Source organism: Magnolia sinica, chromosome 4 (assembly GCF_029962835.1).
Source record: "Magnolia sinica isolate HGM2019 chromosome 4, MsV1, whole genome shotgun sequence".
Classification (NCBI taxonomy): Eukaryota; Viridiplantae; Streptophyta; class Magnoliopsida; order Magnoliales; family Magnoliaceae; genus Magnolia; species Magnolia sinica.
The window spans coordinates 75,832,372-75,904,460 of NC_080576.1; the positions used below are offsets into that span (position 1 = coordinate 75,832,372).

Below are 72,089 nucleotides of genomic sequence, written 5' to 3' on the forward strand. Positions count from 1 at the left end.
CGAGACCGAGTGGATACATGAGCGCCCGAGTGCCGAATACCAGGAGGCCGCGTCTCCCACTGTGTCGTGGTCGGTTGGGAGGGGGTGTGGCCTTACTCGCCCGAGGGTAGGGGGCAATACTAGGCTGAGTTTGACCAGCTCGTGAATGGGTCCGCTATCGACGTGCCGGATAGGTATTGGTAGACTATTGGCAAGGCGGATAGTGAGGTTTCTTACGCTCACTTGGACTGTGCGGCTGGGAGAGCGGCAGTGCCGTTTGGAGTGTACTAAACCCCGGTAATGATCCCAAAGATGAACCGTACTGATATGTGGATTTAGTGAGCAGGAGTTGCATACTCATTCATGCATTCATTCATTCACTATCTACTCGGGTTGGTGGTACGCAACTAGTTGTTACGTGTGCCTTCGCAATGGCCAGGATTTCAGTTGGGCACGCGACTAACCTGCGATCAGTAGTCTACCACATTGAGTCTGACTATCCAAATTTAGGTATGGGACTGGTTTGGATAGAATTCCCTTGTGATGGACCCCATAGCCTGCGATACTATGTACTACCATCCCGACTTCACACTCCAGCATGGTCATTCCATCCGCATCGCATATTGCATTACATCCGCGACATACGACATCTTGGGTTACTGTGCTTCTACATTTATATGGTCTAGATATGGCTGACGTATTTGTGAACACATAAGGAATTATATACCCTATTGCATTCTCGGCATTTGATATTTGGCTCTTTATGATTCCTCGTTTGCGTAGCTGTTATATATTGCGTATTCTGATATTGATTGGCTCATGGACTTGTTCATATTTCTGCTTACTCTGATAATTCCTGCTCTTGTCAGTATTTCTGCCTACTCAGATAATTCATGATCTTGCTAGTATCTTTGCTTATTCCGATATTGTACGATTTATGGATTACCAGTACTTCCAGTTTGTATGATAATGGCATTGTATTGAATACTTGGCACTTACCTTGTGCACACACTTACACTACCCTCTAAGCTTTCTATAAGCTTATGCACGATAGATGCGTGCAGGTGTTTTTAGGTTGCAGCAGCGTTGAGCTTGGAGCGTGCAGTTGTATTCTGGAGCTTTGATTTCGATATATGTATTTTTCCCTTTCAGCATTGTACTCAGATGATTATTAGTGGATATGCGATGATGATGTTGCCTTGTGAATTTGGTAATCTTGTGGTTATGCTTATTGCAAGTTAAACAAAAAAAAAAAAAATCCTCCTTGTAGGATCCTAGGATCGGAATCTGGCGTATGGACGCTAGGACCCGAGAATGGGGTACTACGGAGGCTGTCGGCACCGGATTCGGTGATCGGGATTCCTGCGAATCCGATTTCTGGGTTTGGGGCGTGACATGATGTATGTGTTTTATCCATGCCGTCCATCTATTTTGAAATATAATTTTAGGGCTTGATCCAAAAAATGAGGTAGATATAAATCTTAGGTGGACCACACAATGGGAAAACAGTAGTGATTGAATTACACCATTAAAAACCTCCTAGGGCCAACTGTGCGGTCCACTCAAGATTTGGATCAAGGCTAACAGGAAATTGATTGAGGCAAACTGGAAATTGAGCAAGGCAAACATGAAATTCAGCGAGGCAAACTGAAAAATTGAGCAAGGGAAACTGGAAATTGACCGAGGCTCAGAGGAAATTGAGCAACGGAAACTGGAAATTGAGCGAGGCTCAGAGGAAATTGAGCGAGGAAAACTGGAAATTAAGCGAGGCAAACATGAAATTCAGCGAGGCAAACTGAAAAATTGAGTCAGGGAAACTAGAAATTGAGCAAGGCTTGGAGAAAATTGAGCAAGGCAAACTAGAAATTGAGCGAGGCAAACTGAATATTCAGCGGGGCAAACATGAAATTCAGCAAAGCAAAGAGAAAATTAAGCGATGCTAACATGAAATTGATTGAGGCAAAGAGGAAATTGAGTGAGGCAAACTGGAAATTGAGCGAGGCAAACATCAAATTGAGTGAGGAAAACTGAATTTCATGTTTACCTCACTCAATTTCCTGTTTGTCTCACTCGATTTCTTGTCTGCCTCATTGAATTTCATGTTAGCCACGCTGAATTTTATGTTTGCCTCACTCAATTTCCGTTGAGGCTCGCTGAATTTCATATTTGCCTCGCTCAATTTCCTTTAAGGCTCGTTGAATTTCATGTTAGGCTCGCTCAATTTCCTATGGATAATTCTTGATCTCACCACCTCGTTCAATTTCCTGTTTGCCTTGTTAAATTTTATGTTTGCCTCGCTCGATTTCCTTTGAGCCTCACTGAATTTCATGTTTGCCTCGCTGAATTTCATGTTTGCCTTGCGCCTTGCTCAATTTTCTATTTGCCTTGTTGAATATCATGTTTGCCTCACTCAATTTCCTTTGAGCCTCGTTGTCATGTTAGCCTCGCTCAATTTCCTTTGATGCTCGTTGAATTTCATATTTGCCTCGCTCAATTTCATGTTTACCTCGCTGAATATCTAGTTTGCCTCACTTAATTTCATGTTTGCCTCGCTCAATTTCTAATTTGCCTCGCTCAATTTTCAGTTTACCTTGCTCAATTTGATGTTTGCCTCGTTCAATTTTCAGTTTGCCTTACTCAATTTCCTCTTTGCCTCGCTCAATTTCATGTTAGCCTCACTCAATTTCCAGTTTGCCTCATTTAATTTCATGTTTGCATCGCTTAATTTCTAGTTTGCCTCGCTCAATTTCATGTTTGCCTTGCTCGATTTCCAGTTTGTCTTGCTCGATTTCTAGTTTGCCTCGATCAATTTTCAGTTTACCGCACTCAATTTCCAGTTTGCCTTGCTCAATTTCCTGTTTACCTCGATCAATTTTCTGTTTGCCTCACTCAATTTCATGTTTACCTCGCTCAATTTCCGATTTGCCTCACTGAATTTCATGTTTGTTTCGTTGAATTTCATGTTTGCCTTACTCAATTTCCTCTTTGCCTTGCTCAATTTCCAGTTTGCCTTGCTCAATTTCCTCTGAGCCTCACTCGATTTACAGTTTGTCTCGCTGAATTTCATGTTTGCCTTACTCAATTCCTCTTTACCTCGCTCAATTTCCAGTTTGCCTCACTCAATTTCCTTTGAGCCTCGCTCGATTTACAGTTTGCCTCGCTCAATTTCATGTTAGCCTTGATCAATTTCTAGTTCGCCTCGCTCAATTTCTAGTTTGCCTTGCTCAATTTTCAGTTTGCCTTGCTCAATTTCTAGTTTGCCTCGCTGAATTTCATGTTTGCCTTGCTCAATTTCCAGTTTGCCTTGCTCAATTTTCTCTGAGCCTCGCTCAATTTCCTATTAGCCTCGCTCAATTTCCTGTTTGTCTCGCTCAGTTTCCAGTTTGCCTCGCTCAATTTCATGTTTGCCTCATTCAATTTCCTCTTTGCCTTGCTCGATTTCATGTTTACCTCACTCAATTTCCAGTTTGCTTCAATGAATTTCATGTTTGCCTTGCTGAATTTCCGGTTTGTCCCGCTAAATTTCAAGTTTGCCTCGTTGAATTTCATGTTTGTTTTGCTCAATTTTCAGTTTTCCTCACTCAAATTCCAATTTGCCTTGCTGAATTTCATGTTAGCCTCGCTCAATTTCTAATTTGCCTCGCTGAATTTCATGTTTGTCTTGCTCGATTTCAAGTTTGCCTCACTCAATTTCCTCTTTGCCTTGCTCAATTTTCAGTTTGTGTCGCTCAATTTCCAATTTGTCTCGCTTGATTTCATGTTTGCCTTGCTAATTTCCAGTTTGCTTCGCTCAATTTCATGTTAGCCTAGCTCAATTTCATGTTTGCCTTGCTCAATTTCCCTTGAGGCTCGTTAAATTTCATGTTTGTCTCGCTTAGTTTCCTTTAAAGCTCATTAAATTTCATGTTAGGCTTGTTGAATTTCATGTTAGGCTCGTTTAATTTCATATTAGGCATGTTAGGCTCGTTGAATTTCATGTTAGGCTCGCTTAATTCCATGTTAGGCTCGTTCAATTTCACGTTAGGCTTACTCAATTATCCATAGTTGAAAATACTTTTCGCTATAGAAGCAATGGCTACAGTTTAGATCCATAGGTATAGAACTGATGGCTACAAATCTAAGGAAGCAGTGGCTACGCTACTAATGGCTACAGTTATAATCCGTAGCTATAGATATTTAGCTATGGCCTTTGGCCCTTTTTTTGGTATTGGATGGTGCCACCATGATTTCCACAGTGTCCACGATGGCATCATGGATACAGGATATCACAGTGCCATCATGAATGCAAGGGTATTTTTGTCCGCAAATAGTGTGTTCGTACATAATGGTTTAGTTTTGAAAAGTAAAGTTTGGGAGCATCTAGAAAAGCCGTTGGGTAAAAGGTAGGGTTAATAGTGGTTAAAAACTCATTTTTTAGCCCCGCGGCTAACATTGAATTACACATCTAATTGTGAGAGTAGATTTTATTTAAACATCATGGTACTGGGCCTGTCCAAATTCAAGGGTGGGCATCCCATAAAAATGTTAAATGATTGCCTCCATTTTTGTTGGGCCTACCATGATGCATATATGAACTCTTCTCCAACCATTAGATGTATAATCCAACAATAGGCTTAGGACTAAAAAATCAGGCTTACCTATGATTCATGTGGGCCATACCAAATGAATTAGTTTGGAGAGAGATATTCACCCTTGATTTTTTACATGGCCTACTGTGATGATTATATAAAATCCACTCTAAAAATTAGATGTCACATCAAAATTTAGAATTAAGACCCAAAAATCAAGCCCATAAGTGATATGGGTGGATCACGACGAGAGAAACAATTTGGAGGGTGAGCATCATGGTGTGTTGTAACGGTCGTTATAGGGCCATAAAGGTCGTAAATGTAACAGTGGTAATTGTTATATGTTACGTGGTTGTAATGGTCGTAACAACTCGCCATCCCCCTCTGGTCGTAATGGTCCACTATAGGGTCAATATAGTTTTTTCAATAAAAAAGGGACTGTAAAGCCCATTACGGCCACCGTTAACTTTACAAAATACGTTTGTGAGCATGGCCTTGTACATTGTTTCCAATCATGTGGTATACTTGAATCACAGATGTAGTTAATATTTAGGTCATGAACCTAAAATGGAGCGACACACCTAATGATCAATGTGGACTTCTCATAAATATTGCAATGGGGCCCACTCGAGCCTGCATGTCTTCTATAAATCAAGATTTTTTTAACTCACCTGATTGATAAGTTGTTATTTACTGTCCAAGCCTAACCCCATTGAGAAGTAAGCTTGAATTTTAAACCCGAGATCGGCCCTTTGACGTGATACTCTGACCCTGTAATGTCATGAATTTCAATGGTCGAGCACAAACTCGATTCTCGATATTCTAAGTATTACTTTTGCTCTGCGGAAGCGTGATTTTCTTATACAACACCCACCACATTACAGGCATTGTCGCCCATAAATACCTGGCCATCATCGCATTCTCTGTAATTGGTGAACCAACTTCAATGAGGAGTCTTGTGATACAATGCCCTAAAATTCAAAATTCACTCATCCCTACGATCATCGTATAAGTGTCCAATCATGGATACAACAACATGTCACTTCCACTCATACCTTCATTAAACTCGACAATGTTGGCTTCCCTGGAAAAAGCCTCTGAGTTCTCTTTTCTTGCCTTAAGATTTGTATAATCCTTCTTCATATGCCCAGACATCCCACAGTTTCAGCACTTCAACTTTCCTTTACCCTTGCCCTTTGATTTGGATATTAATCGAGAAGATCCATTGTCCTGCTCAGAATTTTGCTCCATTGTAACTAATGCATTAGTAGAGGCACCCATGTTACCATTTTTTTGTCCCATCATCTTTCCTTGAAAGGCTGCGATAATGGTATCAAGATTAAGAGTTGATTTACCGATGCACAACGAGTCCTCGAATAACTCGCACAAAGTTGGGAGAGAATTTAACAGGATGCATGCCTGATCTTTATCTTTCACTATTTCATCCACGTCTAGCAATTTGTAAATCATCTTGTTAAAGTTGCTTATGTACACCTCAACATCACCTCCCTCTACCATCTTCATATTGAACAAATGAAGCTTCAAGTATAGACGATTTTCAAGAGATTTCTTCGCATAGATATCTTCTAACTTCGCCCATAAACTTGTTGCAGTTTTCTCTCTCATGACATTGTAGAGGACCTCATCCTTAGGCACAATTGGATAGAGGTTCTCCCTTTCTTATCAGTGTTATTTCATTCATCATCAGTCATAAATTCCGGCCGTTTCTCAAGGAGTGCATCATCTAATCCTTGTTAAACTAACAGGTCAATCATCTTGACCTTCCATAGTTCGAAGTTATTTTTCTCATAGTACTTCTCAACATCCAACTTAGGATTTGTTGCCATCAATACTCTGCTTTCAAATTCAATATGCGCCCCAACATTAAGCTCTGATACTTGTTGGGGGACAGCGGAAGCACGCAGAGATAAATCAAGCAAAGTATTCCAATCGCACAATCAAGCGTAATCACAAAGACTCCTAATTTAACGTGGAAAAACCCTTACGGGAAAAAACCACGGCACAAAGCGACAAATACCACTATGAAAGCAGAAATTACAAGAGATAAAGAAAATACCCAATTCGAGCAAGCCTCGAATCTCCCTTACAAGCCCTTGCAAACCCTATGAATGAATTAGAAAGCTCTTAGATACCCCCTAATCCTGATTACACCCATATATATTGCCTCTGGTGAATCACATTCACAATCAAAATAGGAAACAAATCCAGCACTTTCGCAATTCTACATATTTTCTGTGTGATTATTTGATGACACCTTCGATGAGACTTCGATGTTATCGAACATCCTTCGATGTCATCAAACTAAACACCAAACATTCCAGCGATAAATCATGAATTTTTTGAATTTTTTCGATGGCACCGAACCCCACTCGATGGCATCAAACAGGACACCCAAAGTGTCCAACAACTAACATGAGAAATTCTGAATTTTTATAATGGCATCGAGCTGAACTTCAATGGCATCAAAGCCTGCTTAATGGCATTGAATTGTCATCAACAGACATGTTGATTTACATATTTAAGAAATCAATCAACAGTAATGAGTTATGGGTCAGGTTTGAGCCAAAATTTAAACAGGTCAAGCTTGGGCTATAATTGTCAACCCAACCCACAACCACCCCTAGTTGTATAGTTGGAGCACTGTAGTCGTGCAAGAAGTTGGAACCTTCATGCGTATCCATTGAAGCACACATTAATCATACAATCAAGGATTAAAAATCAAATTTGTGCATCATATAATTCATCGTTGATATGGGTTGTTATCATCCCATTTCGGGCCAACATCAAGCTATTATACCCTTATCATCTATTGTCAGCACCGGTATTTATCGGCCAATACTAGCCGTGTAAGACCCGTGTCCTAGTCCGTACCGTTTCGTTAGCTTCCGCGGTCCTTCCGATCGAATTCCGGCAACCTTCGCACCATATCCGACGATTGCGCGCGATCCTAAGCCAGGACCTGCATACCGACGTCGGCTCGATCCGAAACTTGTATCTTAGTGACTGCGCCGTCGCCGCGGTTTCAACGCCGCGACTTGCGCACCGAACCGATACCCAGGTTAGGAGATGTGGACCTGCGTTCATTCCGAAGAAACGCCGCGCGTTGCGAATCTCGAGGGAATCTCTACGATATGTCCCATCAATCAATGTCAAGTACAAGCCTTACCTCAAGTACATCAACCCATCCCTACTTTTTCAAAAGTCCACTCTCTTTCCACCTCACCATTCCTCTTTTTCTCATTTTCAACCACAACCATCTCTCTTTCCCACCAATTTCAAACTAAGCCATACCTCTCATCACACTTTTCTTACAACCACCACTCCACCCATCCCTTCATCCATTATTTCTATCTCTCCCTCTCATTCTCTAGCAATTTTCCAAAATCTCATGAGAGCTCCAATATCCAAGCTCTCTCCCAAATAACAAGTGTGGCCCACCCTCTCATCCACACCATCAATCTCCTATCAACCTCCATTAAAAGGGAAGCTAAGGAGCATTAGAGTCTAAGGGACTAAGAAGAAGGAAGATAAGGTGGGTGATGTACCGTTGCTTTCAATTTTAAGGGCCACTTATTGTGGGACCCACTTAATGTATGTGTTGTATCAATGGAGGGCCCATAGTAGCGGGGTCCCTCCTCTCTATCACCGTATCTCTCTCTCTCTCTATTTCTCTCTCTCTTTCCTCTCCCTAGAATGAAGTGGGCCCCACCAAATCATGTTAAATCCATTCCATTCATCATTGGTGTGGCCCACCACATTTTAGGTGAAATCCACCATCCATTGTTTTGGAATGGTGGGAAGTCTCACATGCTATAAATAATATGTTATATTTATTTTATATTAATACTATATATATACATATATGCATGGTGGTGGGCCATGTACATGTGGGACCCACCATGGTGCATTGGTTGTATCAACACTGTCCAGCGTCCAGGGACGCTGGACGTGCAGCCGTGGATGGTGTGGCTATCATGGAGTGCGTATACTAACATGGGCGTGCACTATCAGCTATAAAAATAAAAAAAAAACAAAACTTTTTAAAAGTTTGGGGTGGGCTGCTTATGTAGGCCCCACCTTGATGTATGGGTCAAATCCAAGCCGTCCATCCTCTTCTTCAGATCATTTTAGGCGTTGAGCCTGAAGTTGAGATCAATCCGATAATCAAGCGGGCCATATCATAGGAAATAGTAATGTTTACTGTTAAAACTTGCCTAGATGTTTTTATTCGCCAAAAATATGCCACATATCAGGCTTGTTTGGATGGTCTTTGGATATGGAAGCCAATGAGCGGGGCGGATTTTTCCGATGAGGGCCCCACCTCTGAAAAACCGTGGGAAAACGGTATTTAAAAAAAAAAAAAAAACACACTGCACAGCAGCAGCTGCTGCTGTCAAAAGCACGCGCAGGCGCTGCTTGCGGCACTGGGGGACGGGCGGACAAGGTAGGCCTCACAGCCCCAGCCGTGGGCCCCACCTTGATGTGTTTCGGCCATCAGCACCATGCATTTGATGGGTCCCCTTTGTCCATGGGACGTCTCCTAAAATCAGCCGTAAGAGGAACTCAGGTGGGCCATACCATCTAAAATCATGTGAAAACATGCCTAAAACATATAAAATCGCTTGGTGGGGCCTACCTGAGTTTTGGATGTTGCTGAAATTTGGTCTGGACCGTCAGTCCAGTGGGACACACATAATGGGTGGGCTGGATCTGTGGACCGCATCACGGTGGGCCCCAGGTTTGGGTGGCCTCATCAACCGTTTGAATGGCAAATGAACATTACCGTGGACCCTGGTCCACGTGACCTTATAAACAGGTTGGGTGGCAAACAAATGTCACGGTGGGCTCCCTGCCCACGTGACCTTCTCAACAGTTGGATGGCAATAAATATTTCAGTGGGCCCTACCCCCTGGCCCACGTGACCCTTTGAGCAAGATGGATGACAATAAACATTACCGTGGGCCCATGGTCCACGAGACCCGTGAACAGTCTGGATGGCAAACAAACATCACAGTGGGCCCTACTCAAGGTCCATGTGACCTTATAAATGGATTGGATTGCAAATAAATATCACAGTGGGCCCTACCTTGGTCCACGTGGCTTTATGAACAGTTGGGTGGAAAATAAACATTATGTTGGGCCCTAAGTTGGGTGGAAAATAAACATTATGTTGGGCCCTAGGCTGGGTGGAGAATAAACATTATGGTGAGTCCTACTTAGAACCCACCTATGTATGTATTGTAATATACACCCTCCATTAGTGTGGGCTCCACCATTGTGCATGTGTTTCATCCAACTGTCCAATCATTTTGGAGATAATTTAAGGCCCATCTTGATGTATTGGTGGTCCTTGTTGAGGCCTACCTTGATTTGTATAAGGCCCATATTATGAGGCCCATTGAGGCCCACCTTGATATAGATATGGGGCTCATGCTATGTAGTGTAACGCCCCGAATCTTCAGGACCCGAGTATATGACTCGTTTCCCAAAAACCCGAGTGTTAATCTTAAAGGATGGTCAAATTCACGTATTTTTTTTTTATCAGAGTAAGCAAATGAGCGTAGAATGGACAAGTAAGCAAAAAGGGAAGTTTCAATTTTCATTTAGAATATACAGGTGGTTGCCCATAATGACTTATACAAACCAATGTCCCCATTCTTACAAATACAAAATTGACATTATATTACAAGTGAAACAAGGTAAACTGCAACAAACTTGAACTGTGAAATCCTGTAGCAACCCTTAGCAAATAAAATCATGCACCCTTGTCAACCATAACCTACTCCTCACCAATATACGGGGTCACCTGCACTACCTGTACGGTTGTATATTTGATGGATGAGTGGCCAGCTCAGTGTGAATTCCCCTCAAGATTACACACCGCCGCATTAGGTAAGCATAGTTATAAAACAACAAGGCCATCAAAACAAGACATGATGTAATCTTTTTAAATGCATGGATGCATGAATGCACATCGGCCTGGGGATGCACATCTAGCCGGACTTGGGCTCGTCACCCATGCAAATCATCGACCTGGGAAAATCATCCAGTCGGACAGGGGGTCGATAGTCGGTGGTCTGGGAGCTAGCGAAACGATACCCCGAAGATCCTAAGGGCACGTGCTACAGCATCCAGATTAGCCACCCGTCATCGCCAACATGCTATGGATGCATGATTAGCCAAACCGTTATTAGTCCAGTTACAATCAGCCAATTTAGGTAAGCTCAAGGTCACTACGGGGAGCTCAGAGCCCAGCGTAGGCCGACAGCTCGGGCATAGTGTCCCATTACCACCATCCCCGGCTCATGAGGCTACCACCTTAGGATGTTTAATGGAACTCAATCGACTAGTGACCAATCATATTCAGTATATGGGGCTTACCATCGCATGGTTACACGATATAAAACATCAAACCCATATATAAAAAATACCATAACAGAGCCTCATAGGGCAATACCAAAATAAACCACATAAGGCAAATACCAAAATAAGCCACATAGGGCGAGTATCAAAATCGTGCGATAAAAGACCATCCTTGAAAACCGTTGGACACAACAACCCTGGATGGTAGGCCCACATCACTGGTTAATTTAAACCACCATTCAATAACCACTAAGCCAAAGGTCCATTATTATCACAACCAGTCGGGTTACATCCCAAGTATGGGTGTACACATATAGGTGGGGGTTTCCCACTGGTGTACCAATTCAAGTTCCATAAGCAATCCACAAATAATCCATGAACAATCATACAAGATGAACATTAAGCAGGCAATATAGCAATTCAATTTCCACCAGCTAACACATGTGATTATAAGAGAGAGATATTAAATATAAATTTAAATAAAAACTATAACTTAAGCTAATGAGAAGATGGAAAGCTCAAGGGGAAGAATCATCACCTTATATTTTGAACTGCCTACCCATGTTGCTAGAGATTGCATGATTCCTTAGAGTCAAACCCTATCATGAATTGTAAAGTTATACCATTAGATTCAAGCTTTACACGCTATTCTAGGTCGAGGTCTTAACCTAGGGTTTGGATTACCTTAGTTTTAGAGTTTTACCCAAGAGTCCAGGTCTAGTCTCAGACCTTGGGGTTTGGACCCTAGTTAGTTGTACAATTAATTAAAGGGTTAATTTAATAGTGCTTATTAACTTTAACGATTAATATTAGCCAATATGGTAATCATAATTGTTGTGATAAATGTTAATATAATAGCTACCAGATACTTATTAATGATACAATTAGTATTAGTTAATCTGGTAATCATAATTGTTATGATAGTGTCAACTAGTACAGTCCATTATTATTGGTAATATTTAAGGATGGTAATTAAAATATTACTACATAATAATTATAACTATGTTTATAATATTTAATATCAGTGTAACTAGTCTTCCAGTGGCTAATCGTGTCTATAATAGTAATAAGGGTGGTAGTTGTAAATCGGCCCTGGAGTTTGTCCATAGCTAAGGCCTGAATTGGGCCACACACATGGGCCTATACACACCACAATGGGGCTGACACAACATAATGGACCTCATATGTACAACAAGTGGGCCCCTCCAGGCAATGAGGCCCACGACCCAAAAATAAATGGACAGTGTGTGCAACACACATACATCATGGTGGACTAGGGACAAAAATCAAGTTAATGTGTGGCTTATGTGAGCCGTACAATGCATAACAATTAGGAGGTTCATCCACCATTAGAGTATTCGTAATCATTTGTTGGGCCCACCAAGTTGTGGTTCACAATCTAACCCATCCATCATGTGTGTCCAGCTAGGTTAAGGGGTCAAACCAAGTTTCAGATGCATCCAAATCTCGGATGGACCCCGGAAAGTGCTTTTATATGGTTTAACAAGTTTTTAAAAGATTGTAGATGGTGTGGGCCACTGGGGCTCTGTGTGTGGCTGACTTTTGGGGGCACCCCCTATATAACAGGGACCTATCAAATGGACGGTGTTGATGTTCAACACACCATATGGTAGGGCCTGTGGTGGGGCCTACTGTCCTAGCCAAAATTTAAAGCACAAGTAGGCAGCGTCCTCTGGACGTTTCGTGCATGTTCCTGATATATTTATCATTATTATTTATTATTTATTTTTTTGATAGGTGGGGCCCACCTCAGGAGGATCTACTCCGTTGGTAGGGTCCCAGGCTCAGGACAGGTACAATGTGTCCAATATCAGATATGTCTTGAGGCACCAAAATATCGCAATGGGCCCTAATGATTTTTCACTATTAAATAAGTCTTTTTGCTGGTGTGGCCTACTAGAGAGTTGGGCTGACTTCATTTTTTGGGTCAATGCCTAAAATGGGGCGGGAAATGGGATGGACGGTGGAGACATAACATACATCTAGGTGGGGTCCCACTTCAAGCAAAATGGATGGGCAGTGTTGAATAACACATACCCCAGTCAGACCCACGTAACTTGGTAACGTCAATACAACAGCCGTCCAGCTGCTGGGGCCACGGATAGACGGCGAAGAATAAAATACATACATCAGGAGGGACCCATAGGACCTCTGACGTCAATACACAGCTGCACAGCTGCTCACAGGTCGTGTTTTCAGCCTGTTTTCACGTCGAAAAATAGCTGGTGAAATGGAAACAGACGGCCAGTGGCCCCACCCCACATGATTCGGACCCTGGATGGGCCTCTGTTTTAGCTATTAGGGAGAGGTGTTAGGCCTTACCTGAACCGTGACTCAATGTCGTCCCAAACGAGGAAGATGACCAGCGGCAATGGTGGCTTCCTATCGGGCGGATTTTTCTCCAAAAGGAGGCATCTACGTGGTGAGTACAGGTCACTGGGAGCTTGGAGAGATGATACATTGAAGCTTCATGGAAGCTTTCATGGTGGGTTCGGTGGGAGAAAGGACGGACGGTTTTTCTCATGTGCGGCTGCAAGGAATGGAGAGCTGATCCTTTTGCTATATAGGCTTTTCTCTTTGGAAACCTTAGACCTCCCAGAATCGTTGGATGCATGCCGAACGGTGGGGATTGAATCTGCCCAAAACCACCTTCCAAAACCAGTGAGCAAAAACTGAAACCGTCCCGGTCAAATTCCGACAACCTTCGTACCATATCCGGTGTTTGCACACGATCCTAGGCCAGGTTCCGCGCACCGACGACGGCTTGATCCGAAAGTTGTATCATAGCGACCGCTCCGTCGCTGCGATTCCAACGCCGCGTCTTGTGCGTCAAACCGACGCTTAGATCATAAGTTGGGGACTATGCATTATAATGACCGTGGACCGCGTATTGCGGGGCCCACCTATTCCATGTGGCACTAATCTCTAGGAAATTATGAGAATGATGACATCACCCTACCCTAGCTATAGTCACCCTACCCTAGCTATAGCCACCCTACCCTAGCTATAGCCACCCTACCCTAGCTATAGCCACCCTACCTACCCCTATCCCTCTTACAAGCATTTAATGCTAGCCACCCTCTCTTACAACTCATCATTACCTACCTAAGCTACTCTCCCTCTCTCTTATCTCTCCCTCTCTCCTTTATTCCTTCATATTTCTTTCAAGCAAAAAAATCCATACGTGAGACCCTCTCCCATTTCTCCCAAGCTACTTGTGTGGCCCACCTTTCCCACCCTTCATCTCTCATCTCAACCATCCATTTCCCATCTTCCTCCATCAAAGGATAGCTCAAGGAGCTAAGGAAGCCAAGGGAGCAAGAAGATCAAGTGGTGGGTGCCTTGATAGGGTAGATTTTCATGTTTTTAAGATGGGCCAAGTGAGGCCAACCGATCAATGGTTTGGATCTCACTTTGGATCCTAAGATGTGGCCGATGGCCCACTTGGATCATCATGATCATTCCATGATGGGGCCATTCTCCATGGACCCCATCATGATGTTTATTTCCTTCCATGTTTAGGGTCATCTAGACCATTTATTTTAGTGGAGAAGGGATCTCCACCGTTGGATTTCAATTCCATGGACCCACTTGTAATGGGACCCACTTAATGTATGATTTAGTGCAAGGGAGGGCCCATAGTGCCGGGGTCCCTCCATCACACGGTCTCACTCTCTATATCTCTCCCTTTTTGTTTTATTTTTATTTTATTTTATTTTTATCTTGTTGTATGATGATAAGGTTGTATGGCCCGCTTGAATGGACCCCACCATGTAGTAAGTATTTTATTTGAGTGGGGCCCACCTTATATGTGTACTACCCACACCACTCATCAGTGGTGGCCCACCTGATCAGGCCCACCTCAAGTGTCCAGACAGTCCAGCGTCGTCCCTGGACGCTGGACGTGTAAATGGGAAAAATACAAACATCAACTTTTTCCCAAGTTTTGGGGTGGCCTATTCATGTAGGCCCCACCTTGATGTATGTATTAAATCCATACCGTCCATTCCCTTCCCAAGCCATTTTTAGGCGTTGAACCCAAAGATGGGACTGATCAGACTTTCAGGTGGGCCATAACATGGCAAACAGTGAGGTTACCATTGAAATGTCCCATATTGCTCCTATACACCGAAACAGGCCCAATATTAAAATTGTGCCTAATAGTTTGGGACAATGATCAAAGAGCAGAAATGGCAACCCACACTGACCAGCAGGAAAAAAAAATAAAAAAAAGATGCCACCCACTACATTTACACAAGAAACCTATCCATCTTGGACATGTCATGCGACTTCTTATTGTTTAACCAAGTGAAATTAACTCCTCATATTGGAAAATCAATAATCTCTCAGAAAAATCCTGCATACTTCTTGTGATACAACTACCAACATCAAAGGAAACAATGTGAATTAGTGTCTACCGTTGGAACCCCTTTTTGGGCCCACAGAAGTTTTGGATCAGGGTGAAATTTATTTTCACCCTTCACCTAGGTCTGCTGGACCTTATCAACGGTCCGGATGGAACATAAACATTATGGTGGGCCCCACATGGAGCCCACATTGATGTATGTGTTTCATTCCCACCGTCCGCCTGGACGGTGGACGTGGAGCCACTGTGATGAGTGCGTGGGCCCACTGTGATGAGTGTGTGGGCCCACTGTGATGTGTGTGTGTGTGTGTATATATATATATATATATATATATATATATATATATATATATATATTATATACTATATCTATATTATATACTATATTTATGTATATATATATATATATATTTTTTTACCTATGTTGAGGCCCTTGATTGAGGCCCACCTTGATATATAGGTAAGGCCCACCTCAGTACTTGTGGCCCATGGTTGAGGCCCACTTTGATGTATGTGCAAGGCCCAGGGGTCGAGGCCCATTTGATGTATTATGGGCCCATGGGTCAAGGCCCATTTGAGGTATTAAGGGCCCATGTTTTAAGGCCCATTGAGACATATTGGGGCCTATGGGTTGAGGCCCATTTGATGTGCATTCAGGGCCCATTGGTGTGGCCCATGTGATACACATAAGGCCCATGAGATTAGGCCCATTTGATACGTTCTAAAGCCCACAGTTTATAGTCCATTGCAATGCACATAAGGCCCATTGATGCGGCCCAATGATGTGGCCCACTTGATGAGTACAAGGCCCATATGATATGGCCCATTTGACGTATTTAAGGCCCAATGGGACGTGCCTAAGGTCCATTGCAATGTACGATCCCAACATGATGATGTTCACGTCAGGGCTATGCCTTGGGAGCAATGGTGGTTTGATGTCCACATTGCAAGTATAGTGTGGTTAAATGTCCGCATTATGACTTTCCCTAGGGCCCATTGTTAGGCTCGTGCATGTTATGTGTAGGCCGTCTAGGCCCACCTTCGTTATGCACGTCATCCACCCCATATAACATATTTAAATTCCATGATTCATGATCATATGCATCATATGTATGCTTGATATGAGAGATGACTGATCATAGCATATGTCTTTGGGCAGATTGTTAGGGACTCCCGTACAAGGGGTGTTGCCCTACATGAGCGCACGATACGCGCAGGATTGCTGCATGACTGGATAGTGTGATTCATGCATTCGCATTGTGTGATATGGTTACTGTATGCCCTAGCGACATCAGGGCCGTAGCCTCCACAGACGTATCGTGGTTGGCAGGATTGGATACCGGAAATACTGTTCTACATGGGGTGCGATAGATATCCCTGGGTGAAAGTCCCTAAACCCTTATGGTACCAGGAGGTTGCTCCAACGTCTAGACCGAGTGGATGCATGAGCGCTGAGTGCCGATTACCAGATGGTTGCGCTTTCCACTGTGTCGTGGTCGGTTGGAAGGGGGTGCGGCCTTACCCGCCCGAGAGTAGGGGGCAATGCTAGGCTGAGTCTGACCAGCTCGAGGAATGGGTCCGCTATTGACGAGCCGAGCCCGATATTGGCAGGCGGATAGTGAGGTCTTTTCCACTCACCTTATTGCGCGCGATGGGGCGGCAATCTGACTTGGAGTGTACTAGACCCCGGTGATATTCCAGATTTGAGCCGTATTGACATGTGGACTTAGATGAGGATTTGTATGCTTGACTTACATTTTGCATTGCATGGCCTTGGTATGGCCGACATCATTCTTTGCACCGCATGGCCTTGGTACGGCTAATGGGATTCTTAGCATTCATCAGCATGTTCCACATTACTCTGATACTGCATGACTACATTATCACCTTGAGCATACACTTTCACCACCCTCTAAGCTTTCTATAAGCTTATGCACGACCGTTGCGTGCAGGTGACGTTGGATCGCAGCAGCGCTGAGGCTTGGACGCGTGGCTGATCTTCTTTTGGAGTTTTGGTCTATCTTCATTGTATTTCCCTTATGCTCATTGTACCTGTAAAGTTTTTGTTTATAGTGGAAATGTGATGAATGTTTTTGGTTGTGTTTGTGGGTTATGCCTTTGGTTATGCTTATTACGAATCAAACTGATGTGGAAAATCCTCCTTGTAGCATCCCAGGATCGGAACCTGGCGAATGGGCGTCGGGAGTCGAGAATGGGGTTCTACGGAGGCTGTCGGCGCCAGATTCGGAATCGTTGGATGCATGCCGAACGGTGGGGATTGAATCTGCCCAAAACCACCTTCCAAAACCAGTGAGCAAAAACTGAAACCGTCCATGGTTTCATTTGAAACCCCCCAGGCAAATGGACGGCCGAGATATCTTCTGTTTGGATGATCCAGATCAAGCCCGATGCCCAGCACCCGGATCATGCCAGCTGGCCTGCCAAAACGTTTCCGTTTTCAAAATGTTGTGCTTATAGGGTCGGTTTGCACCGGGAATCGTGTGCTTGAACACGTGCTAAAACATGTGAAGTTTGTGGGTTTTGGTTGAACCCACGGTGCTAACACGATGGACGGTTTGGATCATTGATATGACACCTCATGATGGGCCATTTCTTAATCAAACGGGGGAGGGAAAAACACAACGAGCCGTGTTTTAAATGGCAGCGCAGCGGGAGGATTCCCATTTTCGGGAAATGGCGGGTCAGAGTCTGGTCTGACCACGCATGCCATTCGGTGTGCTGCTGGTGCACACGTGCTGTGTGCACACTCTAAATCTAGAGGTAGGGTCCACCAACTCCTTGCCAAATCTACTTCATCCATTGAGTTCTAGAAGCTCCACTAACGGACCTTGGCCGTTGATCAGACTGATCTAAGGTCTAAGTGGGCCATACAGGTCGATTCCTAGCTTTAACGGTGGATTCTCGTTGATCTAATGGTCAGATTGTTCTGAAATTGAACGTCAATGGATAAAATAGTCCCTATAATTTACCAGATGATTGGGTTCATATGTTGTAGGGACATGGGGTGAAAACTACTGTAATCATACACCGTTACCGCATGCAGACAAGTTCTTTTCTATCTTGTTGTTCAAAATAGATGGGGTTCACTTGTGATGATCTTCCAGAAGATCCACTCCATTCACCGTCTTTGGCACGCCGTGTTAACCCATGGTCTAAAATTTGAATTAGATCCAAACTTTAGGTGGGCCACACGATCTGATAATGTATTAAATGGTATTTACCGTGAAATCGTAGAAATTTGAATGAATTGATAATTTTCGAAAAGTCCACTTTACTACTTGTAGTTGTACGATCCGCTCTATTCATTATGTTTAATATGCCCTGCTAGGATTAAGGTCCAAAAATGGGACAGATTTGTTAATCGGGTGGGCCGCATGGTATGTTTTAGCTTCAACGGTAGTATGTAATGAAATTCATGAATATTTACGATCTTGCCATTCATTTCTCAACCAGCGTCCGACGTCCATTACGTCGAAGTGTGCCACCCGAATTTCTTGAATTTTGGCGGACATTGTTCATTTTTCGTGCTCTTTCTCTTGGTCCAATTTGGGCCCCGATCTCCCAAGGATGTCCAAGATGCTCCTTTAGTGGTTTGTATACTCCGTAATTTAAAATAACATTTGTACACCTCCGATTGACAAGTTACCAGGTAGTTGGGACTAAAACCCAAAGATCTTCACAATGATCGATTCATCCTGATATTCGGATGGTCCATTTGGCGGATCCAGATCTGATGGACGGTCAGGTGACTTGTTAAAAATAAGGAAGTTTTATGGTTAGCACTCTAACCATGCATATGAGTGGATGTATGGTCAGTTTTGTGAATAGGTAAACACAAAGTGGGTTTCCAGAGTGATTAGGGGTAAGACTTATATAACGTTAGATTCGAGTGACTTTCTTATACATGAAAGTTTCTCAGATTCTGATCCTAATGGTGGGTTAAGCATATTCATATGGTGTGAACAAGGTGAACGGATCAGAATCTTGATCTGATAAGTGTATGGACGGATGTATGGATCAAGTAGCTAAATTAATGTGATCTAAGGGCTTAAATTTGATGTGTACGGTTGAATTATGATAATTAGGCTTGGTATAAAGTTTCACACAAAACGGATCATGAGAACCTTGTGAGTTGAAATTTAGGGAATATGTCGATGGCATTTTCGTAATTATTGTTGATTTAAGAGTTTTGTGAAATCTAATGGCTCTAGATGATTATATGTCATTTTCTAAGTAATTCTTACAAAAGGACTTATATTTAAATCATTATAAATAAAGACTTATTCATTGATTTAGTTAAAGAAAGGTACATATATCGAACTAAATGAGCAATGGTCGGACGACTTGATTTATGGATGAATATCATTCATAATCTGTCAGATTCATGTTGGAGGATGGATGTAGGGTTAGGTTGACTAGATTGGTACCGTACACATATATATACTAAGTTAAATTTATGGTAACACTCGAAGACTTTCAATACTCGGGTATTGAAAAGTTCGGGGTGTTACATGTAGCCCATTTGATGTATTTGGGTCCTTGGGTCGAGGCCCAATAGGATGAACAAAAGGCTCATTGCAATGTGTGATTCATGGAAGGCCATCCCTTGGGAGCAATGTTAGTTTGATGTCCACATTATGAGGATAATGTTGGTTAAATGTCCACATTACGACTCTCCCTATGGCTCATTAATAGGCCCATACCTGTAGTATATAGGCCGTCTAAGCCCATCTTCATTTTGATCATAGCCCATCATCACATAACATGTATAGCATAGATCCATGATTCATGATCATACGCATCATATGTATGCCTAATATGAGAAGTGACTGATCATAGCATATGCCTTCGGGCAGATCGTTATGGGCTCCCTGATAGGCGGAGTCGCCCCACATGAGCGCTCGGTACGTGCAGGATTGTTGCATGTTTGGTAGGGTGATTCATGCACTTGCATTTGTGTGATCATGATTATTGTATGCCCTAACAACATCAGGGCCATAGCCTCCACAGACACATCATGGGTGGCTGGGTTGGATACCGAAAATGTTTGGTTCTAGCATACGGGCGCCATAAATGTTCCTCGGTGAAAATTTCTAAACCCGATGGTACCAGAGGATCACTCCAACGTCGAGACCGAGTGGATATATGAGCGCACGAGGGCCAAATACCAGGAGGTCACGTCTCCCACTGTGTCGTGGTCGGTTGGAAAGGGGTGTGGCCTTACTCGCCCGAGGGTAGGGGGCAATACTAGGCTGAGTTTGACCAGCTCGTGAATGGGTCCGCTATCGACGTGCCGGATAGGTATTGGTAAACTATTGGCCAGGCGGATAGTGAGGTTTCTTTCGCTCATTTGGACTGTGCGGCTTGGAGAGCGGCAGTGCCTCTTGGAGTGTACTAAACCCCGGTAATTATCTAGAATGAGAACTGTACTAATATATGATAAGGATTGGCATGCTTGAGTTGCATCTCGCATCGCATGGCCGTGTTATGGCCGATGGCATTCATATCTTACACCGCATAACCTTGGTACGGCTGATTGCATTCATGTACTCATCACCATGATTCCGCATTACTCTGACCTTGCGTTCTGAGCACGCTTATATTGCGCACACACTTACACCACCCTCTAAGCTTCCTATAAGCTTATGCACGATTGATGCGTGCAAGTGACGCCAGGACGCAGCCAAAGCATAGTAGCAGCAGGAGCGTGCAGATAAGCTTTGGAGTTTCTATCTTTTGCATTATCTTGTATTTTTCCCCTTTCAGACGCATTGTACTCAAAAGTTTTTGATCATAATGGATTTTGTGGTGGTGTTCTTGTGGTTATTGTTCGTGAGTTATGCTTTTGGTTATGCTCATTATGAATCAGACTGATGATTATAAATCCTCCTTGTAGTATCCCAGGATCGGAACCTGGTGAATGGGTGCCGGGAGCCGAGAATGGGGTTCTACGGAGGCTGTCGGCACCAGATTCGGCGATCGAAAATTTTGTAAGCCCGGTTTCCGAGTTCGGGGCGTGACAAGCCGGTTTTAGATGACACTTCAAACTTCAATACAAATAGAAATCTGAAAAATTAAAAAAAACAAAAAAAAAACCTAGAAGTTAGAAATTACATACCTATCTGCTTATCAGCTTGTGGATTGTAGGTCATCAAACTATATATAAAAACAAATACACCAACCAACCTCTAACAAATCATATTCCCTCTCTACGATGTTTACGTCCCCATCAGACAAATCCATGATGGTATCTTAGTAACTCATGAAATTATTAACTCGTTCAAAAGCACAAAAGGTTTAAATGTAGTGCCTTTTGCCTTAAAACATATCTTGAAATATGTCTATGATATAATTGAATGACCACTAATTCGTACTATGCTGACTAAATTTGTATTTGGAGTATCTCTTTCCCAACCTTTCTATTGTTAGTCAATGATAGTTTGCATGAATTCATCAAAAGCAAAAAAGGAGACAGAGGAAAGGGGATCCACTTTTCTCTGCCTTTTTATGATTTGTGATGCTGTGCTATTTTGGTATCTCCTTAAAGTTGAATAAGTTAAATTAATCGTACAAATGGGTCTGGGATCCAGCTCTTCCCCCCCAAATCAGTACCTTTACTTGGCATGCCCTTAATGGTCAAACCCAAGTCACTCAAAATTTCGAAATCTACTCCTATTGCATCTCATGTTTGCTGATGATACCCTTCTCTCCAAACAAATTGATTTGACATTATATGAGATAGTGATGGGTACCTTCAATTTATTTTTTGTCAACTGAGGATAGACCATCTACTTAAATAATTTTGTAATCTATTTCTTAAAGAATAGTCATGGAAGAGTTAAAATCTTGTAGCTAGAGTTTTTATAGGGACAAAGTCACCATAGATCTATCCACACACTAGTGGCCCCATTTTTACAAAGATGCCTAAATAGCATGAAGTGTTGGGATTCATTAACAAAATTCAAGATAGGTTAAAGGTGTCAAGGCTAAGGTTCTTTACATAGACAAAGACATCACTGGAATCAAATACAGTATTGTGGGGATGTTAAACCACTTAGGGCCTGTTTGGATCGTGGGATTAGGTGGTATTACATTAATTAGGTGGGATATAAATTTCATCCCGCATTTGGAATCAATGGTAAAGATTTGATTAATCTAGAGATTTGACCTTTTCAGTCCAAGATACAATAGAATTTCTAGTGGAATTCGAAATTTGTTACATCCGTCAGCCACCCACATTGATGCATGTACTTTATCCATGTTGTCCATCCATATGCGCCCTTTACATGTGACACTTGGGTTGCATATTAATACTAATGCCCAGCATCATAAGTGAAATCTAGTATTCCAGCATCTACCGAACACTGGTTTCATGTAACATTGTTTTTTATTTCAAATGAAGAATTTGATCCCAAATGTTGGATTTGATTATCAAAATACCATGGTATTTTTGGAACGTTGTGTTTTTCTAAAGGAAGAATTTGATTCAAAACGTGACACAATATTTCACGTAACATTGTGTTTTTCTCCAAAAAAAAAAAAAAAACAATTTGATTCCAAATATGGGATTGAATGGTAAAAATACCATGGTAGTTTTAGACATATAATCATTGTGTAATGAAGGTGTTAATTCCATCTAATACATAGGAACACATCTTTCCAAATAGGCCCTTAATGTTTACTTGTAGGCTTCATGTCAAAGTGGCGTACAACCTAGGAAGATTTACAATTGTGGAGAAAATCAAACCGGGAACTCAGTTGGATTGGGACTTAGTTTGTCAACCTGATCTGAGGGAGGCTGGCCTTCGGATTAAGAGACTTCATCTAGCTAAAACCAAATTGGGATGGGAAATCATTAACGAACCAAAAATATCTTCGGATGTCCATTATTCAAAACAAGCCTCGTAGGCATGATTTTTGAAAATAATCCATCTATACTAGGTATTAGAAATGAATAGACTTGATCGATACACGTCTCTGATGTGTACAATGGAGAGATGGTTATATTACTCCTTAAAGTTACATAATTAATCCTTACTAACATTTATGTAAAACACCTTAAGTTGGATGTGGAAGTCGTTCAAGCCCTAGCTGATAAGGTGTAGTGACAGGCGGGAGAAATTACAACTGCTGTGGAAGATCTCATGAGAATTCCACCTTGTGGCTCTCCGCTCATGTGAGTGAGCTAGCTAGGTACCTAGGCAAAGCATGCAACCGTGGCTTGTTGCGAAACACTCTCCCTCCCTCTCTCCTCTCTCGAGATTCTCTCTTTTTGACACAGGGAAGGACGTGAGGTTGAGTACCGTCTTCCTCAAGGGGATAACTATTCTGAATCCATGGGACTTCTCTAGACTCCTCACAGAGAAACCTCAACTCCATGTGGAAAAGAAGATAGAAATAATTCTAAAATTTTTGAAATAATTGATTGATGATGAAAAATGAGATTACAACTCTTTAAATAAGGCTATGAACCCTAGGGAGAAGTTTCAGAATCAAACTACAACTAAAACTCCTATAAATTGTGACTTTCTATAAATAATAAACATACTATTTATAGATAGTCGTGATTCCTAGTAGTGCGCATGGTTTTCGGCCAACGATAGTAAGTGTCCTATTTGGCTCAATCATGCTATTCTACACATTATTCTAAGCACTTTTCATGTTGGACGCAACTCATAAAGCCTAAAGGTTGAAGAGTTATACTCAAACTAAAACTTACTATTAATAGTAAAAATGAAATTAAAACAGGCATTCAACCATCAATCTGATATATTTTGCAAATTTTGCATGCACAACCCGACATAGTGGGGTTGGGGGGCTAAAATAGCTCATCCTACCCCGAAATCTTATATGGTATGTCCGATAGCTCGTTTCAGTTTGCGAGATACTTTTGTTTTAAGTTTTGATGGTCCAGATCATCTCCATCTCCAATTGGGCCTTTTCTGGTCCATCTTGGCCATGAAATTATCCGCGACATCACTTTTCTTCCCAAGAGGGGGGATATCCGGCATAAATGTTTATAGGATAAGCTTAAAGTACAAATTGGCATGTGAGACCCACTAATGTTTTAATGACATCCAATCCATTTATGATGTGTGCAGTCTAATGTTTTCCTTAGGGCCAAAAGGTCCATCTGATTAAAAACCTAGGTTGGCCACACCACAGGGAACAGACGAGATAGAGAAGACAACCATTAAAACCTTCTGGATTTTATGAGGACCGACAGTGTTTTGTATATGTCATCTAATCCATTAAGAAGATGAATTCGACCAAGATGAATGGATAGCCGAAACATCAAGCCATTCTAAAACTCATTTGCACCACAGGACTTTTAGAGGTTTTGGGCATAAGAATGTTTTCATTGTTTTCTATGGTGTGGCCCACCCAGGGACATTGGATATAGGTCTGGTTTCAGCTGGGACACCACATCATCACGGACAAGCTCAGTTATTGGTTGGATAGCATACACACAATACCGTGGCCCCACACAGGCAATGGTGTATATGCAAGTGAATGCAGGTGAACAACTTCTACATGGAAATGAACAGATATTTTTACATGCAAGCTTATTCTACAAGGGATTGTAGAGCAACCATCCTCTCCTACGCATTATCTTTTTTCAATTATACCATTATATTTGTTAGGCGTGGTTAGGGCAATTTAGTCAAGTAAAAACACTGAAAATATGTGATTTCAATCTATATATATATATATATCCTTAGAAGTTATTATGACTTTTGTAAGGAGCATAGATAAGAGGTACAAGGATAAGAATTTTAATAAAGCATTTGGTTTTATTTTAATATTATGGAATTAACCGTTTGTGTTTGCATCAATAATGAAAATTTAACATAATAATCTTAAAAGCATAATCGAGGCCATTTGTCGAAGAGGGATTTAGTCTTTCACACCTCACACCCTTAGGAGAATCTTCAAAATGAAATTTCATAATATTGCATGATTAATCAATCTAATTTTGGACAAAACTACATAACATCTAATGAAATTTGGTACAACCAAACAAGCCCTAAAACATAAAAGCCCAAGTATGGGCCAAATGTAATGAGAAGTAGTCTTTGTATGGAAACCTTCTGGTGCACATAGTTGCATTTGGGATTGTTAGTATCCATATATCATTTAATTGCATAGTCTATCCCCATCATTTCACTCTTCTTCAACCACCACACAAACATCCAAATGTGGACTGAACCTATCTATTATGAAATGGTCTTGTCCATCCACTTTTGCACTGTTTGGATCATATGATTTGTATGATTTTTATCAAGGCAAACTGTTAAGAGTGGACTGGGCCATAGTTCTAAAACTTGGTGATTTGACTCCAACTCGGTCCAATCAGCTTGACTTGAAACTCCTTGACAACACAAATCCTATTTTGACTCGTCAAGACTGTTGCTGAGTTAGCTCGACATGACGGGCCTCAAACCAAGTCATCCATTGAATTAAATGGCCTTTTAATATAAAGAGGCAAGGGGGTAGAAAAGCTTTGAACACCTGACCATAGATAGAGGTGGGCAACAATCCGGATCAGGCTGAGCTGAGTTAGCCCTAATTTGGTTTGGCTCATTTTTGTGCCACCCCAGTTTATGGATCGGCTTGTTTTAGATTTCGGGCCGACCCATGCGGCACAAGTTTGGTTTGCCGCAGAAAATTTTAGTTTGGGTCGGGATTGGTTTGGTTGAAAATTTCGAACTGAGTCGGGCCAAGTTTGAACGGCTAACTGCTCTTTTTTTCTTTTTTTTTTTTGTTTAAATAGAAAATAATTAAAAGAAGTTAGGAATAACACAAACAATACAAAAGTATCTTATTACATGATGTTTAACATCCTCCAAAGGAGGATTGCAACTTCAAAATAATTATCACCATCATCTTTGGAGTTTTTTATGTTGAATCAAGGGTGGCTGGACAAGCTGCTAGATAGGGGTTTGAGTGGTAGACAGTGGACGACATCGGCAAAATGGCACGGCAAATAGACCGGGGCGACGTCGTCAAGCAAGGGGTTTCGATATAGAGAGAGAGAGAGAGAGAGAGAGAGATTTGGGGACGGTGCAGCGGTAAGAGTTTTGGATTTTTTATTATTATAATAATAATAATTATATAGGCCGGGCTGGCGCTGCAAGTGTTTAGGTTCAACTCGTTTATTAAGCAGGCTGCATTAGGGTGGCTCGTCACTAGCTCAAACTCCACTTCGAACCGGGCCAAACTGAACTTACTCAATACGGGCCGGGCTGAACTTCCGAACTGGCCCGGTTTGTGCCCAGCTCTAAGTCCATAGGTCCAAGGTGTGTGCATAGCTACCACCTGCCATGCAGGTCCTAAAGTTAAGCCATTATTTTACTTGTGATATCCCAAACATCTGTTATTTATCTAAACAGTTCTTAATCTGATCATTAAATATTGAGTCCATTCAAGTTGAGTTCGGGTCAACCTAACCCTACCGTCCATGAGTTTCTCAGGCTTTTGAACTATGGTCTGATCCTAAAAGCCAACCCCTATTGATAATGTATGTGCTGATGAGTCTAAATGCAACATTTTCATTGGAATGTTCCCATACTGTATAAATGGATCAAAGCGGATTGACCGCACATTCGCAAGAACTCTACCAAAGGTGATCGATAATATTACAGGAATAGGTTTAGGTGCATCCGTCATGATTTTGACAGCCAGAATCACATCCCCAAGTAAATTCACAGCTTCTTCTTTTCTTTTCTTTTTTGAAATCCAACGATGAGATGCACACGGAATTCATTAGGTTAAGAAGAAGCATCCCATGGACACCATTTCCATTTCCATATATATATATATATATATATATATATAGAGAGAGAGAGAGAGAGAGAGAGAGAGAGAGAGAGAGAGATGAAAACCATTCAAGACATTTTTATTCCATTCAACCTTGAAGAAAGAAACAAGTAGAAATATTTGAATTGCTCTACATTTTTCATAATAATTCATACTTAAATAATGTTTGGGATTCACTTACCTTCTAAAAGAAAAGAATGTGACCCTGAGATGGGGTCATTTACCATTACTACAATATAACACGTTTCAAAGCTTAATAACATGTGATAATCATATCTTTCTCTTGGTGTTTAGGGGGGCCCACCCACCTCCTACCTCAGTGCTGGCACCTTACTTGAGTGGAATTACCCCAACTCTTTTGAACATCTGCATCAGTTTTAGAGTGGCCGGGTGTGGCGGCCCGCCGCCCGGCCACAGAGAAGGGCATTCCTTGGGATTGGATACTCGTCTCTTATAGATTCTACCGGTGAGTAAACACGTAAATAGAACTGTTGCCCTAGGTACTGGCGTGCCCAAAACTCTGATCTCAGGTTCCACATCCCGACATTGTCGAGTGGGACATACACTGCAGTCCATGACTTGGGGTAGACCTGTGACATCAAGAGCAAGCCATGTAATGAACATTCCTCATGCTAAATTTCGACGGGTGTTAATCATATTTTTAACAGCAATAATCATATGATAAATTACACATTGAGAACTCATTTGTCAATTCCATCTTAGTTCATAAGCCTGTAGTCGATCTAGACCTTCGAATCAATGGACCATAGCCTAATTATCATACCAATCAATGGGGAAAGAGGGCCACAAAAGGGTCATTGATCATTTAACCAAAACATTCATTGAGTTGATATGGCCAATTGATGGGACACTCACCAATTGAATAGTTGAGATTTCTCATTCGGAATTCAATGTTATAATTTAAAACATAGGATTAGAACTTTTCTTTTAGTGTCCAACAACCACACTCCCTAGTTTGGCAATTGCAGAAGGTGTTGTTGTTTGTTGAAAATTGAAGTTAGCAGTTTTGAAAGAAATCAAAGGCAGTGAGGTCAGTTGTACTTACTTGGGTGGTGCAACGGGATACTGCATCCCTAAGGTTGTAACCGTTCCTGCTAGCAGATGTCCACTGCCCTCCATCCATCCTGCAGTGTGTATGTAAACCTTGAGATTATAAAGGATTTTTAAAGCTCAAACACTATATAAATGCTGCATATATGCTGGTATTAGTTTTTCAATATGATGAACCGCACGCCAGAGCTGATCACGCTAGATTAAAATGTACCATAGTTCCAAAACTTGCTGACTTGACTCAAAACTCAGCTGTGTCAACCCGGGAGATTTCAAGCCATATCACTGGGAAACTCAGTACGGGGCATGACTCAGCTCGATCAACTCAACACAACTCAGTCAAGTTCATGTGTGTTTGAACTATGAAATGTACTACATGCATTCATGCTTCAATGATCATCATTACCCGACGACGAAGAAGGAATATCCGTCGAGGTGCCAGCTCTGAACGATGTTTTCCTTGTTTTGGAACACGATTTCAATGTAGGCTCTAAAGTCAGCTGCCATGACAGAAGTGTCTTGGTAGAGACCTCCACCCGTGGGCTTATCGGAGATGCTTCCGATGCGGAATACACCTCCGATCTTGAAGAAGTCGGCGAGCTTGAGGGGAGTGTCAGCTGGGACAAATGAGACGCTGTTTACTCCGTATCGCTGCTTGCCATTAACTTGGCCAGCTGAGTTGGCTAGGACAATGGTTCGAGAGGTGTTGATGAGACCATAGTGGTATGAACCCTGTGGGTTTGGCCTAGGCCCGCTGGCTGTGAGATTAGTCCTGTCATTAGGAAAGAAAAGTTAATCAAAATCATATGAATCATGAACAGTGAGATGCAAAAGATGAGAGGTCCACATATGAAAGATCCAACAGTTGTTTCAGTTTGCTTATTACACTAAACGTATCCAATGCTTGTGATTACCCAAATGCCAAATAAAAAAAAAAACTGAATTTTATATTGAGAAATGGTATCTTACCGGATGGAGCGGGCCTGATTGAGAGACCAGTCGATCTGAATGGTAGGTCCACCTGGAGGTGGGCCTGAGACTGGGCCAGCAGAATTACTATAGTGAAGAACACCTGTGGCGGTAAGAATAGGGTTGGTGAAACGGCTGGATACAACAATGTAGTAATCTTGGCCCGGCTGATCGGCAGTCACCAGGACAGAGTATGATTGGCCCACATGAACGTCGAGGGATGAATACGTAGTTTGGACAGTGTGAGTGCCTTCCACTTCAACCAACTTCATCTTGTGGCCTTGGATGCGGAAGTTGAGAGAATTTTGCAATCCCACATTTGATATACGGAATCTGTAAGTTTTTCCTGATAACAGAAATCACAGTATTACTCCCAACTTCTAAATGTTTGGATATCATTTAGAAAGGGCTCTAGCCCAACTGAAATGGCTAAAATTAGAGGTCCAGGCCCAGCCCTTGAACCTTAGGGGCCGTTTGGGAGCGTGGATTTGGAACCTGCTGGATTTGAAATCCTCTTGTTGAACTTTAATCCAGAAGTAGCTATGTGTAGTATATTTACAGGGGTTTGAATTTAATTACTAAATCAACTTTAATCTCTAATTAGTGAATATATGTAATGTTTGACATAATTGTTGTGATAAGCCTGCTGAAATATATACTTTGCCAGAAAATGATAAAATTTCAAGTCTCGGATGGGCCACAAGCACAATATCACGTCCAAGTGACTAACCAACGATTTTTACATGTACAATGTTTGGACGGCACCAATCATCATATTAAAGTAATTATAGTGATGAAATTGATAATCTAATTATTTTGGGATATCATTAGTGGGCCATGTGTCCAATAGGTTAATATTCTAGCGACACATGTTACACATGCAACTCTTGAAAGGATTTTGATGTAATCCAAACTTTCACGGTGGATTTCAAACACCCTGTTTGAGGGGATTTGAAACCCCAGTTACTTTACTTTATGTTGCCAAACAACCATGGAATTTGAAATTCCCTCAAATCCATGGTGCCAAACGACCCCTTAATATTTCAGCCCAGGCACAGCTTGAATGGGCCAGGCCTGAAGGACTGCGGGCCAGTCCGGCCCATTAACAGCCCCACAAGAAAACATCAAGTGACGGTACGCGCACGGGTGGCAATACAAACCCGAAATCTCGATCACGGTGGCTATCTTGATCCGACGGTTGGGGGTGGTGGTCCCTAGTACCCCGATCATTAGCAACCGTCCAATCGAGATTGAATTTCTTATCTTTCAAATCACGTTAGAAGAAAAAACAATTACAAACATTGTAAATGTGAAAGTTTAGAAGCACCTTGTTCAACGGTGAAAGATACACCATTTGAGCCACGACCGTTGATGAGAATGCCATCTGGAAAACGAAGCCTTTTACCCCGGTCGAGTATGGCTTTCAAGGCCTAAAATGTAAGGGCAATTTATTCATTAGCTATTAATAGAAGATTTAACAAACATTTAAAGAGATCTATGTGGCTGCTGTACTGGGTATACTTGTGACGAATGGGACCCACAATTCACACAAAGTACGGATCTGATTGGGTGGGACACTTGTCTAAATAATAGTTACTTGGCCCCACTCATCACCACCGTCTGATCATGAACGTGTGAATAATGCAAATGCAAATGCAAATGCAAATGCAAAATGCATAAATTAGAAATGATTTTGAATGAGAGACCTATTCATGTATCACTCTGTAGTTGGCCCAAACGCATGATGATCCTGGCCATTCATCCATTAAGGGCACGTTTGGCCGGTCGGATTGGAAGGAATTGGAAGTTAATCCCGGGATTGGCCGGGCTTGCCAAAGAGAGTCGGTGATCTGATCCCAATCCCATGGGTCCTGAGACAATCCACTGACAACACCATCATTACCTCTAAATCCCATCCAATGCACCTTAATCCATACAAATTTGCCTGAGACGGGTTTAGTTAGAGGGATTCGAAGCGATGGGAAGGTTTAATCCCGGGATTGGCCGGGCGTGCCAAACAGACTAGATATAGTAATCCAGGGTATAGCAATCCCATGTATCTCAAGACAATCCACTGACAACGCCATCATTACCTAGAAATCCATGCCATCCACCCTAATACCATTCAATCCCTTTCAATCCACCCGGCCAAACGGGCCCTAAGGGTCCCAAGTTGAAGAAGTCACACCATAGGCTAGTTATCACTTTCATTAGAGGATTCTATCCATTCGATTGCAGAGCTTTAATGAGGAGATTTGTTGTGTGGTTTCCGAGTGACTAACTGGAAGGTTAGGATCATCAGACTCACTGTCCAGGCAATCCTCATTGCTCAAAATCAGCCTGACCGGATCATAACGTTGGTCACACGCGTACATAGAATCTAGACCGTTGATATATTTATCCAAATCGTTCTTTGATGTTATACATATGAAGCCATCCGATAATAGAAATAGTGTCTAGGCAGTGGGGATTGCCTCATGAACGGTTCCGATCTTCAATTAGTGAGGCGAGTGCATATCGCCAGATCAAACGGTCTAAATGTGTTGATGTCAAGTTAGCGGGAATACGTCACGGACCAACAGAAATACCATCATTCCCGCCCAAACTACCATTGTGGTCTCCCGTGAAGGTCCATCGGTACTCCACAGGTCCACCAAATCAGCTACTCACTCTATTGTGGATGCCAGGAAAACACAGAGCTGGGTCCCACGGGCCACCAATATGAAGATGATGACGTAGATAGTTCGGTACACACCCGCTTTAACAGCTGGAACTTTTCTGCATCCTTCTGTCACGGGTTTGGAAGTACTAGAACAGCAGGACAATGTGAAATAAGGTGGGCCACTGACCCCCAGCTGTCCAATAACCTCTTCCTTACGCCAAAACCACGTGGTCACCCAGTCACCGTCGGTGACAGACAAAAGCACATGATCTCATCAATCCCACTGACGCTTTTCTGGCGTTAGCTTTATTCTCGTGGGTGTAGACTCTCATGCTAGTTTTTCACCATTTAATCCATCCATTTATTTCATATCCGTTAATCACGCTGGTCAAGTAATACTAACCATCGATTTAACGGATAGCAAATGAATGGTTAAAAGTAAAATATTGAGTGGTCTAAATTCGAAGGATATTCGCAGATATGCTGCATCCACAGTTGAGTTACCGAATTGGACGGCCTGGATCAACTTACAAAACCATGCCATAGGTATGTGTGTAGGAGTCACCACCTTTTTATCACATCGTGCAAAACTAACAAAATCGTTCAAACCACTCTTCTAGCCTTTTATTAACCCTGTTCTAACAAATAGCAACTTTCCGTATCCTAGCAATTTTCGGCCGTGATTGGTTGGTGAAAAAGCGTGGGTCCACCAAAAGCGTCAGAGGGTTGTGGGCCCAAAACGTGAAAGTTGCAATACATCATCCCCAATTCAAGGGACATGACTCTAATTTCACACTGACAGAATCCTGACCGTCTGCTTTTAATCTGCTTAATTAGGACGGTCGGCTTTCTTTAGACCATCCACTTGACGGCCACCGATAAACCCTTAGAATAGTCAGGGATAGGGCATTTACTCCATTGCCGTTATTTATAGCTACTCGTAGAAGCTCAGATAGCGGTGGGTCTTTCATCAAACAATCGTAATGCAAAAGGGTGGGGGCAAGACTCAGCTGGATTACCGTGTGATGATTAGGGCCTGTTTGGCCGACTGGATTAGATGGGCTTAGGTGGGATGGAATTGCATCTGGTCCGGTGCCAATCCTACTCCACGTTTGGGAAGAGGTGGAAAAGCTTGGAAGTAGGCTGGATGGAATCGTATCGGGTCTTGTGCTAATATCACTCAATGTTAGCAAGTTGTGTAGGTTCTACCATGATGTATGAGCTATATCCACACCATCCACCCATTTTTTGAGATCATTTTAGAGCATGGGCCAAAAACCCAAGTAGATCTAAAGCTCAAGTGGACCCCACCATAGAAAGCAATGGGGATTGAATACTTACCATTGAAAAGTTCTTTGGGGCCACATAAGTTTTGGATTTGTCTCATTTTTAGGCCCATGCCATAAAATGAGGTTACAAAACAAATGAACGGTTTTGATATAACACATGTATGTTATTGTCAATAGTTTCAAATGATGGTGGGTATCTCCTTTCAATGTACCACCGTATTACAAACAAAAAAGGAAATTAAGCTGATCCCATGGTAACAGGGAACAGCCCCTGCCATGGGTGATAATGATGTTTTTTGAATCCCATCCCACCTAATACCGCGGGATCGGTCCGGCCAAACAGGCCCTTAGGGGAGAATGTAGTAAGCAGATGAAGGGATGATTACCGTGTGATTAGTCTTGTACCAGTCTCCGATGAGAATGGTGTAGTCTCCATCTGGATCGGGGAAAGGTACGGGAATCCTGGGTCTGCTGAGGATCCTGATCCCTCCAAACCCGCCAGCTGCCTTGTGGAAGGCGAGAGATGGGAAGTAGTAGAAGCTACCGATCTGATCCTTCACTTGAAGCATATATGTGAAGTTCTTTCCAGGTGGGATTGGACAGTTAGTCCCGTAAACGCCGTCTTGCCATGAATTCCTCCTCTGTTGAATTCCATTCCTATTTTCCAAAACAGCCCAATATCAATTGGAATTTAATTTCTTAATAAAGGCATGTATCTTATGGATGCAAGATGGCCCCATTGTGCTCGCTACATGGCCCGAAAATCTATTAGATATGGTCAGAAATTGGGCCACGCGCGTTCACAAAAATGAACAGTTAAAGAGGAACTGAAAAACATTCCACATTCCACTTTGGGCGCAATTTAGGAAATGATCCTAAAAATGAAGCTGATCAAAATCTTAGGTGAACCATACCACATGAAACAGCAGTGATTGAATCCCCACCGTTTATTAGGGGCACCTGAAAGTTTATTTGCCATCTAACGTGTTGGTAAGATCACAAAAAAATCAGCTTGATTCAAAACTTTTATGGGCAATGAGAAGTTTTTTTAATCGTTGATGACTACTATTTCCTGCATCATGGTCCACCTTAGATTTGGATCTGCTTCATTTTTTGAATCATGCCTAAAATGAGTTTTCAAAACGGATAGATGGCGTAGATATAATACACACATCAAAGTGGGTCCCACGGTAAGGGATCCGCGCCCTTCCACTTTGGCATGTCTGTATCCGCACACCCAAACTAATTTACAGCGATACATTGCTGATGGGAAAGGAAACATTCCATTAGCTTAGAAGCAATAAAGCTTAAAAGTATCACGAGCAAGCAAGACGTTATCTGTCAAAATCGTGAAAGAAACGAAGGATTGCTTGTATTCATTAGTTATGATATATATTCTATAAACAGGAAGAGCTGTTTTCATTTCTAATTACAGACTATACAAATACGAGTAAAATGTCACTTTTCGTTAAAGATTATTGTTGTAGTTTTCCTTCGCTGTCACGAGTGACCGAAGAGAGTGGAAAAAAGCAGAGAGAGAGAGAGAACAACACACATGCCCCTCTTTAAAGAGAGAGAGAGAGGATGGCAAGTCCCGTGACACCTTTGTCAGAAACTCCACCTCCTATTGGTTTGGTTTTGGAGTCGCAAGATCAAGCAGTTGGGTGGATCTGTGGACCACCAAATTAGAAAACAAAGCTCGTGGGTCCCACTTGGTGGGAACAATGGATGTCCATTAAATAAGTAGTGGGCCCCTTTTTCCACCAATGGGATACCTGCAATAACTAACTTGCTATACTGGCGTGGTTCCCAAGTCATTACGTTGGCGGATCCTCCTTCGCGATAAGATGTATTCGGAAACGGATTGGGCTATTCCCCTGTCACCATCCAATGGCTGGTGGTCGGTTCTCTGTGGGCCCCGCCATGATGTATACGTTTCATCTATGCCATCTGTCTATTTTTCTAGATCATTTTATGTTATGAGACCAAAAATAAGGCATATCCCAATCTCAAGTGGACCACATTACAGGAAATAGTGTTGAATGAATGTCGACCATTAAAAACTTTTTTGGGGCCATAAAGTTTTGGATCAAGATGATATTTGTTTTTATCCCTTAATGTGGGTCTGTATGACCTAATCAATAGATTGGATGTCGAATAAACAGTACAGTGGGCCTCAGAAGAATTTTAATGGTGGATATCCAATCACTATTGTTTTCCTGTGGTGTGGTCCACCTGAGATTTCCTCTCATTTTTGGGATCAAGCCTAAAATGATATTTAAAAATAGATGAGTGGAATGGATGAAACACATACATCATGGTGGGCCCACAGAGCACCGACCACCAGCCACGGGCTAGCGGTAGGGGGGAGTAGCCAATCCGTTTCCTATGTATTCCAGAGCTGATGACGTACAAGCCGCTGCTTGCTAATTTTCTGTGGCTGAAAATACTCTTATATGGCAATATCTGCCTCCTATACTCGGGTTTTATATTTGTACAAGCATCTACATGGTTCAGTAATCCTGACCACTGATCTAATGTGATTCAAAGTGGATGGATGCATGCCCCAAAAATCGCTAGTTCTGTGGAATGGTCCATCCACGGGCTAGTGGTAGGACCCACAAGGATTACGACATGAAATAAACAATGGCCGACATGTACAAACCGATTACTCCAACATACTTGGCACATGCTCGGGCTGAGGTTAATACAATCACTAGCCAACAAAAGCACTATGTTTCATCATGGTTTTGGTTGCCAGGGTAGTACTAACAAACAAATAGAACGTGGGTCGGTGGAATACCGAATTAGTTAGACCGTGGTTTTGGTGGGAGCAGTGGGTGCACATGCATCCATGAAGTGAGTGATGGTGGGTCCCTTCTTTTTTTTTTTTCCAACTACTGGAGTAGTACAGTCGTCCACATCTTTCGCAACTTTTAAAATTTTAAAAATAAAAACCAAGGTATCAGGTGCTGTCGGTAGAGTGATTTGAACGTGGTGAGTCTCTAACCCACGATCGCATTTTACCGATGCAAGCGCTCTCACGTAGCGGGCAGAGGCGAAACACGCGGCGTGAGGGACATTACAAAACATGAAAATACAACTTCCTTTTCTGAAAAAGAAAAAGTGAGAGATTCTCTCAAATGTTCTAGATCTGCGTCCTTACGCGGGAAAGAATCAGTGTTCACGTGGATACATCTATTTCAATCCAAACTGTTCAAATTGTGGGACGTCATGTATATAGATGATATCCCAAGCATCACTAAAAACGATTGGTCTGGAAAAAACAAAAAAAAAACAAAAATTAAATTAAATAGTAAATAGGTGTGCATGAATCAGATGAGGACTAGGACTCTTCAAGTCCAACTGCTTTGGAGGTTATGCTACATCTACCTTGTGGCCCACCGTTTGGACGGTTTGTTAGCTTATGAAATGAAAACGAGAGAGAGAGAGAAAGAGAGGGAGTTACCATGAAAGGAGGAAGGGCTCAGTCAAGCTATTGTAAACGTTTATGATGAGGTTGTCATTGGTAACTGAGTGGATATCAGGCCCCGGGAATTGCCCATTTATTAGAATTCCCTTCAAAAAAATAAAAATAAAAAACTTCAATTTCGTTACAGAAAATGTCACTTGAACTAATAAAATATATTAGGAAAAGAAAGAAATTCGTATCACCAAAGACACACCTGTTGCCTGACCCCAAGTGGGTAAATATCACCGTAAGTCACATTCCAAGTGAAGAACCTGTAAGGATCTTCTCCGTAACCGACGGTCAAGATCGAGAATAAGGACACAAGGAGGGCCGCTAGATTTAGCGGCATGTTTTTCGAGAAGAAGAAAAATGAGAAAGTAGCTCTCTCTCTCTCTTTTGGAAGCTTTGGTGGAGAAAAGGAAGGGAGAGGGTGTTTAAAACAGAGGGGGAATGGGAAGATGGGGTTTTTGAATTATGATGATGATGAGATTGTGAGAAGAGAAATAAGTGCTGTACAGAAGGAAGGGCGCGTAACCGCGTAAAGTCAAAATAAAAATTTTTAAAAAAAAATAGAAAAGAAAAAGAAAAGAAGATCAGCGTCGGTTGGGGCGTGAGATATGCGGGCGGGTGGGCCATACTTTCCCGTGCGGCTCACATGCTGTGTCCTTTTGTTTCGGTGACTTTGGACTCCAGCCGTGGAGGTAAAACAGGTTGGCTGTAACCACACGTTACACAGTGTCCGTGTAGTACAAAATTAATTGGGCCCTACTGATATGTCCGTGTTAAATCCAATCCGTCCATCAGTTTCTCCAGCATGTGGTAGGGCGAGATCTCAAAAATGAGTGAGGCCCAAAACTCATGTGGGACACACGACAAACAATAGTGGGTATTCAACAGTTGGGGACTAAAGAAGTTTTTGATCAGGATGGTGTTTGTGTTTACCATTCATCCAGGTGTGAAAGGATTGGATGGCATATAATCATTACGTTGGAGCCCAGCTGAGTCTTGTATCTGGAAACGGATTGGCTGCTGTGCGGCCCCTGTCACCAGCCAGGTGGCTGATGGTCGGTGCTCTGTGGGCCTCACCATGATGTATATGTTTCATCCATGCCGTTCATCCATTTTTACATATCATTCTAGAGTTTTTTCCAAAAAATGAGAGGTATATAAATCTCAGTTGGACCACACTACAGGAAAACAACAGTGATTGGATATCCACCATTAAAATCCTCCTAAGGCCCACTGTACTGTTTACTTGACATCCAATCTGTTGATAAGGTCATACAGACCGACATGAAGGGAAAAAACAAAGATCAGCTTGATCCAAAACTTTTATGCCCCCAAAAACTTTATAATAGCCGAGGTTCATTCAACACTATTTCCTGTAATGTGGTCTACTTGAGATGGGGATACACCTCATTTTTGGTCTCATACCATAAAATGATCTAGAAAGATATATGTACGGCGTGGATGAAACACATACATCATGTTGGGGCCCACAGAGCACCGGCCACCAGCCAAGGGGGAGTAGCCAATCCGATTCCCTTGTATCTACCTCATTTGGTATCACGTCTTAACATGAGCTCTGATGGACGGAGTGGATGTCACACGGACGAATCGGTAGGCCCCACAAAGTTTTGTGCTATACGGGCTCCGTGTAACAGATCGTAACACGCAACCAGCATCTGCCACGAAGGGTGCATGTGCAGATTTTCGGTGCTTGGCCGCTTCCCTTTGCTTGTGTCCTCTGAAGTGTGCCTGGTGTTGGAATGTGTGGGCCACCATCCTACCTTAAATAATGGACAAGGATTTCCTGCGAAAGCCTTTCGCAGGAAGTTCCTGCGCAAGTATCTAGGTGGGGCCCACTACAATGTATGTGAGAAATCCATTCCGTCCATCCGTTTTGAGATCTTATTTTAGGGGGTGTGACAAAAAATGAGGCAGAAAAAAACTCAAGTGGATCACACGAGAGGGAAAATTAGGGAAAGAAATTTCTACCGTTGAAATCTTCCTAGTCTCCACCTTGATGTTTATATGTTATCTAAACCGTTTATAAGGTCATTGTCAATGGGATAAGTGAAAAAACCAAAAATATAGACTGATATAATAATTTTTTGGGCATGCGAATGCTTCAACGGTGCTCACTGAAAGATCACTGTTTCCTTTCGTGTGTCCCATTTTAGTTTTATATACATCTAAATTTTTTATCTCAAGTCCTTAAATGATCTCGAAAAACGGATGGACGGATTGGATTTATCAAAAACATGTCGGTGGGCCCCACCTAGCATCCTTGCGCAGGAACTTCCTGCGAAAGGCTTTCGCAGGAAATCCGCGTCCATCTAGTGTGTCCCACCGTGGATATTCAAGGCACTGAAAATCACACCATCATCATCATCCTAGCCATTGATTTGAGGATAACTTTGGTTATTGCCGGTGGATGGACTTTTTCCTGACCGCCCATTTGCACCACATCAAAAGTTCATCCAATCAATGGATAAAAGTAAAGATTGGACGATTACCCTTAAAATTTTCTAGGGGCCACATAAGTTTTATGAAAAGGTTGGATCTCGAATAAAAATCATGGTGTCCCCTAGGAAGGTTTTAACGGCGGCCGTCACTCTCCCCCGCTCTTTTCTATGGTGGGGACCACCCGAGCTTTGGATCCGCCTCATTCTTTGGGTGGCTCATGCCCTAAAATGACCTCTGCAACGAGAGTGATAGTGTGGATACAACACATACGTCATAGTGGAGCCACACAACTTGGTGACGTCACTTTAATAGCCGGTCTCGCTACTCAGACCTCTCGGTAGCTAATCCGCGTCCACTCTGGGTGGGTTTGAAAGTGGTCTGCGTACACGTCAATCTAGACCGTCCAAACCGTGGCCCATGTTGGCTTGGATTGAAGAAGTGGGTTTGATCAAATAATCCTAGCCATTTGATGGCCTTTGATAAGGTTGGAAAGGAAATATCACGAGTCAGGAAATTCAACCCAGTGTAAGATCTGCCTTTTTTATCCTCCGTTGAGCAAGCGGTTTAGTTCATCTTATCATCTGATTGTGCTTCCATTCCTCCGAGCCAAATATTTTTGAAATGACCCAGCAGCTTAAGATCCTAGAAAGGTAAAATAAATAAATAACTAGTATCTAACCTTATTTCGTAGGGTTTAACTCTAGAGTAGGAAAATGGAATAAAAGAAGATTTAAATAGGAGAGGAGAATTTCTAAAATGAAATAAGAGCATATATGCAGCTGATAATCTTGGGGTTTGTAGAATAGAATGCCAATTAATTTAAGATATGATACGAAAAATGAGAGGCTAGACACTCTTATTTTGCAAAGGGGATAGTCCAACATCCTTGATTCGAATGCTACTCTTGGCTTTAGTGGCTTTTTTGATTTGAAATTTTCTTCATAAGTTGAGCAGGAGTTCCCACGGATTTCGAAACTCTCTAACTCTCCAGAGCAAGAACCAGTGCTACCTGCATGCCTTGCAATACTATAAACCCAAAAACCCCTTCCCTACATGGTCTCTACCTCTCTCTATAGCCCCTGCACCCTCTTGTTAATGCTCTCACCACCTTTAGAGGCATGTTGTTGTGTAATATATATATATATATATATATATATACACCTAAACAGGCAACTATTAATAGGCTGCCTATAGGGTATAGTCTTATTGTTTCCTACCATCAAACCTGGCAATCAGAGAAGCAGAAAAGAGGGCTTATAGGCAAGAGTAGCCATGTAGACATGTTATTCTTGAAAGACCTCCTATCAGCTTTACCCTTTCTCATGTGTTAGCCGCCACGTATAGATGTTCATAACTACAAGTGCAGAGTCGCAATATAATAATAACTCAATGAGACCGAAGTCGAATTCACAAGAATTTATATGTGTGTCCTTTTGAAATAAATTAGAACTAGAACTACAAACCCTTAACCTTAAATTAGAACTAGGAACTAGATTAAACTAATAATCTGAAAAATTGAGAGATCAATGATGATTAATAATTAATAATAAAAGAGAAACTAAATCGCCAAGGATCCACATGTAGCTATTAAGATGCTACTTTATTTGATTCAAAGAATTACAACTGGAATTAGAATCATATCCTATCCAGTTAGATAATAGAGTAGTAAAAACTCAAAAATTTGAATTTTCCATTAATATAGTTATCTCATGAAGCATATATGTGATAATTGCAGGGAATTCAATCATCCATCATGCTTATAGACGATAGTGAATCACGAATATTATAAATCACACACTTCCAAAATAGATAGGAAGATATCAAACACTTTCACAACATTTACTGTAATTTCGGCCTAAATAAATCATAAAAAACTAAAAATATTCCCTTTATTCAAACCATAAATCAATAGAAATTTATCATATACTTGAATCAAAGAAAAAGCAGTATCAAAATAAACTACAGTTTTACGTCTTAACCCTAGCTAGGAAATTAGCTAGTAATAGCTAACTTAAAAACAAAAGAAAAACTAAAAGATCTACTAGAACCGTGAAGAAATTAAAGTGGAAAAACGTTGTCGGCACTCCACCTAAACCTTTTCTCCATTTCCAAACCTTAGAAGATTATTTGGAATAGCATTGAAACTCCTTTAAATAGTTTTGCGACTCAAACTTTCGTACTGCCTCAAAAAAGTTCACAAACAGCTTCAAATTTACACACTCCGCGCATCTTCGATGGCAAACTTCGATGTCATCGAAGACCTTCAATGTCATCGAACTGGCTTTGATGTCATCGAAAATCATCCATAACTATCCAGGGAGTTGAGCTCAAAATTCATAAATTGTCGATGCCATCGAAGTCACTTTGATATTATCGAAGTTCATTTTGAAATTTATTTCAAAATTTTCTCTTTAAGACTCGGAGTTTTGGAATATCATTTTTCTGGCCAATTTTTAGAATTCTTTTTCTTCACTTCAAATCTTCGATTATCTTCATTCGTCACTTAGTTTCCTTGGATCTTTAGCATGTAAATTCTTCATTAATGAGTCCCAAATCTCCAATTTTTCATTATCTTCTTTTGAGTTCTAAATCCATCTTTTTAAACGCATATTTATCAGAGACTTCCGAAATCACCTCGCACATAAAAACATGCATAATTAGATCAATTAAACACTGTCATGTTTATAAAATCAAGGCATATATGGGGAGAAATATACAATATTTCATACTCAACAATAGAGAATTTAAGAGCCAGGACGTACGACCTTGATTTTCTAAAAGGATTTTCAAGGTTCACCTGAGATTTGGATCTTCTTCATTTTTAGGCTCCTGCTCTAAAACAAGCTGACAAACAACACATGCATCAAGGTGGGTCCAAGGTTGTGGCCTCACAAAAGTTGGTGCTTCCCAGTATCCCCAAATCCGCATTCAACCACAACTAAGTAGTCGTGGACTCATAGAAGCATTATTCTGATTAGTTGTATTTCACGCCCTCAGATTGATTGCTGCTCTAACATTTGTGGGGTCATCGTGATGTATCTCTTATATCCAAACCATTCATCTATTTCTTCATCTCATTTTAAGGCATGACCCTAAAGAGGAGGCATATACAAAGCCTAAGTGGATCACTCCGCAAGAAACAGTAGGGATTGGACATCCAATATGAGAAATGTTCTCAGGCCATGGAAGTTTTGGACCAGCTAATATTTATGTTTTCCTTGCACACATGTCTGAGTTGCCTTATGAATAAGTTGAATGAAAAATACACATCGCCATGGACCTTAGGAAGGTTTCAATGGTGGGTAGAGTTGGTTACGGGATGACTTGACTCGGCAAACTCAATTCGTCCAACTCGTTCAGACCTGAGTCGATCCAAATCGAGTGGGTGAGTCGATCCGAATCGAGTTGACTTCTCGCAATCCGAACTCAAATTCTAGCGGCTCTAGGTTTTGAGTTGTCATTTTAGCCGGTGGATACCCACTGCACCCGACCTGACTCGGTGTCGACTCGACCTAACCTAGTTCGGATTAGTCTAGGCCAGACCCAAACTCGAATCGGGTCAGGCATGTTGGACTCGGTACCAAGTTGGGTCGAGTTCGGGTCAGGCTTTTTTCAAAACCAGATCGAGTCGGGTCAGCCCTAACTCGGTCTGACTTGACTCAATGCCCAACTCTAATGGTGGGCATCACTTTCCCCCTGTTTCTTGCAGTACACTCTGCTTGAGATTCAAATCTACCTTATATTTGGATTCATGCTCTAAAATAATAGAGCAAAATAGATAAACATCTTATATATAACACACATCACTAAAGGCCCCATGCATCACATTAGATATAACACATACACCACGATAGACTCCACAGAGCTAAGGGCAGGAGGGTGAGAAATAGGTGAGCACTAATAACATCTTGGTGGGTGAGTCTCTAATTGTGTTGCCCACCTTGATGCACGTGTTTTATATTGACACTTTTCATCCATTTTGCAAGCTCATTTAAGGGTATAGTTAAAAAATGAAGCCACATAAAAATCCCAGGTAGATTTGAATCGCAAGAGGATCACACTAAATGAACCAATATTGGTTGACTATTAAAAACCTTTGGTAGGCAAATAGAGTCTTTACTTATGCCCCCATAAAAGAGTTTCAACCTTCTTTGGGGACACATGAATTTCATGCCAGCAAAATTTAAGTGGATCCAAAACATAAGTGAACCTTACTAGAGGAAATAATGGGGATTCAGTGACCACCGTTTAAACATTCATACGGCCACAAAGCTTCATATCAAGTTAAGTTTTTAGTGTTTTTACTTTGTTTTCATAGAAATGACCTTATAAACGGTTTGGATGGCATATAAACACACGTAGATCTGACAAAGTTTTCAAGAGTAGACAATAGTAAACACTTTCTCTGGTTTTTCCTCCGGTGCAGCCCCCTTGAGTTTTAGATCACCTCATTTTTTTACATGTCCTAAAATGGTCTCTCAAGATGGATGGACGGTGTAGATTTCTCACAAACATCACAGTGGCCCCTTAGCATGCAGGAACTTCCAAATCCGCATCCATAGGTGGTATCCGGACGCGGATCGCGTCCTAGCCCCGCCAGGGCGGTAATCCGTCCAGGCAGGGCTCTGTGGAGCCCACTGTATTGTAAATGTTTTATCCATGCCGTTCAATGCTTTTCTCGCATCATTTTAAGGTGTAATATTAAAAATGAGGTAGGTCCACAGCTCTAGTGGATCGCACCAAAGGAAGCTGCACTGATAATGACACCCACCGCTGAAACTTTTATAAGGGCCAACGTGATATTTTTTTACCATCCAAACTATTCATAAGGTCATGTAGACGTGGATGAAGTGAAAAAAAAAAATCAGATTGATCCGAAACTTCTCCAGCTACCAAGAAGTTTTTAATGGTGGACGTTCAATCCCCACTTTGTAGTCTACTTAAGCCTTGGATCTGCTTTTTTTTTTTGGTTTATATCTTAAAATGATATGAGAAAAGCTTTGAACAGCCTGGGTAAAAACAATTACATCAAGGTGGGCCCCACGGAGCCCTGAAACCGTCCAGGCCGGGGGAGTACGCAATCCGCGTCCGTGTGACCCGATCACCTAATCCGCGCCGCTGCAGGAACCTTCCTGCACGCAATCGGCGTCCGTATTTCACGCAAGATGGGAGGGAACTCGAATCCTCCGTAACACCTGTTTTCTACTCAATGCGCAATACTAACATATGGGGCCCACCATGTTCTATAGTGTAAAATCTCCTCTGTCCACATATAATCTCTTCAATGCCCAAAGGTTGAAATGTCAGCAATATCCAAAACTCTGGTATGCTACACCACTTGAAACAATGGGAACGGCATGCCAATCATAGCTTTGTGTTTTGGGCCTACCAGTGGTATATATATCTTTCATCAAACCCGTTAGTCAGATGTCACTCACTTGATAAAGAAATAAAGAAACGAAACAAAAAACCATACAGATACAAAACACACGGTGGGCCACACCGTTGAGTTAAACAATTTTGGGAGTAATTTTATGTTGTTGGAACTGGTGAGGCCCACGTGAGTTTCTAATCAGGCTTATCTTATGTATCTACTACCCATACGATTGTTATTACCTGATGAACGGAGTGGATTTTACGTATACAATGCGCGCTGAGCTTGTATGGTCACGTGGAAGACGCGGATTAGGTGGTGTTGCCAGCACCAACCCACACGGTGGTTTGTTGACGTAATGAGCAATGCGGGGGCTACGTGATGCGGACGCGGTTTGGCTCGTGAAGCTGCCACCGGCCAGGTGGCCAGTGGTTGATGTTACGTGGACCCCACCATAATTTATGTGTTTTATCCACCCCGTTCATCCATTTTGAAAGTTCAATTTATTATTTGATGCTAAAAATTAGATATATATAAATCTCAAGTGGACCGCACCATTGGGAAAACAGTAGTGATTGGATGTTCACTATTAAAAACCTCCTACGGCCCAGTGTAATGGTTATTTGGGATCTAACCTGTTGATTAGGTCATGCAGAATTGAATGAAGGGAAAAATATTTATCAGGTTGATTCAAAACTTTTGTGGCTCCAAGAGCTTTTAAACTGTAGGCGTTCAATCAAAACTGTGTAGTCTACTTGAGATTTCAATCAACCTAATTTTTAGGCTCATACCGTAAAATGATATGGAAGAATGGGTTGACGGCGTGGATAAAACACATACATCATGGTAGGGCCATGGAGCACCGAACGCTACGGCTTCATTTTTGGGTTTTTGCACCGAAACGAAGGAGGCAAAACGGATGGACGGCGTGGATATAAATTGCATATATCAAGTTATATCAGGTTGGGCCCCACAGCGCCCAACGCATCCACACACAGGGGTGGCGTGATCCACGTCCCGCTTGGAACGCCAAACGTTTTAGAAACAATAAATGCCGGACGGCGGACGCGGATTGTGTCCCAGGGCTCCGTGGGGTCCACCGTGATTTAATTATTTTATCTACGCCGTTCATTGCTTTTCTCATGTCATTTTAAGATATGATTTAAAAATTAATCAGGTCCACAGCTCCAGTGGACCACACTAAAGGAAGCTGCATTGATAATGACATCCACTGTTGAAATCTTTCTACGGGCCATCGTGATGTTTTTTTACCATCCAACTTATTAATAAGGTCATGTAAACTGAAAAGATAAATATCAGCCTGATCCGAAACTTCTCCAACTTCTAAGAAGTTTTTAATGGTGGACGTTCAATTCCCATCTTGTGGTCCACTTAATCTCTATACCTGCCTCATTTTTTGGGTCTCACATCTTAAAATGATCTGAGAAAAAAGATCAACGGCGTGGATAAAACACTTATATTAGTGTGGCCCCACGGAGGGGTAGGATGCAATTCGCGTCCACAAATACCAAACGCATTTATACCTCTGGGAAGACGCAACGCTTGCCCAGTGGGAATCGACGCAGATCGCGGGAACGCGGATTAGATACTGACCGGTTGAGTAGCGAGACTTGCCACCGAAGTGACGCCACCAAGTTATGTGGGTCCTGCGATGATGTATGTGTTGTATCCACACCGTCCATCCATTTGGAGAGATCATCTTAGGCCATAATCCATTTGAGATCCAATGTGTTCATAAGTTATCACAGACATTAAATAAAAGAAAACACAAATATCGACTTGATTGAAAACTTTTGTGGCCCTTAGAAGTTTTTAACGGTGGGCATCACTCTCTCCACAGTTTTATATGGTGGGGCCCACTAGAGCTAGAGCTTTAGATCTATCTAATTCTTTGGCTTATGCCCTGAAATGTTATCTTTAAATGAATAGACGGTGTAGATACAAACCATAGGTTACGGTGGACCCACGTAATTTGGTGACATCACTTCATTCGTAAGTCTCACTACTCAACCTGACAGTAGCTAATCCTCGTCCGGATTAACTAATTACATGTTGAGTAGACTTGCTACTGAAGTTACCTAAGTAACTCATGTGGGTGCTATCATGATCATCGTGATGTATGTTACAAAACATCGTCATTCAGATCAGTAGCCAAAGAATGAGTCAGAACCAAAGTTACAATGACATACATCACCCATTTGGAGAGATAAGTAGCAAAAGAATGAGTCAGATCCAAAGTTACACTGGACGCCGCTACCAAAAACAGTGTAGAGAGTGTCGTCCGCCATTAAAAAATATTAAGAGCTACAAAAGTTTTTGGTGAAGTTTACATTCATGTTTTCCCTCATTTAAAGTATGTGTTAACTTATGAACAGGTTGATCTCAAGAAAACATTATGGTGAACCTCTGAAAGGTTTCAACAATAGGCATCACCCTCTCTATTGTTTTATGTGGTGGGGTCCATTATATATTTGAATCTACCTCGTTCTTTAGCTCATGCCCTAAATGAATCTTTAAAAATATATAAGTGGTATAGATATAAAACATGTATCATAATAGAACCCACCGGACTTACTAATGTCACTTCAATAGCTAGTCTCGGTGTACCTGTCAGCAGCTAATTCAGTGGCTAATCTGTGTCCGCGGACTGGCCAATAGCTGTGGATGCGGATTAGACACTGAAAGGTTGAGTAGGTAGATCGGAAGTGACGTCACCAGGTTTTGAGTAGGTACACCATCCATCCATTTGGAGAGATTATTTTAGGGCACGAGACAAAGAATAAGGAAGATTGAGAGCGTTGGTGGACCCTACCACAGAGAACAGTGGAGAGAGTGACACTAACGGTTGAAACCTTCCTAAGGTCCACCGTGATGTTTATTTGAGATCCAAACTGTTCATGAGCTAACACAGATACGGATAAATGGAAAACACAAATATCAGCTTCATCAAAAACTTTTATGGTGCTTAGAAGTTTTTAATGGTGGCATCACTCTCCCCACCGTTTTCAATGGTGGGGTCCACCACTGCTCTGGATCTGCCTCATTCTTTGTCTAGTGCCCTAAAATGATCTCTTCAAATGAATGTACTGTGTGGATACAACCCATATATATCATTATGGGGCCGACAAAACTTGGTGACATCACTTCGATAGGGGGTCTCGCTACTCCACCTGTCAGTAGCCAATCGGCGTCCAATAGCTACCGGAGGGTTTCCTTCGACCCCACTGATGTGTAGTTTACCCACGCTTTCGGTCTAGTTTTTTCAACAATGTACGGCATGAGAACAAATATTAGAAAGATCTAAATCTTATGTGGACCATACCACAGGAAACTGTCGTAATTGAACAGCCGCAGTTTAAAACTTCTCAAGGGCTACAAAAGTTTTAGATGCGGCTGATATTTTTGTTTTCCCTTCATACAGGTATGTGTCAGCTAATCAACCTGTTGGATGTAAAATAAACACTACAGAGGACCTAAGTAGTTGTTAACGTTGGGTGTCCAATCTCCACTTTTTGTCTGTGGCGCGGTCTACTTGAGATTTGGATCGCCTCATTTTTTGAACCATGCCATTGAATGCTCTGAAAAAAAAGAGATACAAGGCATATATAAAACACGAGTCCGGATCCTCTGTTATCAGGTCAACAGAGAATTCCTAATACCCAAATTCTCATTGGTCCACGTCACCACTCACTAAAAAAATAAAAATATTAAAAAACAGCTTCGGACGCCAAACCATTGGGGTAATAGGAATTCTCTGTTGACCTGATAACAGAGGATCCAGACTCAGAAAACACATATCCACGGAGCACCGTCCAACCGCCACCTAGCTACGGGCAGCAAGAGTAGGCAATCCTCGTCCGTCCATTTTGGCACGGATGTAGCAACTTCCAAATCATAAATCCCCTCCACCGTACACATGGATGATGGGGTGTTTGAACTGGAACCATCCATCTATTGGGCCCTGCTGTCCATGATCCACGGCTCAAAAAACTCCATTTATATCTCGGTGCTACTTCCCAATTAATCTCCTCTTCAATGTTACATTGAAAACATGATCAGACAGTTAGGACCTTTAAATCTAAGTAATTTCCAAATAAGAGAAAATCCACTGTAATTTCCACTAGATAGACGGTACTGATCCACACATAAATCTGATACGTGTACGGTAGAGAAGGCTGTTTTTCATATTACGGTGCAACCGTTTCCACCTTACTAATTCCCTACTCTGCTAGGTACGCATGGTGGCGGGCTGCACATGAAGAAAGTGGCATGAAACAGCAAAAATACAAACGAGCCACGCGTAATGACAGAGGAGCAGTCGTCTAATAAATGTCATGGATCCACATACGTAGCGCATGAGTTGCGATCTTCCCACACATGTGAAGGCCCACGTCGCCATCACCATTCATCTCCCAATAGAAAATTCGGCGCATGATTTCCTTGCTTGGGGTATATCAAATCACTTTATACTCAGGCAGGATATGATTGATGATGCGCAGACAGTTTGAAATTACTGAAAATTTGCAAACCTGGCATTCACGGAATTCAACCTAAATGTTCCATTTGTGGGTACTAGCTTAGATGTATCATGGACCAAAGATTACTTTTATTTTGTTGTCCAATTATTAGATTGCTTTCTGTACATTTATTGGACGGTTAAAAAAAATAATCCAATGGTCTGATTTTTACTTTTTCAAAAAATAAGTGTCCAGGAATTAGAAGTTAGGATCTTATTTTTAGACTGTAGTTTAGCAAGAGTAGGCTCCATAACTTCGTCTTTTAATTTGAGTTAATATTTAAAATATGTAACGTGTGACATTTCTAATTGCATGCTTACCAAGTGTCCTAGTTGGCTAGAGAATCAAATAACTGTCTTGGGTATAATAGAGACTTCGATCCTGGCCTATTGGAGTAGGTTGGGTTTGTGATTGAAAACTATTACACCCTTGAGACAAGAGGTTGGCCGTATGGGATGGGATTCATATGGTCCCGTGCCAATTTCACTCCATGTTTGGAAAGAATGGAAAAGTATGGAATCAGATTAGATGAAATTGCATTGGTCCTTGCCAATTTCACTCAATGTTAGCAAGTCGTGTAGGTCCGACCATGATGTGTGGGCTATATCCACACTGTCCACCCATTTTTCGAGATTACTTTAGAGCATGGGCTAAAAAATCAGGTAATTCTAAAGCTAATGGACCCCACCATAGAAAGCAACGGGGATTGAATACCTATTGTTGAAAGCTTCTTTGGGGCCATATAAGTTTTGGATGTACCTCATTTTTAGGCCCATGCCATAAAATGAGGTTACAAAACAAATGAACGGTTTAGATATAACACATGTGTGTTATTCTTAGTAATTTCAAATGATGGTGAGTATATGCATTCAATGTACCACCGTATTAACAACAAAGCATGGCATTAATCATATCCGATGGCAACAGGGAGACAATTCCTGCTACGGGTAATAATTATGTTTTTTGAATCCCATCCCACCTAATCCCTTCTAATCCCATTGAGGGCGTGTTTGGCCAGGTGCTGGATATGGTATTAGATGAGATTTGGAGGGTTATCTTGTGCGATCTCATCCCATCTCCCATTTGGGATGGTGGAATGTACCTCGCCCTCGTAAACACAGCCCTTAGCTAACATCGATTCTGCCAATCTTAGGACGTGAATTTTTACCTCTTTGTAGGGCCCACCAAGATATCAATGAGATATCCACTCTGTCCATCATTTTCACTGGCTTACATTTAGCCATAAACCTGTTTTAAGGCAAATATAAAACAGTGAGTGGGGCACACCACAAGAAGCAGTGTAGATGCAAACCCATCCATTTGGGATGGTCCAAACAGGCTGCTGTATATCCCATGGGCTATACCAAACTCATGGGATCAAGGGACAAACACTAATACCACCATCATTACCTTAAAATCCATTCTATCCCTCCTAATCCCATGGGATTGGTCCAGCCAAATAGGCCCTAATATTCAAAGCAAATGAATGAAATAGTCAAAGGGGTTGTATCAATATAATAATATAAGTAGAGCCTGAGGAGCTTATCTACAAGACACGTGGCAGCATGACGTATAGATTGAGTCCAAGGATCGAGTCCTTACCTTGGTGGTAGACTCCAAGGAGTTTCAACACGAGGTCTTGGGTTAGAGATCCATTAAGGAGTTTCAACACGAGGTCTTGGGTTAGAGATCTTATGTGGTGAAATCTCACTATGGCATGCGGGGGTGTGTGTGTTAAAAAAAAAAAAAAGAAAAAAAAAGAAAAGAAAAGAAAAGAAGATTGGGTCAATTAATATTGTTTATCCTATGACTTGTTTTACCGGTTGCTTATCCCCATCATTGTCATTCCCTTTAAGAAGCAATCAGGGTGAATTATGTGTGATCTATATAGATTTGTATAGTGTATTCAAATATATGCAGATATGTATGAAGTAGATTTCTCGATAACAATAGTTGGAATATATCATGTAAGCAGCTACTAGCCCACTTCACCTGACACTGCCGATCTCCTGCCGTTGAACTATATAATGACAAATCAGGGAAAAACCGTAAGAAAATTGCAAGATAAAATAAAGTCCTCTTCAAGATAGGCCAAGAGCTACTGGACACATTTTAGGGCCTGTTTAGATGCATGTAACTTTTCTAAAATGTAACAAAGTTACAGGTGACTTTGTTACAACTGGTGTTTGGGGGAGGAAAGTCATAGGTAACTTTCTCTCAACCTGTGACTTTCTTACAAGAAAAAGAGGCGAAAATCTTACCTATATCTTTGATACAGGTAATGGTTGGAAATTTTGAAATGAAAATCATTGGGAAGAATCGCACCTGCATTGAAGAAGCGTACCTACCTTCTCAGACGGAGTGAAGGCCTCCGTTTCTCTCTCCCAGTCTCATTCTCCCTCTCCCAGTCTCCTTTTCCCTCTCCGATCCAGCTTCAGTGGGGTTAGAAAACCCCTTTCTTTCTTTCCTTGTTTTTTTTTTTTTTGTTTTCCTTTCCTTCTTTTTTTTTTTCATCGGGGTTGACGGAGGCAGTTTGGCTTGAGGTGTGGGTAATGTCCGATGGTCTGTGGGGTCCACCGTCCTGTATTTGTTTTATCCATGCCATCCATTCATTATTTTGGATTGTTTTAGGGCTTGATTCCAAAAATATATGGTGTCGTGTATTATTTGAGCGGCTGATGAAGAAGTAATCATATGAAAGTAGTTAAAGGACAGGTGGCAAGAGGAGAAACAAATGAATTTAAGTAATGACGAGCGGTTATAGTTACCGTTAGAACGTGGGAAGGATCTAGATGAGTAGATTAAGATTATAGATAGCAAAGGAACCAAACAGAAAAATTTATCTCATACCAACCAAAATAAACCAAATATATCTTTCAAATTATCAGTCAATTTACATTCAATAGTGTAATATTTTACTTTTCATGTCAAGAAAATTACATTTCTTAGTGTAATATTTTACTTTTTAGCCTGCTATTTTACATTCCGTATAGTGTAATCTATAGTAATAACCAAGTAGCTGGTAATTTAAATCTACGCTTGTACATTAGATTTAGTTCCTCAATCAAAAAGGCGTTCAGCAACCGTTCTCTGCGATCGACTGTAAGAATCCATTCTTTATTTCTATTTATCTATAACGAAAAGTCGTTTTGTACAAAAGTCAAAGGTGTAACCCATCATCAGAGGATGAACCCCACCATGTGAATATCTCATGATCCAATTTTACACATTGAGCGAGTAGCTGAGTAGGTGACCGATCTCACCAGATCTCGATCATACACTACATGTCTGCCTATCTTGGTGCTTGGGGTCGTTGTTGTTCGGTTTGAATTGAAGCTGTAATTTTAATTATGGCACGCCCACTGACAAAAACAATGCCAAACACTTGTAAATCATTTACAATCTATAAATAATTTATAACTTTTTATCCATTCTCGTTTACAGACAATAACTTAAGATTTTATTTACAGGTAAATTATTTACAACTTATAAAACTCCAATTATTTTTTAATGCATTGCTATAAAAAAGAGTTGTACCTTCCTCTCTCAGTTGTTTCTAAGAACTTCAATGGTTCTCTCTCTCCCTCTCTCACACACATAACTCTTTCTCCTTCCCTCCCCCAATGGTAGTAGATCTTGCTATGATTATGACCCACCTAATGTTTTGAATTTCTGGGCCCACTTTTATTGCTCACCTAATGCTTGATTTTCTGTGAGTACCAACACTAAGCTTTAGTAAGATAGGCTTAATTCAATGATCCACTTTAAAATTTACTCTTATATGCCATTTTAATGTTTTTAAAGGAAGTACTTCTATAAACTATATCAAGTGTGAATACCCAATTATAAGATATAAACCATTTACAAGCTATCCAAACACTGTAAATGATTTAGTCGTAAGGTGCACAACACCATGGCAATTTAGTGGCACAGGGAGAGACATGATGAGGTTGATCATAGTCTTCCTCAAGGAATAACTACTTTGAATCCACGGAGCTCTCTGGACTCCTCACAGAACTCCCTTGAATCTACGAGGGATAAAAGTGGGAATAATTCCTAATAAATTTGAAATAATTTGATTGATGATAAAAAAATAAAATTATAACCCTTTAAATGATAAGCTCAAACATAGGACGAAGTTTTAGACTTAGACTCCAAATCAAACACCCTAAAAATGTGACTTACTATAAATTGTAAACTTACTATTTATAGACGGCCTCTATTCCTATCGGACTTCATGCTTTTCAGCAAAAAATAGTAAGTGTCCAATTTGGCCCAACCACATTATTCTCCTAACTTTTCTAAGCATTTTTCATGTTGGGCACGACTCCTACAACTCAAAGGATCATAAGTTATACTCAAACTAAAACTTACTATTTATAGTAAAATGAAATTAAATGAGAGTTTTGACCGTCGATCTGATAGAATCTCACAAATCCGGCATGTGAAACCTAGCGGTTGGCTTAAGTAGCTTATCCTACCCCAAAATCATATAAAATATGTTGAAAAACTCATCCCGATTTGCAAGATACGACTGATTTAAGGTCCTGACGGTCTGTATCATTTTTGCCTCAGATTGGGCCTTCTTTGGTCCATATTTTCTATGAAAGTATGTGCAACCTACTTTATGTTAGTCTCCTCCACTTCAAAAGAACTCGATCTCAAGTTCTCGTCTACCTTTAGTTCATGATACTCGGTCAGGTCCGCAACATTGAAAGTACGCGAGATCTCCATGTCATTTGAAAGATCAACAACGTAAGTATTGTTATTGATCTTTCAGAGGATCAGTACTGGTCCAATCTTCTTGTTCTTCAATTTGTTATAAGTCCTAGTCGAAAATCTCTCCTCACGTAAATGAACCAAAACATTGTCACCTACCTTGAACACCATTTTGTTACTGATACTCATCGACTTACTGCTTGTACTTGTCATTCAAAGCTTGCAACTTGTCTTGCACATCTACATAAATGCCCATGATTCGGTCTGTCATATGCTCTGTTGCAATGCTCATGCCCGGGAGCTTAAGCAAATGGTGCAAGTCAAGTGTGTGGCAGGACACTCGACAATAAACAATCTAGAATGGAGACTTCCATATCAAGCGGCTCACCATATTGGTGAATGTAAACTCCACTTGAGATAAGGCCAAATCCCATTGATTCGGCTTGGAACTTGAAATACACCGGAGGAGATTTTCCAATGTGAGATTCACAACTTCAGTCTCACATCAGTTTGTGGGTGGTAGGCACTACTGAGCTGAAGTTGAGTACTAAACCAATTCCATAAAGTCCGCCAGAAGTGGCCGATGAACTTTATATCACGGTCATAAGTAATGGTCTTGGGAACCCCATGTAACTACACAACCTCTCTGAAGAATAGATTTGCCACATGTGTTGCATCAAGGGTCTTCTTACATGGGATAAATGACGCCATCTTTGAGAAATGGTCTACCACTACGAACACGAATCTATGCCGAGTTGTGTTTATAGGGAGACCAAGAATGAAGTCCATAGATAAGTCCTCCTAAGGGCCGCAGACACATATAATAAGGTGTAGAGGTTCGTATTCTTAGACTGTCCATTAGAGTTCTGAAAAACATGACAACGTTGCACCGCTCTACCCACGTTACATACAATTTGCGGCCAGTAATACCGTTCTTCAATAAGAGCTCGAATCTTCTCTCACCCAAGGTGTCCACCAAGGCTACTTTCATGTAACTCTTGAAAAATTTTCTTCACTGGAAAACTTTTAGGGATGCAAAGTTGATTCCCTTTGAAGAGAAAACCATCTTACATATGTAGGTCACTGGGATGACACTTTTGACACCTCATCTATGCATCCTTGAAGTCTCCATCCTCGACATACAGTTCCTTAATACAGTTAAAGCTAATCACCTCATTGATCATCGTAACCAGTAGTAATGCATGGCGGCTAAGTGCATCATCCACCTTATTTTGCTACCCTGACTTGTGCTTTAAAACAAAAGTGAATTCTTACAAAAATGTGGCCCATCTAGCATGCATATGGTTCACGTTATCCTAAATATTAATAAACTTTAAGGCTTAATGGTCAGTGTAGAGAACAAAATCTTTCTGAATTAGATAATGCCAATAATGTTTCAGTACTTGAAGCACTGCATACAGCTTAAGCTCATATGTCAACCATTTCTTTTAGATTTCACCGAGCTTTTCATTTAGAAGGCCACCGGCTTGCCTTCCTGTGATAAGACTCCTCCAATTTTGACATATGAGGTATCACACTTAACTTCAAATAACTTGTCGAAACTAGAAAGAACTAAGACCGATGTTGTAGACAATCGATGCTTGATTTCAACAAAACTCTTGTCAGCCTTATCGGTCCACTAAAATGGCCCCTTTTTCATGCAATCTGTAATAGGTGCAACTATAGTGCTGAAATTTCATATGAATCGACAATAGAATGCCGCTAACCCATGAAAGTCTGTACTTTATGCATGTTTTTCAGAACTGACCATTCCGTGATGGCTCTCAGCTTTTCGTTGCACACCCAGATGCCCGTGGACATCACGAAAAAGCTTAAAAACAACAGGCTTTCGGTTAAAAAAAATATATTTTTTTAAAATTGAGGTATAACTTATTCTCGGTGAGCACTTGAAGGACCTATTTGAGATGTTCCATATGGCTTGCTTCATCCTAACTGTAGGCCTAATTAATAGTTTCAAAACTTGGTTCATCAACCTCACGAATGTACTAGGCGAGTTCGAAAGGCCGAAGGGCATGACCAACCATACATAAAGCCCCCTCATTGGTCTTAAAAATTGTCTTATACTCATCACCCAGTCGTATTCGGATTTGATGGTAGCCGCTCTTCAAATTCTATTTAAAAAATAATTTTGCACTCTCAAGCATGTCTAACATATCATCTAGCCGTGGTATGAAAAACCTATATTTTATGGTAATCTTGTTAATCGCCTGACTGTCAACACACATGAGCGAACTCCTATATTTCTTAGGAGTTAATAGGCCGGAATGACGTACGCTTTCTCGAATTAGAGCCTCACGGATCAATTCCTTTATTTGTCTTTGTAAAATATTGCACTCCTTACTCATTTGATTGTGAGAACGATTGGGTAAGTTGGACCTTAGGATAATGTCAATATGATGATGAATATCTCGCATGGGAGGCAATCCATTAGGAAGGTTGTTGGGCCAAATTTTTTTGAATTTATGTAGTAAGTGTCACGCCAGAAATCCGGAAACAGACAGCTTCCGTAATGCCCCGAATCCGGCACTCGACTTCCATACACCAAGTCCCGAGTTCGGTGCACCACAAGGAATTTTTTTTACTAAAATTTTCATAGAGTGATTTTTTTTAAAATAATACCTGAGCATGATGATCCGTGATCACAATACCAAGCAACAGTCTCCATTATAAATCCTGATGCTTGCAAATACAATGCTTTTCAAAAGGTACACATCGTCAATATTGCCAAATCAAAAAATAGATACAATGCATCGAGAAACTAAGTTCTCCAAGCTACTCTTACCCTGAAAAAATGGGAAAAAGGAAGGCTTAGGCTAAAAGCCCAGTGAGTAGACTCGTGTGTGCGTAGTGTACAAGCATGCAGTAATAATCAAAATATTAGAGTACACAAACTGAAGCCAAGAGGGTAGGATTCAATGCAAAAAAAGATATGTAAAAGTATGTCTAGTGTATGAAGGCATGCAAGTCCTCTTCTAAAAGTCCACATCATAATACAATTATCATCATCGGGAATCACCGAGGCTTGATATTCAGAGCAAGTCCAAAACTTGTTGAATAGAGACATCGCATACCCGCCTTATCAATGGGGGGCTTATAACCATGCCAATACCCACCCGGCACGCCGGTAGCGGACCCATTTCAGGGGCTGGTTAAACCCAACCACATTTGCTGCAACTCTTCAGCTAGGCGTGTCCGAACCTCTTCTCACCCGACCATGTCGGCGGGAGTCAGGCCTACTATAGTCTTCGGCACCATGTGACCCATGGTATCCACTTGGTCTTGACAATGAGGCTCAATGGTACCACTCGAGGTTTAGGGAGTTTCACCTAGGGGTCTGGGACCCAGTATAAGAAACCCAAATTTTTGGTGTCCACAAATACCAATCACGATGTCGTTGTGGTGGTCTCATCAGTATAACCATGGTGTTGCTGTGGTGTTCAATCCATCATACAAGGACGCTATGCAAAATGCAATAATAATCCACAAGCATGTTATGAAGTATAATTGCACTCAAGTAATGCTATGCATGTAAGCCATATATGCATACAAGGCAGCCCTAACACCATTCGGGCTCCTTTGCCAACCACATCCGATTCCCAATCCACGCTCATTGTGGAAAATATATACATGTAATATCAGCATCGGCATAAACATAAATTACAATGTAGTATCAAGTGAGCTTTAGGGACTTTAACTCAGGGACCAAGCCCGATATATTCACTTTAGGGACTTCAACCCAGGGACCAAGCCCGTGGTCTCTCGGACCAGATATCATCTGCACATACTCCATCATGTGCACCCCGTACCAACATCCTATACCACATGCATATGTTCTCCTCATGATCAAACCATGCACACCATGCACTCCTCATCCATGATGCATGTACATGTATACGTGCGCGCAGATGCAATATGCACAAATATCATAAGACCAATACAAAATGATCACAGTACCAACATGGTAAAATAGTGGTCTGATGTGCACTCTCCCTCATGGTCATGCAGCTATATGAGTGTCCACATCTTCCATGTCACAAGTGTGCACTAACCACATATTAGCACAATTAGAATCAATCCATCAATCGGCACCAATCCCATGGCCGAAACCTCATATAGTGGCACCAAAACAAGTTGAATATCAAACACATGCAAGTGATTCACACATACCATAACATGTCTCGAATTCGCATGTAAAGATCCACAACTATTCGAAAGCTAGGTCGTATCACCAACATATTCATTCACGGTTAAAGAGTTAAGTGGTCCACCTCATCAGTTCAATAGGAAGTGGGTGCATAAGTGTCACGCCACTATACGACGCTAGGTGCACTATCTATGACTTAAGGTAATACATACTATGGTCCACTTAGTCCTTACGTCTAATTGATCACCATCCAAGCATGTAAACATAAATTAGCATTACCATACAAATACAATCATCGCATCTAACCACATCAGCATCACCACATGTACCACATCACACAATCACCGCACATGTGTCATCACCACATGCATAGTTCGATTTCAATCCAACGATTTCAATCCAACACCTCAACATGTCTAGCTATCATTTTAAGTGGACTAAGGTCCAGTTCAATACCATACTCGAATGAGCCGATTAGTGGGTTGCTACATCCTAACCTTTTGGCATGTTGGGTGACCCATATGATCTCCACTGTCAGTCCATTTAAGGCTTCAATCAGAATTCATTCACGAGGTTCAAATGCAACTTGGCATACACACATCATAAGGAGTGTCTCACGCACTTACCAAGAGGCCCAAACATAGGCCCAATATTCACATCTCATAGAGTCTTACATTCTTAATAAGAGAAAGTGACCTATGGACCCGATAGGTTTACCGCTAATGGGCCCATAAGTCATCCACTCAAGGTGGGCTTTAAGGCTAATGGGCTCACCACTCTAATGCCATTGTGAACATATTAATGGAGTCCACAAATCAAGCCCAATACTATTAACAAGATGGGTCCAACAATCAATCTGACACATGTCCTAAGTTCACATACCCAAGAGGTTACACCATCAGCATAGTCCACGAGTCTAGATTGACTACACAATTCTCATATGCCCACATGGTCATGTGGCCACTCTATTATCGAAAGTCTATATTGTTGAGTGGCACACAAATATCACTCTACTTGCCATAATAAAGGACTTAAGGTCAGATGGTTACTTACTTTCACTACACCATAAGGCAACCGCTTTATTAAACTTTCACATGGTCAGGTAGCCAGTACCATAATTTCACATAGTTTAGTATATATACGATTATTATCATGATCTAGTATCCACATTTCAAAATATCCAAACACAATTGAACAATTATAATCCTACACACAAATACAAGGCTACACTAATTATGCTAAGTCTTAGGCAACAACCAGCCCACACTTCACACGGATAATAATCCAAGTTTAATGTCACATAATGAATGGACCCAGGGCCACATTTAATCACATCACATATTATAACATCTCAAAAAAATCCGTACAAAGACCCGAGTACCACCTCAAGTAGAAATCACTAAGGACCAAATTCTTTAGGAATTAGACAAAAATTAATTAAGTACTAAACTGAATTAATAAGAAGATTAGCTTGAACCGCTTTCTATACGAACTACAAGACCCAAAACTAGTAACATCTCTAATGCTACATTACCCAAAAACCCAGGATCAATCTCTAAACCCTGTTGCTCTTGGTTGCATCTTGAAATGCCGTATCGGACCTGGACCACGCGTCGAAAGTCTGATTCCCGCGAAACTATACGATTATGACCGCCTTACTGGGCTTGACAACCATCTTAGAAATTAAGTCCTAATAGTATCCAGAAATGCACAACTTGAGCCCGTAGTGAAGTGTGTGAGAAACGTGAATATATTTAGAAAATGAACTCAAACTTAAGTGAATTGGGCCGTTCGCTTGCAGGCTAAATCTAAGGTTTCAGAGCGTCAGATTCTGACCCAACTACACCCTTGAATCAGAAAAAATTTTCAACACGTGTTAGTGCACTTGTGGCCCTGATCGAGTATCGGTGACCGTTGAACTGAAACTGGTCCTCCACGGTTGATCCGTAAATTCGATTGGACCGAAAACTTAACCTACCTAGATCCAATGTCAGGAAATTTTCTCTGGACCATATGCAGAAAATGGGCCTCCAGATGAGCTCCGTTGGACCGAAACAGCCGCTCTTTGGCTATAACCTAAGTATACCATGGCCCTGGGGCCATTGAGACCAGTTCTGGGCCTATATAAGGACCTAAACCCACCCCTCTCTCATTCCATACGAATTTCAAACCCTAGGAGAGAGAAGAGAGGGAAAAGAAAAGGAGAAAGTGAGGAGAAGTGAGAGACAGAGAGAGTCAGTTGCTGGGATTCTTCCCTGCCGCTCCACTTACTGAATCGCCGCTTCCATGTCGCTACACCGATGATTCCGATTCCGTTTTTGGGTAAGAAATTCTAACCTTAATCTGTTTTAGGGATTCAAATAGAGTAAGTGATGAAATAGCTAGCTATTTCATGCAATAGGTGACCGTTGTGCCGTAGACAAAGGCATTGTGTTCGAACTGAGTTCGATACGAGTCTACCGACGAAAGGTGCGGACTATAAATGTTTAGGTTATGGTTTTCAAGGCTATCAATGTCAGTAATGATTTATGACTGACTTGATTGTTGTCACATGTGCTTAGATACGACGCTTTCTGTATATTACACACACACAGATATATATATATATATATATATATATATATATATCATGTTGAATATAATGCATTTTATGTGTTTGTTGAAATATCTAAATGAATATGAAATTATGATTTGTGCTTGCCATGAGTATTTATCGTGAATATATGATTGTTGTATGTGTGACAACTACTTATGAAAGGATTTGCCTTGATATAGGTTATAACTAAATTATAACATATATGTTGAAATGTGTAGTTTAGGTGTTTGATAAAATGTCTTAATGAGTACTTGTTTGATGAAAGGCCTTTAATGGAGGTGTTGAGAAGAGATTTTCAATCACCTTAGCCATATGTATGAATTCCTTCATGGAGCTTATATCCTATTATGTGATTTGTGTATGGAATGCATGTATATAATGCTATGTAAATTTTACATTTCATAAAATGCTTAAGTGGTTGTATTATTTGAATTATTTGTTCAATACTGATATACCTACCACATATGGTTTCCTGCTACATTTAAGTGTGATTGGGACTACTACGTAGTCCAGACAATCGGTAATGAGTTCCAATCAAGTGGCTGAGTTAGTTTCGCCACCACAGATACGTTCGAGGAATTCGAGTCGTACGGAGATTGCCGGCAGTGGTTAGGCCACGCGGAGTGCTTTTGAACTATATGTCGACCAAATTCAACGTACACTCGTACCAATCGAGTTTGTCAAATATCCGATTGACCTAAATGTATGTTTACCATGTATGGACGCAACTGTTTGAATCTAAAGTACCACTTACCAATGAAAACCCGTTTAACCTTAGTACAACGATCCGCTAAGACTCATGAGTTGGGCATGGTGCTATAGGACACCGTGGTCGAGCTGTCAGCCTACGCTGGGGTGACGAGCCTTTCCGTAGTGTCCAATGAGCAACCTAGACTCGTGAGCCGAATACGGTGGTATGAGACACTGTATTCGTGTTGTCAGCCTACGATCAGGTGACGAGCCTCTCGTAGTGACCTCGAGCATATTCTAGGTCTGTGTTGAGGTGACGAGCCTTTTCGTAGTAAATTAGAGTATAAACCAGGCTTGCACTGAGGTGATGAGCCTCTCCGTGGTGACCTGGAACTGCCTATCGTATGAGACTAACTAGGATTGACGACCCTAGATGGATCATTGTTTGGGTAAGTAACGTATAGGGAACATAATTAAGAAATGGGCTAATACCATCATACATGCATTGCATGTGCTTTGGCGAGGAAGTGCACGTGTCCGGAGTAGTGCATGCCGCGATCGTGAGATGATGTCGCTGAGGGAGTGTAGGCGAGGGCATACATTATTATCGCATACCATTCCTACATTAACAATAGTACTTAGGATATGATTGTTGTGCTGCTTTATCATTACTGCTTGATTGAATTGATAACATGTTAACTTTTGCCTGAAAAAGCCTAGCTATATGTCCTAGAGGGGGGGTGAATAGGACAATGCCAAATAAAACTTATAACAGCGGAATTAAAAAGAATATGATAGCCAAAATAAATCACAATGCAAGAAAGTAAAATAACCTCAAAATTCAGATCTTGAGAGGTTGATACAAATGTTGTTCTAAGGACAACCTTACACCAAAAACCAGAGTTTATGGTAGGACAACCTTATTTCTAGAAAGATCTTTATATCAAATCTCAAGCCGAAGAGGAATACAGAAATAAATACAAACTGAATTAAAATAAATTGTAATCACAAATGTATTGTTCTAGGGACAGCCATACACCATTAAAATGGCAGGGCAACCTTGCTGGAACAACTTTTAAAGGAAATTGAATATCAAGCTGATAAAGGAATAACAGAAAATAAATTCTAAACTATTACAAAATTCTCACAATGCTTGAATTAAATGATTACAACATTCACCACCATACATACATCCCACAAAAGAATAATTAAAGATCAGAAGTATAAATCATTCAACCACAACACAAGGGATTATAGTGGTTCGCCTGTGTGTTCACCAACTGTTAAACAATAGCCACACAGAATGCCACTCCACTCTTAATATCCTCACACAGAGGATATTAGCGTTCACTAACAAAATAGGTTTTCCCAGGTTCACCCAAAACCTTTACAATTGTGTCTTTGTCTGTGGGCTTACACAATTAAAAAACCCCACTTCTGAGTTTTCTTGGCTCTCCTCAGATAACCAATACAACAAGATTTTTCTGGCAAATCTTGAAAGAAACCAAAACAGAAAGGAATTTACAATTAAATGTAAAATACCTGATTATTTCCTTCGTTGTAGCAGCCCGGTAGAACCAAATCAGAGTAGATGATTGAATGTCCAAGTTCAATGTCCAGTACTCAATTACAATGGTTCTAATTCTCATAGATTTTAAATTAAACCAAATAGGGCTTGCCTTAATTGATTTTGATTCCAAAGAAAGGGAATAACAATTCCTCTTATCAAATTAGATTGGAATAGCAGAAATAAAATTAATTAAATAAAGCTAAGGAAAGAGAATATTAAATAAGCACACTTAGCTTAGATGAAGCACAGAATTATCTCTTAGAAGTTCGACGAAGATTGGCTTGAATGGATTAATTAATTCAGTGATTTCTTCTGAGATTCGTGCACTATTTATAGGTGAGCAGATCGCGTCTTCGACTGGTCTAGGGAGCTCTTCGACTAGTCGACGTAATAACAGATATTTGAAAAATCAGGCGCGATAAGCTTTGACTGTTCTACGACTGGTCAAAGGTCTCCTTCGACTGGTCGTAGGTCACCTTCGATCGTCAAGGTTTCCTTTGATCGTCGAAGAACTGAAAAACATCACCGGATTTTGAGTCGGAGATTTTTGATCGTCAAGATGCAATCGACACTGCTCTTCCGATCGTCGAACAGATTCCTGGATTAGTCGAAGCCTAACAGATTTTATCAGAAATTTGTAACAAACTCACGACTGATCGAGGAATTTCTTAGACTGGTCGAAGCAACTCTAGGACTAGTCGAAGAAGGCCTAGGATTAGTCGAAGAACAGACCAAACTTATGTAAAATAAACATTCGATTTATGTATCCAAAATGACCTACTTCTAAGGTCAACCTAAGGTCAGTCAAACCTCAACCATGAAGTAAGGACATTGAAACATTAGGAACTAGTGACCTTGAAGTATGAGCCTTGAAGTCTTGATGTAGTTCAATCTTGAAATCTTGATGTAGCTCAATCTTGAAAGAGTCTTGAGTTCTTTACAAACTGCCTTGTACTCTTCTTGAAGTCTTGCAGCTTGAGTCTTGTCTTGTGAGCAGTTCTTGCATTCAAGATTGATCCTTGTACTTGTGAGCTTTGCTTGTTGTGAGCTTAGCTTGTTTATGAATGTTGATCCTTAAGAGAGCTTCACTTATGCAAGTTAACAGTGATTTTGGCACCACAAATTTGACAACAGACAGGGATATAAACTATAGCACTTACAATCTCCCCCTTTGTCAAATTAGTGACAAAACACATAACCAAGATAAACATAAAGTAAAACAACTGGTTAAAGAGTTATGAACCAGGTCATATCAACTGGCTTACCTGCAAATCAATATTCACTAGTTCAAACATACTCCCCCTGAGTAACATAACCAACGCTACTCCTCTCACAATCACATTGTTAAGAACAAACCATTCTCCCCCTTTTTGTTACAATATGACAAAGGAAACAACAATAAAGGAGAACTAAATAAAGGGATATATGAGAGTATACATGAGGAGTTATGAGAGTATAGTAAAACAGAGATAAAGCTACTCATCATAGCTTCACATAGAATAAATATCCAGCATAAAACATAGATAGTATCCAACTCAAAATCAGTCAACCAAGTGCTAAGTTATAAAGTTATTACAGACCAGAAGTCTCATATAAACTAGTCAGAACCAGAACCAGATGACGGAGCAGGAATAGAGGGATCAAGTTGGTGCATGCCTTTGTTCAATCGCCTAAGATATTTGCGCATGTACTTGTAAATCATGAGCAACAGACATGTTTTCCATCTTTACATTTATATTCTCAACTTTATCCTCTAATGCACTAAGACGAGCATCAACATCAGATGGTTCAAAATCTGGATCATTTGTTGAGTCAGAATCCAGTTCCTCAAAAATGTCATCCATATTAATGTCATCACCAGCTTCTTCATGACCACCACCACCACCTTGTTCAGGAAGTAGATCTAGCTTCATCTTATTGATATTAGAATTGTTGAAGATCAGATGATGGATTGGTGCCTCATCAACCAGCATATCGACTAACATATGTGTAGCCAATACAGTCATTAAATAGGCAAAAGGAATGTCACTATGACCAGGATGGAGTCTAAACTGAAGAATGAAATGACAGATTAAGAATGGTAAACAAATCTGAGTACCATTGGAAATAGCATGGATAACACGAACCATAAACGAAGTCAAGTCAGTTTTATTACCCGAACGAGGATACAGATTAGATACAAAGATTTTGTGGAGAATTCTGTACTTGGGTAACAAATACCTTGCGGGAAGCGCATTCCCTTTTTGTGTCCAGTGAACATCCATGTTGCACAAGTCTCTAGTGAGCATGCGTTTTTCAGACATTGAGGGTTTATCAGATAAGTTATGGATAGGAATACCCTCATCATTCACAGGAATGTCCATAAGGGCTGAAATTAAATGACGATCAATGTCAAAAGGCCCTTCTCTAGTAGATATTTTAAAAGTTAAATTATCCTGTGAGAAAGCACTAATACATGTAAACATGGATTGGACAATGGATCGGTATGTAGGCCCACCCCAATGTAATAAGTTAACCCAACCTACAGCTTCAAGCATAGGAATGATGTCAAAAGGTGCAATATAATTAACATCAACAGGATGTTCAACAATAACATTACGTAATCTAATGTCCCTAACATATGATGGATCATCATTGGGAACAAGAAGATGACGCTTAGAGATAACAGACGATCTGGAGGAAGAAGAAGGACCACGGGAAGTAATTTTTCTACCTCTAGAAGCCATTTGCAACAAGGATATCAAGGAAATAAGAAGTTGCAAAGGATTGAGAAGTGGGTTTACACAAAACAGATTTTTCAAAATTTAAACCCCAAATCTCAATTAAATCCAAAATACAAAGCTTAAAGCTTGAAAAGTAAACAATCTAGACACAAATCTGTAAGAAAAATGTGATTTGGAACACTAACCTTGAAGAACATGAAAGATGGGTTCGACAAGTCGAAGCACGGCTCCTTAGAAAAGAAAAATGAAATAAGGAAGAAAGCAAAAATCCCCAAATTTTAAGTGATTCCCGAGTTCTACGACCGGTCGAAGGTCGACTGGTCAAGTATAATCACGACTGGTCGAAGAATGCCCAAAAATTCATATTTCTTGCAAATTATACAAAAATTAGAATTCAATCTAGCAAATATATACACTATAATACAAGTAAGCATAAATAATCATTTTAAAATGCACATGCCAAGATCAAATTTTATCTTTTTGAACCTGCTTTTATCGAGAGGTTTTGTGAAAATGTCAGCTCGTTGATCTTCGGTAGGAATATATTCTAGAGATATAACTTTTTCTTCTACTAATTCCCTTATATAATGAAATCTAATGTCAATGTGCTAATGAAATCTAATGTCAATGTGCTTAGTATGAGAATGCTGAATAGGATTTTTTGAAATATTTATCGCACTGGAATTATCACAATGTAATAACATAGAATCCTGTTTAATTCCATAATCACTTAGCATTCGTTGCATCCAAACAAGCTGTGTACATGCATTACCAGCTGCGATATACTCAGCTTCAGCTGTTGAAAGTGATATAGAATTTTGTTTCTTACTAAACCAGGAAACTAGACAATTTCCAATGTAAAAACAACCACCACTGGTTGATTTTCTATCATCTAGATTACCAGCCCAGTCAGCATCCGAGTACCTAGCTAATTGGACACTAGTCTTATGAGGATACCAGAGACCGAGATTTACAGTACTTGCGACATATCTAATAATTCGCTTGACAGCAATCAAGTGAGATTCTTTTAGATCAGATTGATATCTTGCGCAAATACCAACACTTAGAGAAATATCAGGTCTCGTACTTAAATATAACAAACTACCAATCATACTCCGATAAAGTTTTGAGTCAACATTTTTACCATTAGAGTCTTTTGAGAGTTTCAGGGTAGTACTCATAGGAGTATCGAAATTCTTGCCATTCTCAAATCCAAATATCTTGATTAGATTCAAAGCATACTTAGATTGAGAAATGAATATTCCTTCAGGTTGTTGCTTTACTTGCAATCCAAGGAAATAAGTCAATTCCCCAACCATGCTCATTTCGAACTGTGATTTCATCAAATTTGCAAATTCAGTAGTCAAGTCAGTACAAGTTGATCCATAAATGATATCATCAACATAAATCTGCACCATTAAGATATGATCATTATATTTTTTAACAAACAGAGTTTTATCAACAGATCCCATTTGAAAATTATGACTTAAAAGAAATTTCGTTAGTTTCTCATACTATGCCCTAGGTGCTTGTTTTAATCCATAAAGTACCTTTTTAAGCCGATATACATAATCAGTATTTTTGGAATCTTCAAAACCCATTGGCTATTCAACATAGACTTCTTCATGTAAATCGCCATTTAGAAAAGCACTTTTCACATCCGTCTGATAGATCTTTATCTTTCTAAAACATGCAATGGATATAAATAGTCTGATAGATTCAAGACGTGCTACTGGTGCAAAAGTTTCATCGAAATCAATCCCTTCAATTTGAGTATAACCTTGTACCACTAGTCTAGCCTTATTTCTAATTATATTTCCACACTCGTCAGACTTATTTTTGAAAATCCATTTTGTTCCAATGATGTGTTTATCTTTAGGTCTTGGTACGAGATACCAAACATCATTTCTTACGAATTGGTTGAGTTCTTCTTGCATCGCAACAATTCAGTTCTCATCAACAAGAGCTTCTTTTACGTTAGATGGTTCTATTTGGGATGTAAAACATACATAATTACATATATCCTCAAGTTGTCTACGGGTGCGAACACCGGTGAGAGGGTTTCTAAGAATTTGTGTGGTTGGATGATTTTTAACAGTCCTCAACTCAGAATCAGTCTGATTCGATGAAATATCGGGTTTATCAATGATTAGTACTTCATCATTATCTAAATTAGAAATTGGCGTGTTTAAGTGATCATCAATGACAACATTAATGGATTCTTGAATCACACCAGTCCTTTTGTTCAAAACCCTATAAGCTCGACTGTTTAAGGAATATCCTAGAAAAATACCTTCATCACTCTTCGTATCGAATTTTCTCAAATTTTCACGATCACGTAAAATATAGCACTTGCTGCCAAAAACTCGAAAGTATTTAACAGTAGGCTTTTTATTGAACCACAATGTGTAAGCCGTTTTATTATTATCTTTGTTAGTGTAGACTCGGTTAATAATATAGCAAGCTGTGTTGACTGCTTCAGCCTAAAGATTTTTAGAGAGCTTCATGCTATTTAACATGACATTAGCAATTTCTTAAAGCACCCTATTCTTTCTTTCTACAATTTCATTTTGTTGTGGAGTTTTGGGAGCAGAGAATTCATGTAATATTCCTTGGTCGGTACAGAACTTCTCAAAATTGCTATTCTCAAATTCAGATCCATGATCACTACGAATTTTACTGATTTGAGAAGATTTTTCAGTTTGAATCCTTTTGAAAACTTTTCTTACTTCTTCAAGGGTTTCAGATTTATCCCTTAAGAAGACTACCCAAGTGAATCTGGTAAAGTCATCAACTATTACCAGGATATACTTTTTCCCACCACGACTTTCTGTTCTGGTAGGTCCTATCAGATCCATGTGGAGAAGTTCAAGTGGTCTTGATGTGGTATTTGAATTCACCTTTTTGTGTGAGTTCTTTGTTTGTTTGCCTATCTGGCACTCACCACATATTTTATCTAATTTCTGAAGTTTGGGTAAACCTCTTATAAGTTCTCATTTGCTCAATCTATATAAATTTCGATAATGTACATGTCCAAGACGTTTGTGCCATAAATCGGTCTCGTCTGTATGGACCATGTAACATGTTTGATTAGATGAGCTGGATTCGCTAATAATATAGCAATTTTCAGACGTTCTACGTCCAGTTAATATTACAGAACCCTTACTGTTTAGTATCTCACAGCTTTGATTAGAAAACCGAACATTATGGTTATTATCACATATTTGAGATATACTAAGCAAGTTATGTTTTAAGCCTTCAACATATAAAACATTTTTAAACATAGGAAGATTAAAAAGTTGAACCGTACCTTGGCCTATAATCTTGCAGTTGCTACCATCACCAAATGTGACTGAACCATCTGTCATATCTTTCAGATCCGTGAATAAAGCTTTGTCACCTGTCATATGCCTGGAGCATCCACTGTCTAGGTACCACTTTGAATGACTTGTTGCTTTGAAAGCAGTGTGAGCAACCAAGCAGGTAACTTTAAGAACCCATTTCATAACTGTTTTGGGTTTAGGAACATAGTTGGTCTTCTTTTGTGTATATTTGTATGAATGACCTATAGAGTTAGATTTTAAGAGCTCCTTGAGTAAATCAACTATCTTTTCAGCTAGTGGATTTCGTTTCTGATTAAAGTTGACATGGCTGCTTTTAGGTTTTTGAAAAGTTTTTGAATTTCTAGAAAAATCTTGATAAGTACTTTTCCCTTTTGAGTTTGAGGACTCTCCTTTAACAAACATAGGAGGAGTATACTTTTGTTTAGGAGGTAGATTTTTATCATAGCCCAACCCAGATAGATCGCCACATTTTCTTGATCCGGATAAAAGTTTCTCTAACTTTGGATCACCTTGGGCATATTTCCATGTGTCCTTTAGACTCAGAAGAGAAGATACTTCAGTTTTAAGTTTCTCAATTTCAGATTTTAAATCAATAATTAGGGAGTTTTTGAATTCCAAATCGCATTTTGATTTTTCAAAATAATCTGAAATTTGTGATTTTTCCAAGACAAGTGATTCAAAACATTTTTTGAGTTTAGAAAACTTTTCTTTTTGAAGTTTAAGTTTGACAGCAATTTTACAACTTTCCTTATATAGGGCATTGTAAGCGTCTTGAAGATCATCTTCATTTTCACATTCACTACTCAGATTTTCTTCACTTGTTGAGTCATTATCTGAAAATGTGAATTTGGCTAGAGTCATAAGAGCTTTAACCTCATTGCCCGACTCAGTTTCAGAATCTTCTGATTCAGAAGAACCTTCAGAATTAGATGATTCATCCTATGTAGCCAACATACCATTCTTCTTGGGTTTGTCCCTTTTAGGACATCTATTTGCTAAGTGCCCATATTCTTGACAGTTGTAACATTGACTATCTTTCAAAGATTTTCGAGATTTGGGTCTAAACTTCTTTTTATCATTTGATTTTTGAAAATCAACCCTTTTCTTACTTTTGAAAATCTTGTAAAATTTCTTAGCTAAATAAGCCATATCATTTTCTGAATCAGAATTTTCTTCTGAATTACATTTAGAAGATTTTAGTGCGATAGATTTACCTTTAGGAGCTTTAAAGTTTAACTTGTAGGTTTGTAGAGAACCAACTAGTTCTTCTACCCTCATATTATCCATATCACGAAGTTCCTGGATCGCGGTTACTTTAGAATTGAACCGTTCAGGAAGTGAGCGTAATATTTTTGCACATACTTTACTTTCTGGGATTTTATCGCCAAGACCCCACATTGAGTTTACAATGTCATTCAATCTAGTGTAAAAGTCCATAAACATTTCATTTTCCTCCATATGAATTTCTTCAAATCTGGTTGTGAGGAGTTGGACTTTAGATTTTTTGACAATTGTAGTACCCTCGTGTGTCATTTCTAATATATCCCAAGCTTGCTTTGCGGTACAAGAAATGATTCTTTTGAACTCATCCGGTGATAGTGCGCAAGTAATTGCATTTAGTGCTTTAGCATTTGCACTACTCTCACTTTTCTGAAGAGTGGTCCATTGGTAATATGGTGTGACTTTCATAGATTTTGAACCATCAACCCCAGTAACTTCCATGATAGGAGGTTTCCATTCAGTTGTTGTGGCTTGCCACACACTCTCATCCATTGATTTGAGGAAGATCCTCATTCTGGCTTTCCAATAGGCATAGTTGGAGCCATCAAAGGGTGGAGGCCTAGTGACTGAAAGGCTATCAAAATTTGACATCTTAAATAGCTTAAATCGTTAGCTCAGGAATTAAATCTAAGAATAAAAAGAGCTATTAGGCTTTGATACCACTTGAAAAGGCCAAGTTATGTGTCCTAGAGGGGGTGAATAGGACAATGCCAAATAAAACTTATAACAGAATTTTAAAAAAATATGATAGCCAAAATAAATCACAATGCAAGAAAGTAAAATAACCTCAAAATTCAGATCTTGAGAGGTTGATACAAATGTTGTTCTAAGGACAACCTTACACCAAAAACCAGAGTTTATGGTAGGACAACCTTATTTCTAGAAAGATCTTTGTATCAAATCTCAAACCGAAGAGGAATACAAAAATAAATACAAACTGAATTAAAATAAATTGTAATCATAAATGTATTGTTCTAGGGACAGCCATACACCATAAAAATGGCAGGGCAACCTTGCTGGAACAACTTTTAAAGGAAATTGAATATCAAGCTGATAAAGGAATAACAGAAAATAAATTCTAAACTATTACAAAATTCTCACAATGCTTGAATTAAATGATTACAACATTTACCACCATACATACATCCCACAAAAGAATAATTAAAGATCAGAAGTATAAATCATTCAATCACAACACAAGGGATTATAGTGGTTCGCCTGTGTGTTCACCAACTGTTAAACAACAGCCACACAATGCTACTCCACTCCTAATATCCTCACACAGGGGATATTAGCGTTCACTAACAAAATAGGTTTTCCCAGGTTCACCCAAAACCTTTACAATTGTGTCTTTGTCTGTGGGCTTACACAATTAAAAAACCCCACTTCTGAGTTTTCCTGGCTCTCCTCAGATAACCAATACAACAAGATTTTTCTGGCAAATCTTGAAAGAAACCAAAACAGAAAGAAATTTACAATTAAATGTAAAATACCTGATTATCTCCTTCGTTGTAGCAGCCCGGTAGAACCAAATCAGAGTAGATGATTGAATGTCCAAGTTCAATGTCCAGTACTCAATTACAATGGTTCTAATTCTAATAGATTTTAAATTAAACCAAATAGGGCTTGCCTTAATTGATTTTGATTCCAAAGAAAGGGAATAACAATTCCTCTTATCAAATTAGATTGGAATAGCAGAAACAAAATCAATTAAATAAAGCTAAAGAAAAAGAATATTAAATAAGCACACTTAGCTTAGATGGAGCACAGAATTATCTTTTAGAAGTTCGACGAAGATTGGCTTGAATGGATTAATTAATTCAGTGATGCACTATTTATAGGTGAGCAGATCGCATCTTCGACTGGTCCAGGGAGCTCTTCGACTAGTCGAAGCAATAACAGATATTTGAAAAATCAGCGCGATAAGCTTTGACCGTTCTACGATCGTCGAAGGTCTCCTTCGATCGTCGTAGGTCACCTTCGATCGTCAAGAATCAA

General features: G+C 40.6%; 1 protein-coding gene across 1 annotated transcript; it reads right to left on the reverse strand.

Moving 5' to 3' along the window:
* Positions 1 to 27,215: 27,215 nt before the first annotated feature.
* LOC131243238 (L-ascorbate oxidase homolog) lies at positions 27,216 to 37,162 on the reverse strand. The gene is made up of 8 exons (XM_058242435.1): positions 36,837 to 37,162; positions 36,620 to 36,729; positions 33,537 to 33,807; positions 30,527 to 30,629; positions 29,200 to 29,545; positions 28,637 to 29,002; positions 28,226 to 28,304; positions 27,216 to 27,749 (listed from the first exon to the last, which is right to left on the reverse strand). Exons 1-8 carry the CDS (start codon positions 36,969 to 36,971, stop codon positions 27,537 to 27,539), a joined length of 1,623 nt encoding a protein of 540 aa, XP_058098418.1. The 5' UTR covers positions 36,972 to 37,162; the 3' UTR covers positions 27,216 to 27,536.
* Positions 37,163 to 72,089: the final 34,927 nt, after the last annotated feature.

Bases quoted from the DNA above. Each gene is read 5' to 3' on its own strand.
- LOC131243238 (XM_058242435.1), bottom strand. From the start codon at position 36,971: ATGCCGCTAAATCTAGCGGCCCTCCTTGTGTCCTTATTCTCGATCTTG. The intron at 29,003-29,199 runs GTAAGATACCAT...TCCTAATGACAG, and splicing joins AATCAGGCCCGCTCCATCCG to GACTAATCTCACAGCCAGCG. The intron at 28,305-28,636 runs GTAATGATGATC...TACACACTGCAG, and splicing joins TATTCCTTCTTCGTCGTCGG to GATGGATGGAGGGCAGTGGA.